Consider the following 65000-nt stretch of genomic DNA (forward strand, 5'->3'; position numbering starts at 1 on the left):
ACAGCTTTAAACTTGTTGCCTTTTATTTTGACATGAACACTGACATGTGAAGGTGGTTCTCATATTATCTGAACTGCTGACACGTCATTTGCCAGCTCGCAGTTTTCTTCTTCTCTGGTTTTTTGGGGTCACTGCTGATCCTCAGTGAAGCAGCATCGTGTCTTTGCTCCACAGCGCCCCCGTTGGACAGAATGTCCACAGGACTTAAGGGAGTTGTTTGAGATTTGGGTTTGGAACTCAAACTGTCCTCAGCAGAAACCCAAGCTGCTCTTGAGAGTCAGTTGTCATGGCAACCTGTTACCAAGGCCACTGGAATGTCCTGCCGCTGCTTTCATGGTTTGACAGGAACAAATTTGGGGTGAAGATGTTTTTGAATGATGTGTAACCTCGTCTCTGGCGGCCATGTTGGAGGCCCTGAGGTCTGGGAACAGCCGATCATCTCAATCAGCCTCAATGCATAAAATGAGGAATGAGGAGCATCTTATGAAGTTATACTTTAGTAAAATAATGAAATACTTTATATTTTGGCTCATCAGCTCCACGTTGTCATAAGAATCTGAGTTGGTTTTGAAGATGAGAAGTTTGTTGTCGTCTCATGAGGCAAAATAAAATACAGATTATATGGCCTGTTGAAACAAAAACTGGTTCTAAACCTTTTGTGTTGGAATAAACTTTAACAAGTAGCTATTGCTAAAGTTTGTGTTGATAATTACACGTCTATATTCGACAAAACATAATTTTAGCTTCTAAGAGCAATTTTGATGTTTTAATCACTTAAATAGAAAGGTAAATAGTTATGGCGCTAGTTATAACAATAATAACAAAAGTGAACTCCTTTGTGATCTTTTAATGTCGGCTCCAGTCGCAGGTTCTTCGTTGTCTTTAAGCGCTTCAGCGAGATGCATTGACTTATGGGTAATTTTTCTTGTCAACTTCCGGTGAACTGATAGTTCCTAGTTCCCTTTGAACTGAGCGTGATGGTTCCGTATGGTTTGGGTTCTCATGCACTTCCCAGTTCACTACTGGGCGATCGGAACGCACCCAATCAATGCAAAGGTCCTTCTTCTTCTGGTGTTTGTTTCTTAAGTTACCAAACTGCTTCTGAAGCGATATCACCCCCTTGTGGACTGGATGAGGCTTGACTCTGCTCTCAAGGTTAAGAAGTGTTAATGCCGCCAGCGTTCAACCCTCAACTCTTTTATTTTGCTCCCATGTGTTGTTGTAGTTTTGTTTTTCTTTATAGCAAATATTCTAAAGGTACAGATACTTAAATTACATATAACATGATATTTTAGATTTTAGCAGCAACAGAGGGGTTTAACATTTAAATTTTGATTCCAACATTCGTATTGGTGTACAGTGAGTCTGCTGTAGGTGTTGAATGTGCAGGTGTAAAAGTGTGACTGACATGAGACTGACCACAACCTTTACATCGAGTCTGTTTGATAAAGAACTGACAGGTTTGCTCTCCTTGTCCGTGCAGGTTGTGTCTCTGGGCATCACCTCCTTCACCTTATGCGCTCTGGGAATCGATCGTTTCCACGCCGCCACCTCCTCCTCCCAGCCCAAGGCCCGGCGGGTGGAGCGCTGCCGCTCCGTGCTGCTGAAGCTGGTGCTGGTGTGGCTGGCCGCTCTGCTCCTGTCCAGCCCTGAGATCTTCTTGTGGCAGCTCAGCCAGACGGTGTCTCCATCCAGCGGCCGGCTGGTGGACTCCTGCATCATCACCCCCACCTCGCCTCTGTCCCTCCACCTGCCGGACTCCCTCCACTCGCTGCTGCTCAGGTATCACCAGGTGAGCGTCTCTTCTGTCCCTGATAACTACCGGACTTCATGGTCCTTCTTCTCTTTACTAGAAGGAGCTGAGTCGGTCCTGCTACATATCACAGTCCTGCCGTTAAATGCAAAAACCTCTCAAGGAATCTTTTCACACCTGAAAGTCTGAAGCTTCATGTTTGTGCCATAGTTTCATTTGATCTGTTAGTTCTGGTTTCACGTTGTAATTTAGGGACTAAAGAATATTGTCTGACATACATACGTCCTGTCTTCATCACCTACGTGGGCGGAGTCCACCTATACTTGACTCTGATTGGTTTGTAGACAGCGTCTGACGTGGGCTTGTTGTTAGTTGGGGGGGTTGTTATCTTTCTGTCTGAAAGGAGAAAATTAACAAAGAAGTTACCAAAGTAATACCATGACCCGTATTCTGTTCCTCTCCTTCAGGGTCGTATGTGGTGGAGCTTCGGCAGCTACTTCTGCCTCCCGGTCCTCTTCACCATCCTCTGCCAGATGGCGACCCGCAACGTCAACAGCGACTACAGCTCCGCCAAAAAGAAGCACGACCACGACGACCGCTGCTCCAATCAGAAGCGTCAGCAGCACCAGGCGGTGGAGCGGCAGCTGAACTGCACGCTGCTGGCGCTAGCCGTGGTGTACGGCATCTGCGCTCTGCCCGAACACATCTGCAACATCACTCTGGCCTACACGCACATCGCCGTCTCTGAAGACACGGCCGCCATGTTGGCTCTGCTACATCACTTCCTGTTGTTCTTCAAGTCATCGGTGACACCTGTGCTGCTGCTGTGTCTCTGTAAGGTGAGTCATAGACAACACACACAACCATAGACTTTCACAGGAAGGAGACGTGAAGCCAAAGGGCCTAAAGCCTGTTCTCTGTGGGATGACCAGAAGGAACCACTGGGTTAAAAGAAGTCAGTTTCTATAGAAGTCTAGAAAATTACTCAACTTCTTTTTCCTCAGGAGTTTATGTCTTGATGTCTAGATTCAAGTCTTCTTCAGTACAGCTGATGTTCATTTAGTAAACTATGATCCGTTGAGAGTCAAAGGTTAAAGCACCTGATACTTTGGGGCCTGGACCCATGAGTCCATTTGGGTTTTATAGGTGGGCGTGTCTTCAAGTTCTCAGACTCCATCGCCGTTTCTCAGAACATGGTTACTTCTGGTTTGAATAAAAACAAGATGGCACTGAACAAAACGTCAAACTGAGGCCTCACAGACACGTTGTGTTGTTCTCTGATGAACTCATGATGACTCGGCCTCTTGTTGTGTTGCAGGCTCTCGGCCAGGCCTTCATGGACTGCTGCTGCTGCTGCTGTCAGGAGTGTCAGCCCCACACGGCCCAGGGGTCACCCGGCTCCGCCCAGGTCAAACTGAAGGTGGCCAGTGAGACGTCCATCTTATTTGACAAGGCTAAAGACACGTCCACCATCTTGTCCATCTCCAGCTAGAGCCCCTTTAACCATCAGTCCATCATTTCCTCCTGCATAAGTCAATCATGTCCATTCTGCTCGTCCTTCCTTGATGTTTAACTGGTCCTTTCTCTTCTTCCATGTTTGCCATCAACCCTGTTCTCTTTCTCCCACCTGTTCTTTCCATGGATTCTTCTTTTTCTTTCTCTCGGTCCTCTCCTCCTCTGTATGATATTCCCTCTATGGACACAGTGCTCCCCCCTCCAGCTTCCTCCCTGTGCAGGAAATGAGGTTTAATCTGTAGTGAGTTTAGAAAAGTTGCTGTACTTGCACAACGAGCTGTCGTGAAGCAGGAGCTTGTTTCCGGACTCTCCCAGTGGGACTCTTCTCTCCAGCTCCCTGCTGAGATGTGTGTGAAGTGAATGGAAAAACAACGGATGCAGAAAAGATGGAAGATCCTCGATGTTCGTTGCACCTGAGACGGACGATGCAACGCTGAAATGTTCACGTGGTTTATGGAGAAGCAGCAGAAGTTCACATGTGTGGTTGGTTTGTTCAGAGGCTGCGGCCGAGCCCGACGGTAGTTTGAATCAAATCAAACTAATGACACAAGATTTGTCAAGTTCTTTGATACAATTTGTTTTAAGTCATTAAATTGAACAACAAGAAAATGTGTTCATAGCAAAATTTAAATCGTATAAGTTTCATTGGGGTGAATGTTCAAAGTGACAGAAAGCTCACACGGTCACGTCTGAAGCTCACTCACGTCGAAAAAGGAGATGTTCTGTTGCATTGTGGGTCCGTTGTTTCGATTTGTTGGTGTTTCGTGTGGAAGTTGAAAAAACTCTTCAAGCTTCCACGCATACGCCAGCCAATCAAATCATGTTTATGTAGAGTCAGGGTCCTGACTTACCGGGACACAAACTGGAGAAAGCTAGCCTTGCTACGAAGTCGGCCATGACAGGTAGCTTTTTGAAAGTCAGCCATCTTGTGTGTCCTAAGCGGGAAACTGTGATTGGTCGATGTCATGTGATGAGCAACATGTACGTGTGAGGGCTGTTAATAATAATAATCAATCATCGGCAGAAATTCAGCAGAATCGAATCAACAAAATTACCGTTTTTGCACAAATTTCTTAGAGACGGAGTTGTTGTCAAGGCAGAAAAAAGAACTTGGATTGACTTAAGTTGTCAAAGTTTGCAGATCTAATTCACCTTTTTGCTGCGTAATGACTCCGTGAACGCAACTTTACTCAGAACATATGAGTCATCATTTTGTGGTTCGTTCTGTTGACCATGTTCGTATTGTGGCTGCACTGTTCAGAACAGCCACAAGGGGAGCTAGGTAATTTATGCTGACTTTACACACGAAAAAAGATATGATCCTTTTAAACGATGCAAGTATATGTAGGTAATCAATACGTCCACTAGGGGCAGTGCAGACTCGAGAGTTTCTGACGACATCGAACACGTTGTAAATGAAGTAAGTCTCTCTTCATAAAGTTCTGCCATTGTTGAAATTTCCTCCTTATGATCGTTTGGATATCGTTATGATACGCTGCCCCCTAAGATTTCTGGTGGTACTGCTCCAGTTCGTAGTTTAAACCATTTCTGCCTCCGCAGCAGCTTTGTCTTTAAGAAAAGTTCGAGGAACAACCAGGAGCGTCAGGATTCATCTCTCTGTGATCTCAGACCAGAACGTGATGATAAATCAGCAGCTGGTCTTTCATTCTCTTCCTGTGACGAATGTGCTGCTTGTTTGTAAAGATGAAGATGGAGTGAAGAGGCAGGGAGGAGATATAAAGAGTTGGACTCGAACCCTCAGTGCTGAGGTGGTCTCTTTGTACAGGGAATTAAACTGTGTAGGAAGTTGTGTATTAATATGTGTTTAGCATCAGACTCAAACCACTAGAACAAATGAAACAGAATATGAATGTAGCTCGTTTTAAAGCTAGTTATTTGACTAATTACATCGATGTATGAAGGGAAGTGAGACAGTACATTTCCGATGTCACATGAATGTCTACGTGTTTGTGATGATCAGAGTCAGAGTGTGTTCATGTTGTTGTGATGTGTGTCTGAACGTCTGCAGGAGGAAACTGTCCAGACTCACGTTGCCTTCACACGATGAGCAGCTCGTTTCAAACAACAAACTTAAGTTACAGGCGCTCACATTAAGTTTATATATAAGCAGGGAATCTACATGATTGAAGGTTGGCGCTAAATATCGACAAACTGACACAGTTGTTTTGTTAATTATGACGGAAACGCGAGTTAAAACTGAAAATTATCATCAAGAATAAAGATAAAATAGAGATCGTATCTAAAGCAACTAAAATTTTGACTCAGTCAATCATCAACCATTTGGAAAATCTCAGAACTAAACAGTCTGAGGAGTAACATCACTTTCGTTTCGACACCGCGACTGAAAGACTGAGGTTTGGATGAAGTGTGGAGGCAACGTGAATAAACAATATAACATCAGTTCCTACATTGACTTTAAATGAGTCAGGTGGAGAAAGTATAGTTCTGTTAAACAGAAGTTAACAACAGAGCAAATGAGTGGGGGTGAGAAACACAGAATCATTATTCAAGATTTTATTCATCATGTGGAAAAATAAAGATTTTATTATTCACATTTTCAGTTCGTCTTTATTTGCCATTTCATGAACTAGTTTTATGCAAAGTGGTAATCAAACTAATTTACCTTCTATATATGGTTAATTTGAAGTTGTTCAGAAACTTTATTAAATACAATAAGACAGTAGAAAGATAGTGAAAAGGTGAACAGTTGGTAAATCACAGGACTCAAACTTCTGTCAAGTTTACCACAGACTGTTCTATTTTCATTCCAGTTTTCAGTTTGTTTGGGATTTTTAATTTCATGAGCCATCCACCTGAAAACAATGTGTGGACCAGTGGAGACGATGCAGACCAGTTGAGATGTGCAACCTTTGATTCTCTAATCTGACGAATAAGTGACGATTGTTCTGAGCAGAAGTGAAGCCAAGTGGAAGGGGTTGAGTTTCTCTTCCTGTTTCATGCTATAGCGCAGGGATCCAAAAATAAGGTCAGGACCCCCAGGGGGATCTGAGAGGTTTTCTAGAAATCAATTGTGTATTAAAATATTCATACTTGTGTTACATTCGTCGCTTTGAGTGTCAGGACAAATATTTTTAGAAACTCCTGCTATAATATTGAAGACTGCAGCTGGTGATGTGTTCAGACTTTTACTGATACTCAAATGACTGATCCACGACCACTACTAAAAAACATCCAGAGGGAAACACTGCGATGCTTTTAAAAACTATTTTAACAAGATTCAACAAACTTATAAATCATTTTTCATCAAATGTTAAATCTAGAAGAACAAGAACTTTGTCTGGAGGTTACAGGAAGAATTGTGTCATGAAAGAAGTATAGAGCAAAAATGTAGTGAACATCAGCTGCAGCATCAGGTCAAGATCACAACATCAAAGTTTAATGAAGTCAAAGTAAAACAGGAATAATCAAGTTTCAGGTTCAGATTCTGAGAAGCTCGTTGAACACGTCATCTTTCTGGAGGTTTTAAGGTTCCGTGATGTGAGGGCAGATCCTCGGAGAGACTCCAGAGCGAAGACGAGTTTCCCTCCGTGCAGCTGCTGCTCTGCATATCAATGACCTCACCACTGTCCGGTCGCCATGGGAACCCAGCCCAGATTCACGTGTGAGAACATACACGCATGCACACACCCCCCAGTTCTGTTAATTTACAAACTCAAACTCTTTTCTAATCAATGAGAGACTCTTTCCTCCCCCGTCTCTGCCTGGTTACCCCCGGCAACCGATGAAGGGGATTTACAAATTTAAAGGGCTAATGAGGAACTATTTCTCTGTCCTGCGGAGGGCCAGACGGACAAAAGAGCGACAGGATGTAAGAAGAACATGTAAAGACTATTTCAAGATTTAAAATAGAATAAAGACACTGCTGAGGTGGGAAAATTATCTGACCTCTGACCTCTTCTGGAGCTTTCACACGTGAGTCTCACACGTGAATGGAAATCGCTCACGTGACACAAGCTGTGTCCAAACCGCCTCTGTCAACGATTCACTTTGGACAAATACTCATCTTGTTGCGTCTCTGGAAATTTCGAGGAATAACGTGAATAAATTTACAAACTATTGGACTTTTGGACCACTCACAGGAAGTAGAGACAGAATTAAACAAGAGAAGAAGAAGCATAGGAATCAGATGCAGTCTTCACCTCCGCTCACCTCGGTGATGACGACAGGACGTACACATGTCAGACAAAATTCTTTAGTCCATAAATTACAATGTGAAACCACAACTAACAGATCAGATGAAACATGAAGCTTCAAACTCAGAGAGGAAACGACTCGACTCAGTTTCCACTAAAGATTAATCTATTGTTTCCTGAGGGCTGAGGTGCGACTGATATAAATACACTTTGGTTAAACCCTGAAAAGACAGATATCAGCCCTGAAATCTGTGGCTGAAAAGAGAGTGAGAGAGACAGAGAGAGAGAGAGAGAGAGAGAGAGAGAGAGAGAGAGAGAGAGAGAGAGAGAGAGAGAGAGAGAGAGAGAGAGAGAGAGAGAGAGAGAGATTGATGTGGAGCTGGAGGAACAGAGAGTTTCAGGAGGACGATGATGTTGTTCTCATTAGCAGTGATGAGAGTTCGCCTCTGATACAAACTAGTGAACAGACCGCCTCTGTTCACTAATGAAGCCACACACACACACACACACACACACACACACACACACACACACACACACACACACACACACACACACACACACACAAGGTTGTACCTCTATCTTAGTGAGGACACTCATTGGCCTAATACATTCCCTGGACTCTAATTTAAACCTAAATCTTAGTTTTAACCCTTAAACCAGGACTTCACCCTCTAACAGGCCTTGTGGTGAAGTGAGGACCGGTCACTCTGTGGGTCTGTGCTTAGTATGGTCCTCACTAAGACATAGGTACATGAACACACACTCACACACACGACTAGACCTCCATTGGTCACGGGACAATGTCTCAGCGACAGACTGGATGGGAACCAACAGCAGTTATGTAACAGCAGGTCACAGGTTCGAGTCCCAGATCGAGAGCTGGTGTTCGTCCACTTCTCACTTAGTTCAGGACTCGAGTCGTGTGAGGGACAGATTCTATTTTTAAAATGTCTCTAAAAGATCCTTGGGAATATATATTTGTTTAGGGTGGGGCGATCAGAGACAGTAAATAAAGATAGACGACATGGCACCTCTCTAAAGTGAAGCAAAAGTGTCTGGATCGCCCCCTGGTGGCTGGCTGCAGAATAACTCATAAACCCGCCAAGGGGACAAATATAAATTTGTGCTTTGATAAGTTTTGTATTAAATTGTTATTTGATGATATTTAATGGGCTAGGGTTAGGGTAAGAGACGTGCTATGATAAAGTATCAGTGTGGGCGGAGCCACAGTTCACACCAAAACAGTTTTTGTGAGTCACTTCCTGTCGTCTAATTTATTCAACAAAAACTCGTCTGTGTGAAAGTTTCACTGAAGTGTTGAAGCTTTTCTCTGATCGTGTGAATTCAGCTGATATGAAGCACTACTTGTCTTCAAGTGTGTGTCTGTGTGGGTGTGTGTGTGTGTGTCTGTGTCTGTGTGTGTGTGTGAAACTTAGCCCTCTCATCAGCAGCTGAGTGAATGTAGAGTGACAAGTGTGTATTTGTGAGTTTGCAAGTGAGTGTGTGTGTGTGTGTGTGTGTGTGTGTGTATGTATGTGTGTGTGTCTCTAAGCACAAGCTCAATGAACACAAACTAATCTGACCTGAATGTCTCACACACACACACAAACACACACACACACACACACACACACTGGAAACCAGGAACACAATGTTGGTTTTGTTCTGTGGGAAAACTGATGAGGGAAGGAGTGAAGTGGAGGAGGGGGGGGGGGGGGGGGTACCTGTTGTCATGCCAACGAGCACGGACTCCTGATGGAGAGCTAGGTTGACTCTCGTTGGCAACACACACACACGCACACACACACGCACACACACACACACACACAAACACACACGCATTGCAGACAGGAAACATTGAGGCCTGCTTCTTTGTTGATTGCTATATAAGTAGTTCTACACACACACACACACACACATACACACACACACACACACACACACACACACACACACACACACATACACACACACACACACACACTTCTCACCATGAAAGAAAAGTTTTCGCCCCTTGTTGACGAGCAGGGCGACAGGAGGGGGCGGGGCTAAAGTTGCAGGTTTTATCAGTGCGATCACGTCACACATGACCAGCGTCTTCTCCTCCTTTCGGTTTCTTTACTTCCTCTTCTCTTGTGCGTCGTTCTTTGAGAAGCTGAGAACTCTCCGACTCTTTCTCTTCTCTAAACTGTCACTTAACCTCCGACAAAACGCTGAGCGACAGCAGAGTGACGCGACGCAACACTGCCCCCTGTGGCCACGTTGGAAACCTGCAGCTCCGCCCAGCAGCTAAACGCAGTCTTTGAAAGTGAAAGTGTTAATTATTACATTATATCAGTTTATTGTTGTCATCAGATTCTCACAGTGAGAAGTGACAGGAAGTGGACCTTCAGACTGAGTGTCTTCATCAGCTGTTCAGGTTCCAGTTGGCTACACACTCTCAGCCAATCACATGATCTGATCGCAGTTGAGCCAAACATAAATAAAGATGGACGACGGCTCATAAAAGTGTCTGAATTGCCCCCTGGTGGCTGGCTGATGAACCTGCATGTTGCAGAGTGTGATCACAGAGCAGAACTCTGCAGACGGAGGCACATGGTGAGTTTTTTTACCTTTAATTTGTACAAAGATAAATAATCAAAACACAACATTTCAGAAAACCAACAACATTAACAACGCATGTGCTGTTTGTTATGTGAAATTTGATTTGACGCTTCAGCCTCTTTGAACATGTTTTACTTTGGTTCATCTTCCTGCAGCCGTCAGATCTGCTGACTCATCCAACTGTGATGATCACTGTCATGAACACACACACACACAACCACACACAGACACACACACTCTAGAGATGTGTTGTGTTGCCCCCTGCTGTCCCATCACTAACATTACAGCTCTGAGACTCATATTTGACTTGATTGAAAAGTGCAGAAAACAAATGAAATTTACCCAAAATGAACAAACATTATATTTTGTCCCAAGTCAAAATGATTAATTTAAATGTTTATATTTATGTGGACATTTGTTCTTACTTAATATGTGAGATTACACAGAAAAATACTGATCTCTGATTGGTTGGCAGGTGGGACAGCGAACCCATCCGTTATACCTGCATATACCAATGCAGGTTGCCATAGTAACAACACAGACACTTCATGATCAGTTTGCTTTTCTCAGCCTCTAATTTAATCTCCTTCATTTTATTTATTATGAAGGTTTATTTTTCATTATTATTCTCTGACTTTCTCACAGACTCACAAACAGCTGAACCGGCCTCGTGTTGTTTCTCCATAGTGTTTTTATTAGTATCATACACAAGCATGTTTCTATTAAAACACATTATATCAACTGAATCAAATCATAATGTACAAACGAGTTGAAAGCCACGTCCGTCTCCACCGTGTTGATCCCACATGTACAAACACCCGACAGGATCAGAAACCAAACCAGAGAAATCCAAACACAGCTGTGGTTAAACATGTGACCTGTTAGAAGTGTCATTGAGCAAGGCACTGCTCAGCCAGCAGCTCACGTACTGGGTCTCCGGGTAAAAACCTTTTAATTTACTCTTTGTTAGGCAGAAGTTTGTGTTTGTTAAATATGTAAAGACTCAAATTCCAATATAAAGACAGAGGATCAGGTGTGTGAGGTTCCTCGGTCCGGATCTAACAGAACCACGGTTCCGTTGGTTCAAAGTGTGAAAACACTTTTTGGACTTTTACACCAATTTCAGGAAGTTGTGACAGAATTAAACGATAAAAGAGGAAAAAGAGGAAGAAGAGAAGCAGAAATGAGCCGTGGTACCGCAGGGAGGAAGAAGGAGAATAAATATTTAGCTGCAATTCAGTCCAAGACATAAAATCTCACTTCCTGTTGGACTTCCACAGATCCTCTGAAAATGTTGAGACCTGCTTTCAAACAGAAAGAGAACCAAGGACGAGGCCCATGTGATGATGACGGGTTGTTTTAAGATTAAATTCAGGTCCCATTAAATATTTTTAAATTAAATAAAAAAATACAACTGAGTGATTTGTCCCTGTTGGACTGAATCTGAGGTTTTATTTTCTTAGTTTCTTTTGTATCCTGAAAATAAAATCTTAAACTCAACATCCGCTCCAACCAAGGGATTTTATAACAATTTATAACACATTTAAATTTTTTTGGGGGTCATCTAAAATTCTATAGCCACTGAGCAGGTGTATCTGCTGAGATCCTGTCAAATTGTCGGAAGCTACTGAGCAAAGTGGACGATTTGTTTGTTGTTGCTTCTAGTGTTTTGATTTCGTTGCTGATTTGGTTTTTAAATTCTCTGTCGTCGACTTTCAGGTGAAGTTTGAACCAAACAGGATGATTGTGACACACTTGTGACATCACATCCTGCCACGGTTCTGTTCGTACATGCAGGGTCAAAGGTCGTTACTGGATTTGTTTTTCTCCTTTAAAAAAAAGAAAACAGGTCAAACTTTACATCACAATGACCGTATTCCAGTGTTTCCATCTGTAAAGCACACGGATCCTTCTCTGACATCATGTACTTAGAAACGTGTAGAAACTGTTTAAAGCACAATATCAATACTTCTGTTTTATTGCACTGTTTTAAGGACATTTCGTGTTGTGTTCTTTGCGTCTTTATAGGTTAACACTCACTGGATTAAGGCCATTTCACCATAAAGTCGCACCAAAATAACTTTGAACTTCGTCAGGTCCCTACAGATATACAATCTCTGCCCTCCGCATGCAAACATAAGAGCTCAGAGCCAATCAGAAGCCAGGGATTTCAAGGTTCACAGGCTTGGGATGATGAACCAGGACCATCTGACTCAGGAGACAACTCGTCAGAGTACGAATCCCAAAAAACAAGAGACCTTTTTAAACTGGTTTAATCAGTCTGTCTAGTTCCAGTGGGATTCTAGTTATCGTTGTTTTTGTACTTAACGAAGTTGAAGTTTGATTATTAACTGCTTCTGGCAAACATCAGAAGTAAACATGAACTTGTACGATTCATTGCATCCTGCCTCTAATATTCTGCCTCAAACATGTTTGAACGAGACCTTGCTGGTCCAACTGGAGTCGGTCCCAGTTCACATTGGCTGAGAGACTGGTTTCACCTCCCGACCATTAAAATTGCTTTATTCCCGTTTCAAACCGCTGGATTTCTATCAAACTACGGCAAACTGTACCTTTGAAATCCTCTTAGCGATCTGATCCGCCTGACGGCATCAACAACTACAGATCACTGTTCTGATCAACAGATCAATAAACCTCCCGTGGCCTGAGTGGAGTCAGAAACTCGTGGCTGCTGCAGGAAACACAACCTGACATCTGGAGCAGCTGGAGAACAGACAGCTGTGAAGAGGCTGAACAGGATCCAGAGTTAAATCCTCAGAGTAAAATGACTCAATGGGAATTGTTCTAGATGTTCTCTAGTCTCATAAAGAGCGACACCCGCTGGGGCCTGGTTCACACAGCTCCTCCAGGTCAGCGCTGGGTAGTTATCAAGAAACAAGCAGCTTTCCACTGTCGGGCCAAAGAGGGCGCTGTCGTGAAAATCACATTTCAATGAAAAACAAAAGGACTTTCCCGATAAAAGGTGTGAAGAAAGTTGCAGTAAGTTGGACCTCATGCATCTGAGAGTGGGACTTCCCATTGTTGGTTTGATCTCACACTGCTGGGAGTTGTTTCAATTTTCTTGCCTCAATATAATCTCAAAAAACAAACCAAGCCAGTTTATCTCTCTGTCCAGTCACAAGTCAAGTTTAACTGATGATTAAATATTTTTGTCACAGCCTTTGCTTCCTGGATACAATCTGCAATGAAAATCTGTTTCTGTGAATCTGTTCTTAGTCTGAATCTGAAGTTTCACAAAAGAACAGGAAGTCAAATCAGCCACGTTCGGCCCGACAGTGGAAAGAGAGTTCGAGCAGAATGAATCTCCCACGTGCATCGACCACTCTTCACCAACATGACCACGGCACAGAGAACCACACAGACAGGTCGCGTTCCTGCCTGTTCTGACGTCTGATTGGCTGCGGACCAGGATGTGTCGGGACGTGATGCAACCAATAATGTTCCAGCTGAGACAAACCATGAGGGCGTGGCCATACTGCTGATGAGGATCTTTGGACAAAGCTACGTGCTCATGTTTCGAGTCCCAACTTCTGAATCAGGAACCAGAGAATAAAATCTTGAATTGTTTATCTCTTTACAAATATCTGTTTTGTTTAAGTCAGTGTTGTGTGTTCAAACACTAACTTGTAACTTAATGGTTTTACTAAAGGTTTGAATGCCTGAATATTTGTTTACTCCCAAATGATTCAATAGACGACATAAATAAATATGTTTTACGAAGTTTTCCTTGTGTTGCATCGATGCAGAACAAACTTTGGAATCATAAACCTATCATATCTGGTTTATCACAAATACTAAGGTCTATGGCTAACAATATAAATATGGAATCATTCCCACAGAATTCTAATGTTATATTCTTATGTCTGACTCTATTTGTCATGTTTTAAACTAATAGTCACAGAAAAATCCATGGATGAAAACATTGAAGTAAATCGATTTTAAAGTAAAAAATGTAATATGTGGCTTTTAATGAGTCTTATTACAATTCTCCATTTAAAGCCAGGGTGTGAACATTGCAGCCTGATCACGTGACACCCCTGGTCCAATCAGCAGACGTCTCAGAGCAGAACACTGAACTCCGGCTGAGCGTCCAGAGAAAACTCAACAAACAATAAAAAACAACCATATAAAACATATAAGAAATAAAAAGCTTATTACAGAGATATGAACAGAAACAATAACAATCTCCTTCTCCAGTTTAAGTACCACTTCATTAGATCTGGACAGACCAGCTTATATCACAATAAGAAGATTATTAACATTATTCTCATTATTAATATCTTACAAAACCAAAATCAACAGTGCAATAAAAAGGTTTTTAATCCCTCGCTCAGCAGGAGAGAGAGAGAGAAAGAGAGAGAGAAAGACAGCGAGGGGCTGGGCGACGAGGAAAGAGAGGAAGAGGGTAACATCCAAAAATAAGAAAAGGAAGGAGGGAAAGATAGAGGGAGTACAGAGGGAGGACAAGCAGTTTACAACAGACGAGGGAGGAAGAGGAGCTTCTAAGGATTATATAAAGGTGAAATAATGGATGGAGAGATGCTGTGGAGGTAGAGAGGGAAAAGAGAGGGAGGGATGAAAATCAATAGAAGGCGGAGGAGAGGAAATGATGATGGCAGGTAATAGGATTAGGAAATGATCAGATCCACAGAACAGGCTCCAGACAACAAAGTGTTATTTTATGGCGTTTTGGAAAGAAAAAGCTAAAAGGAGATTTATCAGTTTGTAGTTTTTGGCAGTAACGGTGAAGATCAACAGTCAAAATGGCCGACGGTTTGATTAAATAAACAAAAAGTAAACATGATGGAAGTTGTTGTGTGGATCTGTGAAGATGCACTGATACCACGTGACTGTTAAAACCCAGATGACCTCACTCCATCGAGCTCCAGCTGTGAACTCTTCCTCTTCCTCAGACATTAAAACCACGCCCACCTCCCCCCCCTGTCCACGGCACATTCAGACTCACTTTGACCTAAGTATTGTTAATACTGTAATTACCATGATAATAATAATGGAGCCTCAACGTTTCTTTCACGTGGAGCGAATCATTTTCTCGCTGCCGTAGATTTGAGTGTTTGAATCCACTCGCGTGAAGGAGGATTTCTTCAGCTGCGACAATCATAGAAATTGGCAAAAAAAAAAATATATATATATTAAGATGTGAAAAGTGAGGTTTATATTTAAAATCATCACACAGTCAGACAGAATAAGACGATTCCGTGAGGTTGTGGAGAATTGAAGAAATGTTTTTTCTTCAACTACCACATAAACAAAAACTGGAGATTAACTGGGAACTGTGGGAGACTTTGATCCAGCTGCGGAGAAACCAGAACCCAGAGGTATCAATGCATCCAGAGGTGGAGGGCGGGGGGGTGGGTGGGTGGGTGGAGGGTGGAGGGAAGGTGATAGTGTGGTGAGATGGGTTGGGGAGGGATCAGAGAGAGGGTGTGTCAGGGTGTATGGGCGTGGCCTGTTTGGTAGGGGGCGTGTCTCTGTTCTCAGGAACTCCTCTTAGTCCGGGAGTGTTGGATCAACCACTGGAGGGTGATGTCTGCAGAGAGAGAGAGAGAGAGGTGACGTCAGCAGAGTGAGAGAGTGTGTGTGTGTGTGTGTGTGTGTCTCATTAATAATTAATACGACTTAATTCTCCAAATCAGTCATAAAAAACAGCCTAAATTTCCATTTGTTTTTCTGATCCTCTCTTGAAGTTTTGTACTGTTGTGTTTAATTAAATCTGCATCATCGTCTATGTTAAATGAACAACAACAAAAATATGACCACATGTTTTGTTGTTTTTATTAAACAATGAATCTGCTGCAGCTCCTTCACAATAAAAGCCTCCTGCTTAGCGTGAAGCAGGAGGAAATTGTGCAGTTTCACCAGTGATAATTTACCAGCAGGAAGTGAACAACAGAGTGACACTAACAACTGGACACACGAGACGGGAACACAGGACATCGTAAAGTGTGGCTGTCTGTCGTAACCATAGCAACAGAGATGTTTTAAAACTAAAACGTATCAGTGTGGACAAAGAAAATGGAATTCATCATGTCACTGAGGGTATAAAGTGGAAACGTCATTGTGTGTGTGTGTGCATGTAGGTGTGTAAGTGTGTAGTTGTGTAGTTGTGTGAGTGTAGGCGTAAGTGTGTCATACCGATGTTGTCCTTTTCCTTGCAGGAGATGGAGTAGCAGCAGATCTCTCGGTCCTGGATGGCCGACAGGTTCCTGATTAGATAAACAACAGGACGCAGGATGTCAGACACAATTCTTTAGTTCCTAAATTATAATGTGAAACCAAAACTAACCAGATCAAATAAAACTATGGAATAAACGCATGAATATAATACAATATCATGAGTGGACATACATCCTCTCTATGAGCTCCTTCTCATCCAGAGCTCCTGGTAGGTCTCTCTTGTTCCCCAGAACCAGAACCTGCAGAACCACACACAGAGAGAGAGAGAGAACACATCAGGTAAACACGCTGGAACACGCTGGTCAGTCGGGTTCTGTCAGTTTGGGTCGGTTCAGTCTGTCTCGTAGGTTCTGGACAGGTAGTTCCAGTCAGGGTCTGTGTTGGACTTGGTTTGGGTCGTTCAGGTCCGAGTCTGTTCTGGTCCAAGTCTGTTCTGGTCCGAGTCGGTTCTGGTTCTTACAGGAATTCCCTGCAGCTGCGGTTTGTCCAGCAGGTTGTGGAGTTCGTTCTTTGAAGCTTCGATTTTCTCTGGATCTGCTGCGTCGACCATGTAACTAAAAACCAGAGGAAAAAATAAATAAATCACTTAACATCTGTTATTTCACTCAAAGTGTCTCAATCGCCTTTTACAACTTTTACAACCAAAACTTCATCCTCACTGTTTCCCGGATTACAAAACAGATTTGTTTTCAGTTCACTTCTCTGAATTTTGTATGTTTACAAATCTCCTGGATCCTGGTTTGTCCTAAACTGAACTTCAAGTGAAATGTGGCACAAACCCTCAGCATCACTTTCACTTCATCAGCTCGGCTGCGTGAGTCTGACCCGTTCGCCCTGAAGCTTTCCAGCCCACGTCTCAGCAACACAACTGGGTCAACACAACACGAGACCGGAGGACACTTTCAAATTCAAAGTTTACTTTGATTTGACTAAACTCTCCTCAGCAATCGTTTTTAAATATGAGATTTACATCTGATAAAGACACAGAACAGAAGGATGAGTCAGACGTGACTTTCCTCCATCTCTCTCTCCCTCTCTCATTCTGCTAACATCTCTCTGGGGTCGCTCTTTTGTTTGGACCGGGCGGTGACGTCCTAGCGGCCCGATAAAGTGACAGCAACCACAGGTTAAGAAACCGGGACTTACACGATGGCGCTGACTCCTCGGCAGTAACGCTCCCACATGCTCCTGAAGCGAGGCTGACCGCCGATATCCCACAACTACAGACACAGAGAGAGCAGCTCCGTTAGAAAGGGTCATGAGTAAATTCATTACTACACATAATAAACAAAAACAGAAAAAAGAACTGACACACGAGGAAAACGTTCAAGGGTTAAACTCCATATTAATTTAAGCTAAGAAAACAAATATCTCCTGGTGAAAAAGTGCTCAAATACACGTAGAAGACAAAGATGTCCAGAGTGTCTGTGGTGATAAGAACTTGTTGTTAATAAAATCAGGTGATCTCCACAGCGAGTTAACAGTCACTTCCTGTCTCTGTCAGCTGCTCCACCTCTCGCAGGAATAATGAGGAGGATTTGTTCCTGTTGTTAACGCGTCTGTGCAGAAAACCTCCTGCTGTGCACGTGTGAAAGGAAAACTCGTGTCTGGAAACAGGTCTATTGATAGCTACGATTTTCATGTTGAAATGTCAAAAGCTGTTTTCAGACATGAAAATCATTTCATGGGGGGAACATTCAGGCGAGGGGCGGAGCCTGTAGAGCAGCAGGAGGCGGGATATGAGGAGATCTGTGACAAAAGGTCATTATACTGTAATGGTACGTTATCACTCAAAATAAATAACTACAGTAAGATCACACACACAGCATGTGATCTACAACCAGACAGCTACTTCAGTATGAATGTGCACAGACGGGTAGAAGAGAAGAAACAGGGAATTAAACTACCAACCTTGATGGTGACGTTGCCTTTAGTGATCTTCCTCATGTTGAAGCCAACTGTCGGAATCATGTCTTCACTAAACTGCCCCGACTGAAAACACACAAACACAAAAAACACACACGTTACTAATGACTGACACAACTGATTATGATGCTGTAGGACACCGTTACATTAGACGGTATCAGAAAAAATATAAAAACAACTGTAGTAAACTTATATGAAGGTGAAATGTAAATTAAAAATACCCACACAGGTTTTATATTAGACCTAATTCACACTTCTTTGAATTTTACAGCATCAGTTTGACCCGTTATAATTTTTAATGGTTCTTTAACGACTGTAAGAAGCAGCCAGACTTCTCACTAAATCTACTCACACAGCAAATTACGCTGGTTTTAGCTTCTCCTCATTGGCTTCCAGCAAATTTGTGTATTGATTTTTTTATTTATTGCTGACTTTAAAGGCCCATTCTGGACCCTCACCCAAGTACACTTCAGACCTTTTGACACCATATGAGGTTGGTTATAACCTGAGGTCCTCTGTGCTGGTCCTGCTCCACAGTCCTGAGGACCAGGGGACCAGAGGATCTGAGGACATCGGGACAAGAGCACCTGAGGACCGGAGGACCAGAGGACAAGAGGACCTGAGGACCTGAGGACCGGAGGACCGGAGGACCGGAGGACCGGAGGACCGGAGGACCGGAGGACCAGGGGACCGGAGGACCAGGGGACCTGAGGACCGGAGGACCAGGGGACCTGAGGACCGGAGGACCAGAGGACCAGAGGAAACTGGGTCTGTCAGAGCTCTTACTGCTCGGAACAATCTCCCTGAGGAGATCCGTCTGGAAAACTCCTTCTATTTTAAATCTGTCCTCAAAAGTGCTGCCTCATCTTCTACTCCTAATTAACTTTTCACTGATCATTCACTCATGTTTTACTTTATCTTGTTTCTCATCAGTCATATTCTTTATTTTTGTATTTGTGCTAAATAACTGTGTGATTTAAAAATTAATAATTTATTTTCTATTTTTTTGCCTTCGTCAGTCTTTTTTACTGTTAACTGGTAAAGCCCCCTGTCACTGTGCCTGGAAATCAAGTTTATTATTATATTATTATTATTAACAACCTGACCACTCATATTACATCATTAAACACCTTCATACAGAAATTGGTAAATAAATCTCAGTAGATGAAGCTGTCATCGACTAATTAGAGCAGATGAGGAGGCTGATGTGGGGGGGGGGGGGGGGGGTGACAGGGAGGAAAGGTCACTGTGACAGCCGCAGCAGAGGGGGGGGGGGGGGGTCGACCCTCTGACTCGGGACCACTCCTCCTGACAGGCACGCGGATCAGATGACAGATCCAGACTCAAATCAGATTTATCTTTTCTGTATAAACCCTGAACCTCCGGGTGGGGGGGGGGTTCGAGTCCCGGTGCAGATGTGTGAACAGCTGGCGGAGGGACGGACTCACTGACAGCTGATGAGACAGGAGCTCAGCCACGCTTTAATAACCTGAGACCCCCGTCCCACGTGTATGAACCCCCCCCAGTGCCCGGCGGGTCGCCCCCAGGAGCCGGCAGCTGACCTCACCTCCGCCCGGTAACAATAGATGGAGCCGGATGCTAACTGGACCAGTGTCCGGCGCTAGCACGTCTGTTAGCCGGGGCGCCAGCATCGAACTCACCGCTATCACGTTGACGAAGGTGGTCTTCCCGGAGTACTGCAGGCCCACCAGGGTCAGCTCCATCTCCTCCTTCCAGAACAAAGCCTTGAACCAGTCCAGCAGTTTGTTGATGAGCGCGATCATCCTGACGCTAATGCTAAAGCTAGCTAGCTGCTAGCTGCTGCTGCTACGGCTAGGTGGAGGTGCTAGCGGGCTAGCTGGCTAACGCCCCGGCAGTCCTTCGAGCGGCTGACCGTCACTGACACACCCGCGGACGGGGCCGGGAAGCCGGGCAGCAGCGTGTGTGTGGTGCGAGCCGCGGAGGAGGTTCGATTCCTCGGTGTTTGCAGGTTTAATGTCCGCTGTGAGTTTTCGGAGCTGTTTACTAGCGACGCCTTTTACCACAGAGCCGTCAACAGCGGAAACCACTCGCAACACTTCCGGTGCAGCCCTTCAAAATACATCTCCATTTTACACCCGTTGTTTTTAAATATATCGTCAAATAAAGGTTCCACTTGGACAAAATGTGAATTTAAATTAACAAGAAACATAATGTGTAATTTAAAGAGTTTAATTATTCTATAGTTCCTTTGTTATCGGTCGTGTTTTGGGGTTTGGTGGAAAGTGACAGCTCCACTTCCTGTTTGGGTGGGGCTGATATATGAAGAAGAAGAGAGGAGAAACAAGAGGAGATAAAAACTCCCGTATGTCTGAAACACTGCCCCCTGCTGGAGACACACGGTACGCATCACTGATCGTGTTTATATACAGTCACAGCTTCACATCTTCACTTCCTAAATCAAATGTATTTTTTCTTAAAACACTTTCACTGAGTCAAAGATCATAAATGTATATTTTATTTGATTTCATATAAACACTGTAAAGGACATTTTGTGTGTTTTTTCGACTTGGTTCCTTTAGTTCGAGCTTCCTGGTTCAGTTCTGACGTTCTCGGTTCTGGAGGAGTTCCTCGGGTTCTCCTGATGTTCAGTCTCACTTCCTGTTGGTTTCCTGTGGTTCTGCTGGTTCTTTAACTCTGGATCCTTGACGGCCTCCGGTCTTTGGATTCTGCTGCTGGTGCTTGTGTCTTGTTTCCATGAGTTGGGTTCCGAGGTCACCTGGGTTCCATCAGGAGCGTGGAGGTTCTGTGTGGCATCAGTCCCTCTGCTGTGTGTTGTCCAGATGGAGGTTGTGTAGCTGAATGCTGACGCCCTCCTCTGGGTTCTGCTGGTTCTGATTCTGCTCCTGAAGAGATAAATATGTTTTTAAAAAGGTGTTGAAGTCACAAAATCCCCGACATCATCAGTGCAAGATGGCAGCGTTTGTATCTGAGATATTTTGGTTTCATTTCAGAGTAGTGGTAGGAAGTGGAGACGAGTCGTCCATCTTTACTTACTGACTATGTTAGAGAAGCTGAGAGTCACAGTCAGATGAGGAAATTCAGAAAGTTAGAGATCTTTATTTAGTAAGGATTATTATTATTATTATCATTATTATTCAGGCAAATGAATTGGCTTTTTGAGGGCTTTAACATGCTCAAATTCTTACCAAAATTTGCAGAAAGTGCCGAAAATATACGTATCCTGGAAGAATTTTTATTTAGTTTGAGATCTGTTCACATTAATTCAGATATGAAATTATTTTCTGAGGACAGTAACTGTTTGACGAGTTGTCAGGTCACTACACGGATCTGAGTGTGTGTTGGTCTGGTACCTGGTCGGGCTGCAGCTTGGAGCTGTACTGGGCCAGAGTGTAGTACAGGAACTGGTACTGCTCTGTGGTTTGGATCATCCCCCCCCTGCAGGTCAGACATGTTTACTAACGGGTCGAAACCATGACGACAGAGAACCAGAGATTATCTTCTTTAACCAACCTGTCGAGTCGAAGCTGACAAACCGTCTCCAGGACGTCAACCTGACCCGTGTCTCTGAGCTGCTGACAACTGATGCTGCTCGCTATGAAGCAACCCGTCCTGCCGATACCTGCACTGAGAGGAGGAGAGGAAGAGGAGGAAGAGGAGAGGAAGAGGAGAGGAAGAGGAAGAGAGGTTTCTTTTTTTGACCCATTTTAGGAAAAATACAGATCATCTCTCCAGGACAAAAAACAAATCGAGTTAATGGACGACTGTAAACCCTCGTCCAACAGCCCATGGTCGACTGCAGGCCTGAATATTCTCCATCATCTGATAACATCTATGTTCTACCCTCAAACAGATCTTCAGCAATCTGAGCCTGGTTCTGCTGCAGAGATCATGTGTGCAATACTCCTGCATCTGTTTAAAAGGTTCTTCCCTGACTTTCCTTCCAGGTTTCATGGAAATTGTACAAGTTCTCAAACTTAACATTGGCAGAGGTAAAAATTACAATTTGCGTTATATTGAAGCAAGGTAAAGTGCTCCGTTTAGCCGGTTTGCCCTTTTTAATTTCTGTTTTCTCAATTTTGCTTAATAAATTGGTTTAATCTGCCTATAGCATGATGTGTATAATCCTGCATTAAACGATAAACAAATCAGTTCATAAACCTGCAGTCAGTGGTTAATAACGAAGACCAGAAAGCTATTTTCTTTAAGTATGAACTAGGTCCACAAAACAAGTTTATTTATCAATTACATTTAACATGTAAACAGAAACTCTAAATACAACACGGGAACCAACCTGCAGTGGACGATGATTGGTCCAGGCCCGGGGACGGAGTCTGTGATTGGCTGGGAGCTGGACGCTAGGAGGGACCTGCTGTATGACTCCACCTCCTCCACCAGCCCCAGGACAGGAGTGGTGCATTGTGGGATGTGGTGGTCGGGCCAAGAGGTGAACCAGTAGTGTCTGACAGGACGACACTCCGAACATAACTGTGCACACAACACACACACAAACAGACACACACACAAACACACACACACACACACACACACGTCAGAATACTTTTTATCAGTATGATGTCACATTTTTACACTTCTTAGATCTTGGTGGTTTTTAGCTTTTTACTTGAAGCAGATGAAGGATTTTAGTCGTCGTACATCTGGATCTGAAGTTTTCAGAGTTTTCTCAGCCAATCAGAGACGAGTCAGACAAACACTGAACTCAGCTCCTGATAAAAACCTCCTGAACCATCTACACTGAAGGAATCCTGACCAGGAGAAGACTACAACTCCCATCATCCCACGCTGCTTCACCACATAAACAGACTGTCTGCAGTTGTAGTTTTCATTGAGACGCCCCCTTGTGGTGGTAAATTACATTTTGTGGATGTGGACTTGAAGCTCTGGGGCTTGAGATTCTTCCTTGTTCTCGTTTCTGTGACTGAAAGTGAAACAGATGATTTCAGGTGTTGGTCGTGTACCTGGATCTCCATGTCGGTGATGGTGAACCCATCCTTCTCTTGGCTGTCTCTCACTCTGAGGACGAATCTGCCGAATCGACTCGTCTTTCCATCCTCTTCGTCCTCTTCCCTCTGCTCCTCCTCCTCATCTTCATCCTCCCCCTTCGCCCTTGTCTTCGTCGTGTCCCTCGGCTGAGGCCAGTACAGCTCACACTTCTGTCTCAAATGCACAGACGCATGTTAAGGGACAAAACCACTGATGGACCAAGGTTTTCATTTGTATGTTATAATTAGGGCTGGGCAAGTTAACTCGTTTTAATCGAGTTAACTCATCACTTATTTAACTCAGACAATAATTTGTATCTCGCATTAACTCAGGTTTGATTATTTATTGTTTTATTGTGAAAGTCAGGCTTTTATTTTGTGAAAGTCTGTTGCTGACTGCTGCGGAACCGGAAAAAAGAAAATAATTGGCGGATAAACAACCATGGATAAGGGTACGGAGCTTTTACATGGCCATTTTCATTTTAAAGTTCTTCCAGACGGCGGAGTCGACAGAACCAAAGTTATTTGTAACCACTGCCAAGGTGAATTTTCTTATCACCGGAGAACTTCCAGTCTAAAATATCACCTGAATGCAAAACACACAGTTGATATTAGCAAATCATTCAACGAAACAGTGAGTGGAGCGAGGCTTCGGCAGACTACGTTAGACGCAGGGAGGAGTATACATTTTTCATAACGAAGAGGATAACATTAATGCCCTGGCAGTGGCATTGAGCTTTAATTTTGTATTTGCTTTGATAACATTGTTAAGTTGAGATTTACACTGAATATTTTATTTAACTGCTACTGTATTAAATGCTGATGTTAAAAGTGTTTGCACAACAAATGCTATGGCACTTTCGTTCATATGGCAGAACATTGAAAATAAAATTGCGCTATACACTACTTTTTAATTCATTATTGGATTTTACGTATGCAATTAATCGTGATTAATCAGGGAAATCATGCGATTAATCGCGATTAAAACTTTTAATCGTTGCCCAGCCCTAGTTATAATCTGTCTAAAATAACTTCAATGTCCACTACTTGAGTAAATGTACTGAGTTACTTTCAACCACCTTTCCACCACAGGAGGAGTTCCTTCTCCTCACCTCGTTGTTCTCCTTGAGTCTGGTGATCATGACGATGATGCTGCTCCTCTCCTGCCACACCATGTCCCAGAAGTCTCCCACCGTGTGCACCATCGGCCCCTGGGTGGCGATGTAGGTCCTCGCCGCTCCGTTGTAACCCTGCAGCACAGAGACAGAGGTGAGTTACCACGGCGACATCGATGACCGCAACATATGGAAACTGTTTGGTCAAGGAGGTTTTAATTTTAAAATTGTGAAATGGATCGAGAAACAGTTTGATTGAATTAATGAAACAATTATTGACTAAAACACAGAACTCATCATGTTTCGTCTGCATTTGAAACCGAACGACTTCTCTGAGCCCATGTGACAGGACGTCCACAAATCAGACTCAATGACAACAACAACTAATCTATATGAATGATTTTATACGCGTTAACAAATGTGTTTGTAACTTTTTAATGTGTGAAACAATCTGTGTGTGTCATTACGCTGCAACAACAACACACACAGCTGAGGCTGAAGAGTGTGAGGGGTGCGTGGGCGGGTGGAGCGGGGGTGGGTTCAGGATGTGTCACTTCCTCCCTTACTTCCTGTGGTTTTCCTGGTCGTCAGACTCCTACGCTGACAAAACCGATGGCTCATGACTCAGTTTCTGTCTGTTTCGCTGTCCAACCGAACAAACACACACAAACACACACAAACGCACACAAACACACACAGACACCAAAACAGGAAGACGGACGCCCACGCTGGGTGACACGTTCAAACTGCTTGTTTTCTTTTTCACTGTCACTTCCACAAATATTGTGAGAACCTTCAAAATCTGTGAACGTCTGAGTCTCCAGATCCAAACTGTCGGAATGTGGCAGCAGATCTGCAGGATTCTTCTTCTCCTCCTCTCGGGATCCCTCAGGGTTCTGTACTCGATCCCCTAATCTTCTCTATCACCTCCAGTGGTCTGGTGGTTTCTCTTATCGCTGCTACACAGACGACACAGAGCTCAGGTCCTTCCTGTCTGAAAGCTTCAGTATCTGAGGGCTCGGTCTGATCTCAGTTGGTGGTCGAAAGCAGTTGCTAAAAATTGATAATATATATTTCCTCCTGCATGTCCGCAGCATGGAGGCGTTTGTTTTATCACCTACACCAGCTCTCGGTGTTTCTGCAGGTCAACGACTCAATATGAAATATCATAAGACTCTGACCCTGATGTAGTTGGCGTTGATGTAGCGGTCCGGTCCCGCCTCCTCCTCGGAGCTCTTCAGAACCACCCGACTCTCAGGATCTGAAGAGTCAACAACAAACCACAGTGATCAACCAGTGAAAACCTATTTGACTGAGTCTCTACTGAGGGGGGGGGGGGGCACTGACTGGGGAGGATGGTCTTGTATCTGTCTTTCATCGTATGTCCTGGAACGTCCAGCTCTGCAGTGCTCACGAAGTTGGGGGGGATCTTCTGTGGAGGAGACAGGGACGAGCCGGACGTTAAAACAAACGCACCTCAGCTCGGACGCAGAAGTTAACGTGAACTTTTGAAACTGTAGAAACTCGTCGGGTTCGACTCGATCGTTACCTGGTACTCGGCGTTCAGTGCGTTGGTGTCGGCGGCCGCTTGCTGCAGGAGGGCGTGTGTGAGTGGGCGGGAGGAGGTGTGGAGCAGCTGAAGCCACACCTCCTTTGGGGTGGAGACAGAGCACACAGGCTCCTCCCCTAGCGTGCTTACATTTAGTAGCAATGACAGATTGGAGCCCCGCCTACAAAACACAAAGACAAATTCCGATTTTAAAAGGTTTTAAAAAGAGGAAATTTATAGAAATTATGACATTTAGTAAATTCGATACATAACGATTTTGTAATTAGTACATTTGAAGATGGCTACATGTTTGAAAAGTATCGGGACAAACGTTTTGGGAAGATGAAAAGATTTTAAATGTTACGATATCTTAAATATCTGATATGTGTGTGTGTGTGTGGTTGACACCCACCTCTCCTGCAGGCGGACCGAGGCTTTGCGTGGGGGTGTGGTCATCGGCGGGGGGGTGGTCGGGTCCCCGGGGGGAGGGGAGGCTCCGCGAACTGCCGACATACTCACACGTGTTGGTGTGTTTTGGTCTCAGGCGTCGGTCACATCACCGAGCTGTCGAAGTCAGACACAGAAACATTTTTAAACTTTTCCGTCAACAACAGGAAACGAACATTTTAAAAACTGCTGCCGCCACAAAAACAGAAACTTAACAGAGAAACTAAAAGAGATGAAGGAAACTGTGAAGAGCAACGACTCAGTGACGCTGCTAAGATTCAAAATGTGTTGCTATAAAAACTCTGAAAAGCAAAAGAGAAAAACTCTCACATCCATCACGTCAGAACATCAAAGGAATCAACAGTGACTGTGATCCGACAGGAAGTCGGCTCATCAACAAACTTCTGTACAAAATAAAACGTTACGTTCAGGTTCCTCGTGTTTCTTCAGAGAGCTCCTCAATCCACATGTGTGAAGGAATGATGAGATGATGAGTGTGTGTGTGTGTGTGTGTGTGTGTGGTTGTGTGTGTGTGTGTGTGTGTGTGGTTGTGAGTGTGTCACTCATTGCGTTTCCGCATCAGTTTGGATCTGAAACGTTTCAGTGTCTCTATCGTAAGAGAATTTCCTCATATCAGTAAGTCCCACACACACACACACACACACACACTCACACACACACACACACACACACACACACACACACCACACACACACGATTGTGTCTCCATGTCTTCAGAGGACATTATATAAATTCCCTGTAGATTTGAACGTTAATCAAAGTCATGACTGACCTAACCTTAACCTAAACCGTACTTTAAACTAAACCTACACACACACACACAGAGACACACACACACACACACACGCACACACACACACATGTGGTGAGATGAAGCCTCGGTCTGTTCTGTCTTCTTGTGAAACATCAACGGCTCTGATGACACAACGATCCTTCGTTTACATTCACACAGCTCTTCACATACTACCCCCCCCCCCCCCATCCTCAGGACAAGCTTTACATCTCTAGCTCCACTTCGACAGAACCAGATCAAATAGATAAATAGCTCAATTGTGATCAGTTTAGTTTTGACCAATTTAAGACTCATATCAGGTTTTCACAACAATCATCACGAAGTAAACCATAACAAATACATGTGTTTATTTGCACGATATCATATATATGTTTTTTACATGATATTAAAAACAACATTGTGACACCCCTAGTGCAATGTTATGAACACTCATTTAATTACAGCCTCTAGGGGAGCTGCAGAGGTTTATTTCCATTTAGTAACAGCTACTAAATAAATGTAAAATAATTATTTTAATAATGGTAAATATGTTAATATTTGTGTCAACAGCCAGTGGCAGGGTCCAGTGTTTTCCCCATACGCCCGACCTGGCCTTGTGAAAACAACATCTCCAGAATGCATTGAGGGGATTTCTTCAGATATAGGGCTAATGCAAATACTCACTTGGACTCAAAAAAGAACCGATCAGAACTCTGAGTGGTCTTAGGTCAAAGGTCAAAAGGTCACTGTCATCTCATTTGAGTCTGGGGAAAAAGCAAATCACCACAGGGCGGTGGTTTAGTTAACAACAGGTTTTAGGTCAGATTAGACAAATAAGATCAGTTACAGAAGTTGTTTTTTCAGGAATAAAGTTACAACTACATGTTTGTCACAAAGTGTTGATGAATGTTCTGATGGTTCTTCTTACCAGGTGTTGTTGTTCTGCTGCTTCTCCATGTCAGAGCCACGGCTCAGGCATCTAACTAACTCATTAACCAACCAGCCAGCCGACTACCTGAGCAGGAAACTAACTAACTAACTAACTAACTAACTATCCGACCAAATGTGAAAAACTCAAAGAGCGAGTTCTCTGTTCTCACCCTCTTCAAATGAAATAAATGGCAAACCAGGGGCAAGAAGAAACAAGTGATCAGAGAGAGAGTGAGGGAGAGAAAGAGAGAAAGTAAAAGTGAAGGGGAGAACGACAGCACTGGGGGGGATGAGAGAGAGAAGCAGCAGGAATAAACATGTTCTGTTTCGGTGAGAGGGAAAGAAAACAGAGAAAATGAGTCAGATAGCGAAGGAAAAGATAGAGGGATGATAAAAGAAGGGAAGAGATGCTCCAGGCGTTGATATTAACACACCGACAGCAGCTGCTCATGAATCATTCATATCAGATTTTACAGCCACGGAACAGAAACATAGAAAACACGACTTCGTCCAACGTAAACACCGACGTGATCACGATCATCTCACAGAAAGATCTACGTTCAAAAACTGAAAAATTCTGCGCTTTCGAACTTTGACCAGAACTTTTGACTTTGAAAACTTTTGATATTTGATAGTGTTAGCTTAGCATCAGTCGCTAAGAACAAGGTCTGTAAGTGTTTTGATATAGACACCTGTGACAGTGACTTTAATAAGTAATCACTGACTTTATATAAAGAATCAGTGACTGTATATGATGTTATTTATTTCATATATTTCTCAGGTATTTCTCCTATAGCTTGTGTGTAGGTGTAGGTGACAAGTAGTAAATTGACACCTGTTAGTAAAGTACTTTAATCAATACTGTAAGAATAATTCAGATCTGTAATTTATCACAGCTCCGATTTTATATATGTTTTACTTTTCTTTTTGTTTCCTACCTTTCTCCTTTTACTAACAGAACTTTTCTACTTAATATGTTTGTTAGGCCCTAAATCAAAAGTCAGAAACCTACTTGGTAATAAATATATTTTGGATTAGACAGCAACAGCAAAGTATGAAAGTTTTATTTTATTATATAATCTATTACAAGTTAACATCTAGTATCAAAAATATTGAAACAAGTATAAACGGGAAAAAAAAAAAAAAATTACAGAAAATTCCAAACTGGCCTCATCAGTCAAGTTTGTTATTTTCACTTTAAAATATGTGGAAGTATTTTTGATATTTGTGAAATCTTACATTATTTTAAATTATCACATGTTTGAATTGCGTAACTGTTGGCATCAAAGTGAAATACTTAAGAACAAGTACAAGTAGTTTCAAACTGTATAAAATCTGATACTATAAAATATTTCAAAAACAATATAAAACACACATTAAGAGATTGTAAACATTAAATTCTTAATATTTAAATTACGGTCACTCTCACGGTGTGTGTGTGTGTGTGTGTGTGTGTGTTCACCTGTTCATTCACAGTTATCCTTCAGGTCACCAAGTTCTCATCACCTCCTCTTCCTCACTCACTCGTCCTCTCCTCTGTCCTCGTCTTCGTCTCCCTCTCTCTCATCTGTTGCTGTTGTTCTGTCGTTCAGTCTTTACTTTCTACCTTCGCTGCCACTTCCTTTTCTGCACCGCCCACTCTCTCATTATCACTCACACACACACACACACACACACACACACACACACACACACACACACACACACACACACACACACACACACACACACACACACATACACACACACACGCAGACACACACACACACTTTCTATTCCCCTCATCCAAGGTTATGGGTCCCCTCTAGACTGCACGCCACAGGCTTGACTATCGTTTATTTGTGTGTGTGTGTGTGTGTCTGTGTTTGCGTGTGTGTGTATGTATGTATGTGGATGTGTGTGTGTGTGTGTGTGTGTGTGTGATGCCATCAGCACTGTTTCTCAGTGGGGTCGTATAAACTGGTTCTACATGTCTTCTCCTCTCCGGCTGTCAGATGAGCAGCAGCAGGATACGAGCCCATCGAGACGCAGCCGGCGAACCTGCGAGCGCTATCACCAGTCACCATAGAAATAGATTAACAGGAGAGACACGGCGGTTCACCACAGATCTGCTGCTCTGAGTCGGACTGGAATCACACCGCAGGGGGTCACGATGATTGTTCAGAGCCGTCACGTAGCTTCGTTTGTGTGCTGCCAAAAAAACTGATTAAACCTGCTGCTGCTGCTCGGGCCTGTTGTTCTGCATGTTGCTGTTGTCTTATTGTGTTCGTCTGATGCTGAACACGTTGGTCATGTTCACACGAGGTTAAACTCAAGTAATTCACTGATTAACAGCCTACAAAGACTGTTCGTAAAAAAAAGACGTAGACTCTTGAGTCTGGAAAGTGACTCAAAGCAGAAGTGGCTAAAACATGTCTTCTGTGTGCTGACCAGCAGGGGGCGACTCCCCTGGTAGTTTCTATAGAAGTCTATAGAAAGTGACTCTACGTCTCACTTTATAACGTCAGTAAACATTAAGGAGTTTATGTCTCAGTCTCTAGTTTCAAGTCTTCTTCAACAGCCAATGTTCATTTAGTAGATTATGATCAATTAGAGTCAGACAGACCACAAAACACCGGATGTGTTGGGGGGGGTGAATACCACAGTGTGATTGACAGATAGTATCGTCCAATGGTGTGTCCTCAAGCTCTCAGTCAGGCTCCACCCCCTGCTCCTCCAAATATGGTTACGTCTGTTTGCAGAAAATAAGATGGTGCTGAACAACATGTCAAACTCGAGGCTTTCAAACGTCACAAATTCAGAAGAGCGTCTCAGTTCAGCCGAGGACCAGGACCACAACGTGGACCAGGTCAGGTTGAACCAAACTGAGAGGGTCCGGTCTTCCTATTGCATCATCAGGTTGTCCCCCTGTTGCAGCCGTCGCCTAGCAACAAAGCCACAGACGAAAAAGTGTTGTGTGAAATGTTTACTGTTTGGTTGAGGACTTACATTTGTTCATGTCAGGGCGGGAATGAGTTTTTCTTCATTTTAATAACGCAGCCTCTCGTGTTTCTGTAACTTATTTATATTTTGTACCTTTTATTGCTCTTTGTCGTTTGCCTGTTGTGATTCTTTGAGCGTTGTGCGATTTCAGCTTCTGAACGTCTGAACATGGTTTTAACTTAAATGTCTACAAAGCAAATTTCCCTCCTGACCAATGAAGGCAGAACGACAGAGTGAACGAGACCCGAGAGTCGGAGCCGACTCCAGCTGTTGACTTCAGTTTCCCCCTGTGAAGCCTTCTCATTAGTTTCTATGGTAATTCAGCAGCAGGACGGAAAACGAGTCGCTGCTGAAACACAAACTGAACGTTCACAACCCGACCGTGTGATGAAAGGAACACGAGGTTAGAATAGAAAGACGAACGCTGGACCGCAGAGAAGAGGAAGAAGGGTTTGAGGGTCAGGAACAGAATGAGATGAGAGTCCATTCATCTTCTAAACAATTTAACAACAAAATGATCAGTGAAGGATTATTTTACTGTTGTATTTAACAGAAAAAAGATTACTATCATATATCACTTATTCATGTTCCTCACTGTATATTAAAATCTTGTATTTTTAGAGTCTTTTAAATACATTCTAATCTAATTTTCTAATGTCAGTTTAAATTTTAGATTTCATTTTCTTTGTGCCCTTGACTTTATTGAAAATGTTGTTCTGGAAAATTCAGTGACGCATAAAGCAAAGATAACAAAGAAAGACCAGGGGGCGCTCCCACTCTGATGTTCACTCAACTTCTATTTCGTTGTTTGTGACTGTTACCATGGAAACACACTGTATGAATAGTCGAGAGAAATTCTAACAAAAAAAACAGAAAACAACATGTCTTATTTTAATGTAGTTCACAGTTTGGGCCACTTGGAGTTGATCCTCTTTATATGAAATCACTGATCGTGTTTATATATTTATTTATTCATCTTTTACGTCCATAGCTTTACACAAATCAGAAAAAGCTAAAACATACAGTATATATTGTATTTCTTTAGTAATTCAATGTTAAGAATATATTACTCGTATTGGTCATATATATTTATAAAAATAATATGCTATCAATGTTTGAATACTTTACATTTATTCAAACACATTTTTGTTCTTTGTTTTATTATATATGTGACATTTATACACAAAATGGTAATTTTGTAATCATAAATATACATGTGTCATTGTTCATTGTCACTGGGTGCTAGATGGAATAAGAAGTGATGCAGCAGCGCCCTCTAGTGACTTCATAGCAGACTACATGTGACGTGTGGAGCGTGTGAAGGTCCCAGTCTGTGGTCACGTGTTTAACGTGTCAACAGCTCATGTTTCTCTGTTGGTGTTTGTGTTGTTTCACCTTCTCGTCTCCTTGATGCATCAAGGCTACTTTCAAACCTTCTGCATGAGACACCAGCTGCTGTGGGTTCTCCTTTCACCAGCTTCCACAAAACGTCCAGGACAGGAAACTAAAATCCCAGATCAGCGATTCAAGATGGCGTGTCAAGATAAAACGTGAGAATGTTGTTCATGTTTGATGGACAGTCGGCTGAAAGCTGCCAAGTCTAATATTAAACGAGTCAACAAGACTTTCCGGTTTAGCAGCTACTCTCTCTCTCACATCAGTTTTGTATTTTTACTTTTGTCCACAAATTAAGTCTGATTGATGAATGGAAAATATTAACTGAGGGACATGTCGTTGTCGGGATGTTTTTAGCTCACGTATCTTCACATGAAGTCGGATGTTTATCTCTTCTGTCCTAGATACAGCCGACATGTGCAGCTGCTCAATGTTGATATCAGCTGTCTTCTGGTGGAAGTTTGGTTGTAGTTCTGTTGTAGTTCTGGTGTAGTTCAGGTGTAGTTCTGGTGTAGTTCGGGTGAAGTTCAGGTGTAGTTCGGGTGTTGTTCTGGTGTAGTTCTGTTGTAGTTCAGGTGTTGTTCTGGTGTAGTTCTGTTGTAGTTCAGGTGTAGTTTGGGTGTAGTTCTGGTGTAGTTCAGGTGTAGTTCGGTTGTAGTTCTGGTGTAGTTCAGGTGTAGTTCGGTTGTAGTTCTGGTGTAGTTTGTGTATTGTTCTGTTGTAGTTCGGGTGTAGTTCAGGTGTAGTTCGGGTGTAGTTTGTTTAACGTTGACTTGCTGTGTATCAGTTCATTTTCCAGTTACTCAAAGACACGAGATCAGAACAAATTCATTTAGTTTGTAAATTGTTTTATTGTTTGAGTTTTGTCAGTTAATCCCAAAAAATGTGAAACGTTAAATTCCATAAAAAAATAACATGAACTTTGTATAAATTAACCTTCATACAAGTATTTGTGACTCAAGATTCATTGGATTTACTTCACCTACGTCTATCTGTTAAATCTTGAATTTGAATTAATGATTTCTAATTCCAACAAAATTAAACTACAACTTAATCAGGCCCAAAGAATAAAGAGTCACACGAGAGCTCCCTCTGCTGGTGAGTACATGCCACTGCAGAGAAATGAACACCCTGAGAAAACAAATCCAATTCTTTAATCCTGTTTTTAAACTGCTCATAATTCCGCAGCCCACACGTCGTGTTTCACGCCATAAAAGCAAAGACAGATGTGAAACCAGCTGTTTTACAACAATGTACAAATAAATACAATCAGCAGAAATATGTCACTGCAAAAACACACGGACATAAACAACAACTGTAATGAAAACAAGCTGCTTCAAGGCTTTTCAGCTCAAAGGTTAAAAAAATAGAAAAGTTTTTGGATAACAACAATAAAAACACTTAAGGGAATCACGTTGGATTCACATTCCTATCTAGTAAATATCGATTAATACAAATTCTATCTAATAGATTTAAAAAATATATTTTTTAACTTTTTTTTTGCTGTGAAGAATCAGCATCTTTATCATAGAAAACAATAAAGAGAGTTTTTAAGAGAACATTAAAGTAGTAATTTAAATATGTTTTAACTTTTTTGCTCCTGATTATCGATATTATGTAAAAACTTTGGATGAAATCTGGTATTTAATCTCCGTTGTGTGAATCATCAGAGACCCAGGACGATCCCCCCCCCTTCACTGAGGTTTCATTAAACAATTTCATTACATTAATTGATTATTTAGCATGATTTAAAAGTTTAAGAATAATTTGGAATGTGATGAATCATCCAAATCCATTGGTGGGATTCTCACAATTTATAAGAATTCTGACACTAAAGTGTAAAAGGAAGTAATTATGCTAAAATCATTATTTACAAACAGTGAGTTTCAAAAGGAACAGACAAATGTTCCATCAATCAAAAAAAAAAAAACACGAAACATAAATTCATAACAAAACATTCACCTGAAACCTCCCTGGTTTACAACATGGTCGCACATGTTAGTCGTTTCACTGAATGATGTTTTTTTCTTCTGTTGTGAATATGAATCATTTAACAGTTCATATATTTGAAACCAGAAGAATAAAAACCATCAGAGTGAACATTCACCTGCAGCCGGAGAGCACCTGAGCCCGTCTGCAGCTCGGCGGCTACACGCCGCTCTTCTCCTTTATCCAGCCACGGTATTTGGTGATTCGGGTGTAGACGCCAGGTTTGTTCCTGCGAGCGCAGCCGTCGCCCCAGCTCACCACTCCGGCCAGGAAGACCCGCCCACTGGGGCCCGTGACGGACAGCGGACCCCCGGAGTCGCCCTGAGAGGTCAGAGAGGAAGGTTTCAGGAAGTGATGTCAGGAGGAGACGCAACTCTAGCCCCGCCTCTCAGGCTTATTTTCAAACGTCCAGTTTTGATGGTGTGTAATGGAATCACGTGATTGGTTCCTACCTGGCAGGCGTCCACGCCCCCTTTGAGGACTCCGGCACACAGCATCCCGTCCGAGATCTCGTCGATCATCAGGTTCTTACACACGGTGCCGTTGATGATCCGAACCTCGGCCTTCTGCAGGATCATCGCAACCGAACCTGGAGGACGAGACACAGATTCTGAGCAAAGACACGTTTTCAGCTCCAGGTTTTAATATCTGCTGCTCCTGCATTAAATAAAAGAATCAGGATCACGTTTGTGTGACAGACACCAAACACCAGAATCTGTTTAAAATCTAAACCTCAAGGATCATCACTCACCTGCTGCCATGAGGTTTCATGTAATACACAACTTTACCACTAGATGTCAGAGCTCAAACACGTTGGACTTCAGATTGAAGAAGACACACAAACTACTGATTTTAATATTTATGAAAAGATTCAACTACTAGAAATATTTAATTACCTTTATCTGTGTACATACACTGTTAACTGTGAGCAGAACAGATGTAGAATAGTTAATTACATATCACCATGTTTTTAGCTAAATATATATATAAAAATAATCATTATTTATTTGAGTAAATTAAACAGATCCCAGAAGAGCTGGAATATTAAGTAGATTAAATTAAGATTATTATTCCTGCAGGAATCAGACCAGAGATTTAAATCTGAGCAGTGAGTGAAATACTTAATAAATTGTCTCACAACAGTTTTAATTAAAGATTTATAATTGTTTCTTATAGTTTTATTAATATGTCTCTTTCTGTGGCTTCTGTCACTTTGCCACCATCACCTGTCAATCAGCCAAGAGTGGGTGGTGTTTAGAATTCTTCATGTTTTAACTGTTTTAACGCTCAGGGAGAGAAGGAGGAAACTTTCTCCTTGTTCACACTCACACATCAGACTCACTCTCACCAAGCTGCTGGTTCTAAGTCTGATTGTGTTGAGGCTGTTGGCTGTTACGCTGCTTACCTCCCTCTCTGGTGGCGCCCCAGCCGGTGATCCACGCCACTTGGCCTCCTGGGAAGTCGTGGGTGATGGAGGGGAGGCAGATGGGCCAGATGTTCTGGTTGAGGGTGACGTCCTCGCTCAGCTCCATCAGGGCGATGTCGTTGTTGTAGGTCATGTAGTTATAGTCGGCGTGGGCGATGATCCTCTTTATGTTCCTCCTCACGGTCCACTCATTGGTCTGACTCTGCACGTGCAGACCCAGCATGGCCTCCCATTGGTCAGGCTGAGAGTACCTGCAGCAACACACACACACACACACCTGAGGTCAGAGCTGAACACGATGTTTGAAGATGAAGGTCAGTGTGAAGTGGTCAGAAACCAGCTGTGACACTTCATGGCCGAGGCTCCTACAGGTTTGATCCGGCGTCCTGGACGCAGTGAGCGGCGGTCAGCAGCCAGCGCTGATTCAACACGGAGGCGCCGCACACGTGACCTTTGCCCTTGATGTGGAGGCTGACCTGCCACGGCCACTCCCCCTCCCGCGACATCTGACCTCCTACGATGCGCGAGCTCCTGTACGGCCTGGTCCCGCACTCTGAAAGACACGGAGACAAACCCGGGGACGTTAGCGGTGACATCACATCGCTGAGATCAGCTGTTTTCTTTCTGAGTTCGAGACGTACGACAGTTGTCCTCGTCCGATCCGTCCTCACAGTCCTGCTCCTCGTCACACTCCGGGTTCAGTTTGCTGATGCAGCGTCCGTTCTTGCAGCGGAAGGTGAACGCTGAACACTGCTGCAGTACCAGGGCTGAACAACAGGGGGTGCACATCGTCAGTACAGACACTGAAATGGGCGTTGAGCTGAACATGTTGCCCAACTCTTGTTTGTCATTGTGTGTGAGTGAGTGGAGCTGTTTGAGGAATCTGGCGTCTTCTTACATTTTTCACATTTGGACTCGTCCGATCCGTCGGAACAATCGTCTTCTCCGTTGCACTTTAACTTCTCTGGGACGCAGTTTCCGTTTCTGCAGGAAAACTCTCCTGCTTTACACTTTTCTACAAAGACACAGAAACATCACAGCAGTGAGATCGTCAGAGAGGAATCTGATTACAACCTGGAATACAATGAACTTCACTTTACTACGGTTCACTATTTAAATTCAATGTTTAATAAATTCAGTTTCTGGAAGTTGGATTTTTTCAGCCGTCACTTGAACGCACCACAGTTTTCTTCATCCGTCCGGTCGCCACAGTCGTCCGTGCCGTCACATTCCCAGAACCGGGGTTTACAGCGTCCGTTGTTACACTTCATCTGAGCCGCATCGCACACTGAGCACAGACACACACAGACACACACAGACGACAACAGTGTGTTAGCATCTCTTCATACTTTCTGGACTTTTTCCAGAGGTGATTAATCTACATTTGGTGCTAAACAGAGTTCTTACAGCAGCAGGTGAAACAACCAGATCTTATATAATAAACTCTTTTCATATAGAACAACACATTCCAGCACAGGTCTGAAGGTTCAGGGCTCGGACTCACCACAGTTGTCCTCGTCGCTGGCGTCTCCGCAGTCGTTCCAGCCGTCGCACTGCAGCGTCTTGTTGATGCACAGGTTGTTGGTGCACTGGAATCTCCCCGGACAAGCTGATCAACAATCAGACAGCGAAAGAAGAAGTGATTGATTCTGAAACTGGAGGTACAGTTGAGACACGTAAACTAAAACTAAAAGAAGAGATTCTTACGATTGTTCGGGACGAAGGCTTCGTACTCGGCAGTGAAACCCTGATCCACGTAGGACGAGTCCGAGTTGAACTTGATGGTCATCGTGTTGCTCTGGCTGGTGATGACTGTGTTTTTTAACTTCCTGCCGCACAACCTACAACACACAGAGACAAAGGATGCGTTCAGGTACGTGGACATGACAACATGTGGGTGAAACAGGGATGTACAGAAGTCAGCAGGTCTCCAGTCTCAGGTCGGGTCAGACTCAAGGTCATGAGAGGTCATCGCAATTCAGAAAAAAGCTGAGTCCCAAGTTTAATGTCTTCAGTCTTCGGCTGGAGGTTGACTTCTTGGTCTTCACCTTGTTGATCTTAAACTTCTCCTGGCGAATCTTATTCATCATCTGTCCCTTGATCTGCCCGTCACATCAAAGTCTCTAAATCTCAGTTTTCAAGTCGTTTCTCAAGTCACAGAACAAGCATCTAAATCACATGCAAGCCAGCAGGTCCTGAGCTGAACATGAGAGGTTGTGGGACGAAGACGAGAAAGGAGAGAGAAGCAGGAGCAGGAAGTCGTAGAACAAACCCAGAGGGAGCGAAGCTGCTGACCTTTTATCGTCGACTTTAACATAATCGTCAGGACACTGGTCGCTTTGATTTCCCAGGAGGAACTTGCTGAACTGAACCTTCACAAACTTCTCCACCGGGACCTGAAGAAGAGACAGTGACAGACGAGGTCAACAAAACCATGTGTCAGCACAACAGAGCTGCAGCAACTAATCCAGTTAACGATTCTAATCGATTTTAACAGTTTGCAACTAATTCAGCTGTTTGCTTGTTCAAGGGAAACTGAGACAAGACGGAAAATAAGAGCGAAAATACGCAAAACAAACATCTTCACGTGACTCGTTTTCACTTCATCTGAGGAAATAGTGATTAAATATAACAATGTAGGAGAGAGAGAGAGAGAGAGAGAGAGAGAGAGAGAGAGAGAGAGAGAGAGAGAGAGAGAGAGAGAGAGAGAGAGAGAGAGAGAGAGAGAGAGAGAGAGAGAGAGAGAGAGAGAGAGAAGGCCTCAGCTCCTGCTCTGTTCTTTATCACCAACATCAGCCCTCAAATACCCACCGGTGCTTTAGAAACATAAAAAAGTATAAAACGTAATCTCCTTATCGGATCCCTGCTCTCCAGTGGATTAAAAAACATTTACATGCATCTAAGACATTTCTTACTCCCCCCCCAGAGGACACAAGCACAACTTACCTCAATGTTCCAGACACAGGAGGTTTTGGGAGGATAGTTTGAGGGGAAGAAAGGTGAAGAGATGGAGCCTTTGTCTCCGCTCAGGGTTCCTCCACATTCTGCACAAACACACAAACAGTTCACACATTTCGGATATTTCTAACTGATTATTAATAACACAGAGGTCAGGGGTCAGAGATGACACTGCAATAATGTCATGAGCAACAAAAGATGGCCTCAAGAGGTTTAGTACTCTGAAATAAAAATCTGGATTTTGAGGCGTTGGTGTTGTATAAAAATCTCAAGTTTAAATTTAAGTAAAAAATGTTCTCACACATAGGAAAACACATTAATATTCAACTTATTTCTAATTTCCAAGAGCCTTAAATCTAAGATTATTCAGTTTGACAAGATGTGAGGCAGATCATGGTTTTTATTCCCTGATTAAGTTTCAATCAATTATAATCAAGAGATCATGTGATGGTTTCATTTTTAAGGGGAATCACATCAACTCAACCAACTAAATGTTTTATTTCACAGGAATTTGTAAATGTGTATAAATTATCTACGGAGCAATTATCAGTAGAATAAAATAAGTATTTTATATGATATCAATAATTTGACAATTTGAGAAGAGTTGCACATTTTCATCCTCATTCTTCCTCCATGTTTAAGACTCGTTATTCTCCTCAACACCTCTGATCTGTGTATTAACTGTCGTGTGTCTCCTGTCGTACTTTGTGCCGTCAGAGGAATCTGGGAGAAGTTTGCTCTGAAGCCGGGGAAGTTCTTCTCCTCGTTGGTGACCAGCGTCAGCAGCATGACGTTTCCAGAGGACAGGAAGGAGAGAGAGCCGTGAGGGTAACCACACTGTCTGGAGAGAGGACACACACAGACACACACAGCGTCAGTCCCTGTGTGTCCACTGAGAGACGTCCTCAGACACGAGAGAGACACAGGTATGTTTCTTCCTAACTGGCGGTAGTGGACACTGAATGTGGACTATAGTGGATCTGGTCTTGATGCTGGATCATGATCTTGCTGCTGACCAGAGACTATGATGCAGCAGGACTCCTTGACATATAGTATTGAACTTCAAAATGTTTACCCTCATCGATGCTGCTAAAAACTGAACTTTAATTTCCTATACTTGACATCTGTTGCACTTGTGTCCGTCCTTGGAGACGGATCTTCACATGTGTCTCTCTGAGGTTTCTACCTATTTTTACCTGTTAAAAGTGTTTTTAGTAGTTTGTCCTGACTCTTGCTGAGGGTTTAGGACAGAGGATGTCTCACCATGTTAAAGCCCTATGAGACGAATTGTGATTTGTGAATATGGGCTTTACCAATAAAATTTGATTGATTGAATGATTGATGTTTCCTCAAACTATCAATCACAAGGCATGAGCTGAGATTAGCTTGTTCCAGATTCATTTGATGATAACATGATGCACTGGATAAGTCACAAGACAACATTTGGTACAAGTGCGAGTTTAAGTTAAGTTTGAACGTTGTGTCCATAGATATATATAAAGACTAGATATCTCGCTCGACGGAGCCGGACGTCACCACATGGCGGCCATCTTGTTGCGGGAGGCTCTCTCACCCATAACATTGTGTTGGTAGTAGTAAATAACCATAACTTGCTCAATTTTCAACAGATTTTGAAACGGTCTCATAAATTATTTTTTTTTTTTAGAAAATAACATAATTATTCATAAGTACACAGTGTCATATCTACATCTCTGACGTTTATAACAAACCAGACCGTTTCACAATCGGTTGAAAATTGAGCAAGTTATGGTTATTTACCACTACCAACACAATGTTATGGGTGAGAGAGCCTCCCGCAACAAGATGGCCGCCATGTGGTGACGTTCGTCTCCGTTGGCCGGCAACGCGGCCGAGATATCTAGTGTTCATATCTGTGGTTGTGTCTCCCTCTGTGAACCAGCTGCTCTCAGGTGGTTTCAGTTTGGTCGAGGTTCAGCAGCTTCTCACTCTGTCAGCGAGCGATGTTCGATCGGCGCCAGCGAGTCGTAGATCTTGATGAAGTCCTGCTGACAGTCGTCCTCCAGGATCAGCGTGTGGAAGTCCAGCTGGACCCGGTGGCCGGGGTCGGCCCGGAGACGCCACTGCAGGTACACGTTGGGGGGGTAGGAGGAGTCCGGGAACCCTGGAGACCGGAGGACCCCCCCCTTGCTCACATGGATGTTGTAGGACTTCCTCTCTGAGAATAAAAGAACAAAGTCCAGATATTAAACACTGTGAATCAAATACTACATAGGCGGAGAACATTGAGAAGCAGATTTCTGAAAAGCTTTTGATTTGTAATTCTAAACTATTGATGAATATGAAACCCTTCAATAAAACTTAAAAGTTAAAGCTTGAAAAGAGGAAAAATACATAACTCCCATGAACAAGGATTTTAATTTCTTACCAAGTAACGACGACCTGGACATACGTGGATCGATGGCTGTGAGAAGATGAACAGGAAACAATCGATTATTAAATTTAACATTTTGTGAAGAACATTTTTTCAGTTTGATTGTTTAAAGAACAAATCAAACTGAGAATAAATACCTGGAGAAAGAATCTTTGGTCAAACAGACGATAACAATTCTTAAAAACTCGTGTTGCGTTTCACATGAAACTGTTTTTGTCTTTGTTGAAGTTTGTCGTCACATTGTTAGAACTGATTAATAAATAAACAACAATCCTCTACAGACATGGTGTTGTGTGTTGGATGTGAACTTTGACCTCGTGAGGAGACGCTGTTGACGCTCAGAGCGTCGACGGGTTTCAGGAGAATCCGTCCGTGCCGACTTCCTGCCGTCGGCTCCAGGGACTTGATGGCCTCGTCCAGCGACGCCTCCTGGGGGACGGGGATATCGAACTCAGACTCGTAGTACGCCACCAGGCTGTCGCTGCCGCTGTCGCCCTCACTGAGGAGCAGAGGTCAGGGTTAGTCTTTAGTGCGTAGGGCTCAAACGTTCTATGAGATGAAACCTGGGACTCGTACCTGAAGGCCTGGACCGAGGAACCTTGGAAGTATTTGGTCAGAACCGAGTTTTTAGAATAAATCAGCTTCAGCTGAAACAGACAAAAGGTCACAGGTCATCAGTCCAGAAGCAGAGGAAGCAGAAGGGAGAACTCCCATGATGCACTGGGGCTGTGGGAGATCTCACCTGTTGGCTGACTAGAGTGGCCAGGCTAGAGAACTGTGGACTGTCGGGATCTTCGTACTCCGGCAGGAAGTTCTGGTCCCGGATCCCCATGGAGCCGATGTAGACTCGCTTCATTCGGACGTCGCTTCGTACTGAGGGACACAGACCACGCAGGTGAGAGTCCGAACATCTGGACCACATTCATCAGCCATATACTTCACCATTCAAGGTGTTCTACTTCAATCACACTAATAAATTAACAACGCAAATATTCTAAATAACGCAAACCTTTCAAAATAAAGTTTCACAAAGAAGGAGAAGTAAAGAACAATCTATATAAGCTTAAAAACTGTGTCTCTGTGTGAACTGTTGATTTCTCTCTGCTAAATTATGAATAGTGCAGCTTGTTCTACCGTCTCCACTCGAGGTCAAACCTGTCCACCTGTCTAACCCCTGACAGCACAGACAGCACAGACAGTACAGACAGTAGAGACAGTACAGACAGTAGAGACAGCACAGACAGTACAGACAGCACAGACAGTACAGACAGTAGAGACAGCACAGACAGTACAGACAGTAGAGACAGTACAGACAGTACAGACAGCACAGACAGTACAGACAGCACAGACAGTACAGACAGCACAGACAGTACAGACAGTAGAGACAGCACAGACAGTACAGACAGTAGAGACAGCACAGACAGTACAGACAGCACAGACAGTACAGACAGTAGAGACAGTACAGACAGTACAGACAGCACAGACAGTACAGACAGTACAGACAGCACAGACAGTACAGACAGCACAGACAGTACAGACAGCACAGACAGTACAGACAGTACAGACAGTACAGACAGTAGAGACAGCACAGACAGTACAGACAGTACAGACAGTAGAGACAGCACAGACAGTAGAGACAGTACAGACAGTACAGACAGCACAGACAGTAGAGACAGCACAGACAGTAGAGACAGCACAGACAGAACAGACAGTAGAGACAGCACAGACAGTAGAGACAGTACAGACAGTACAGACAGCACAGACAGCACAGACAGCACAGACAGTACAGACAGTACAGACAGTACAGACAGTACAGACAGCACAGACAGTACAGACAGCACAGACAGTACAGACAGCACAGACAGTACAGACAGTACAGACAGTACAGACAGTACAGACAGCACAGACAGTACAGACAGTACAGACAGTACAGACAGTACAGACAGCACAGACAGCAAAGACAGTACAGACAGTACAGACACTACAGACAGTACAGACAGAGAGAGTTGAGCTCACAGTGGAAGTGCCACACCAGCAGGCCGGTCACCAGGGACATGGCGGCGGCTGCGATCACGAGGCCGAGTCCGACCCACAGCGTCCTCCTGCGTCCGGGTTTCTTCTCCAGATGCTTGTTGTCGGCGGCCGGAAGGAACTGGTGAGTCGTGTCCCAGTCGATGTCCTGCTCACACATAAGAGGGGGGGGGACGGGACAGACAGATAAGCTCTCTGGTTTCTACTGTGAAAACATCGCTGCTGTTGTTGGACGCTACAAAAAACTGAAAGAGAAGACGCTCTCGTCAGAGTCAAGACGTTTCCTGGTGGATTAAACTGAGAAACTTAATAAAACCATGGTTCTCTCTTTATCTTATAGGATTTTATTTATATACTTCTACTACTAAGTACTAACTCAGTTAATTACTGTGTGTTTAGTGTGTTTTGTGTGTTATCTGTTCTGTTTGTGTACCATTGGAGTGAACTGACCCTTCACGCTGCTCGACAGACGACAACATGCTGCTCTAAGGAACTCACGATGCTGAAAAAATCTGAGAACCTGTTTGACTCGGTGTGGCAGGGTGTGTGTCTGTGTGTGTGTGTGTGTGTGTGTGTTTCTGTGTGTGTGTGTGTGTGTGTGTGTGTGTGTGTGTGTGTGTGTGTGTGTGTGTGTGTGGTGTGTGTGTGTGATAGGAATGTTTTCACGGCTGATCCCTGTCATGTCCTGCCTCCTCCTAGAGAATCAGATTTATAAAGAACATCCACGCCCTGTGACACGTTTCTGATCTGAAACTGAAGCAGAGGAGTGAACCAAGCAGCAGATTTTACATTAATCAATAAATCGATTGTGAGACAAATTTATGGTGAATTGATCAAATTCAATCAAAAATGGAAAGAACATTTGTCGATTCTTCTTGAATGTTAGAATCTGTTGCTTTTGACTGTGACATGAAATAATAAAAGCTTCTCAGCTCTGATGCTAAACTCTCACATTTCTATATTAGATTATTTTCACTTTGACACAGATTCCTCTTCTTCCCGTCTTTGTTCTAAATCAACCAAATAAGTCTTTAACAGGTTGTAACCACGGACACAAGTAAAAATAAGATGGCCGACACGTTTCCACGCGTTGTGCACATGAAGCTGAAACATCTCAGGGTGAACGCTGCCCTCAGAACTGACCAATCAGGAGCCGGTCTCAGCTGTCCATCATGAAGCCTCAGTCCCATGATGTGGTTTCACTTACTGGAAGTCACATCATGTGTATTTACACTCTGTGGTTTGAAACCTCGATCCCAACACTTATTATTTACTGTGGTGAGAATAGAACCGAAGTTTCCCGCCCTCAGCGTGATAGCAGAGGAAAATGGCCGCCATGTCAACATTGACTTTCTTATCAAATCTCCAGCGCCTGTTCGAACCTCCTGCAGTGAGACGTGAACTCATGGTGAATTCAACCTGCAGATCTGTGATGTCACTGGAGTCTCACACATCAAACTACAACACGAGTTCTCTCAATCTGCAGTGTGTTGAGCTCTCTCTCTTCTGAGGAGCAGGTGGTGGTGCACAGATAGACTGGAAATAATATATATAACATATATATTATTACATATATATAAATGTATAATATATGTTTCAATGGAACACTACAGTGGAAACCAGTTTGATAAGAAGTCCTGTTGTTGTTATTCTCCACATGTTGATCTTTGATTGACAGATAAAGTCTCTGTTTAGTTTCTGTGATACTGAGAGAGAGAGCGGTGACGTCACCGGGAGACACTCACCCGGGTCGGACTGAACTTCTGTCCCGAGTCCAGGAAATCCATGACGTCACAGTCCGCTGGTTCCGCTCGTTCTAGGTTCGTGCTTTTTTAAAAGTTTGTTACGGCTGATCCGCCATAGATGAGACAGGTGAGACAGGTGAGAAGACAGGAGAGACAGGTGAACTGAAGAGACAGGTGAGACAGATGAGAGAGGAGAGACAGGTGAGACAGGTGAGAAGACAGGAGAGAAGACAGGAGAGATTACAGGTGAGAGAAGACAAGTGAGACAGGTGAATCGGGTGAGACAGGTGAGAGAGGAGAGACAGGTGAGCAGAGACAGGTGAGAATAGAGGTGAGACAGGTGTCCCCCTCAAAGTGAAATAATCCTCCGGTGTGAAGTCTGATCCTTGATCCGAGCTTCCGGTTCTGTCCCCGGGTCTCGGTACCGGCACCGGGTGGGTGGACCAGCGGGTCAGTGGAACAGCGGGTTCGAGCAGCGGGTGGAACAGCGGAGGATCCGGAGGGAGCGACGCACCTGAACACAAGAACCCGGAAACAGGCTCCGAGACTCTGACGCGAGGAGACTGGTCCCCGCGGGTAGACACCTGAGCCGGGACTTCCCATGATTCATTGCGCGACCGAAACCCTCGCGACTACTTTCATGAATAAGTGAGAAACAGAAAACCGAAAGAAAATGACGTAACACGAATCATAATGGGAAAATAATGTAAAGAATATTTATGAGTTTTGCTAAATTGATTTCTTTATTTTTTAGATTCCGATTTATGAGACTTAAATTATTTAATGGAGACAAATACAATGAAATGAATAAAAATCTGACTTGACTCAGGATTTAATGGGATTACAATATTTTAATCCTGATTATTATTCTCAAATTTTTTTAAATATTTATTTCCCTTTTATACCAATTTAAAACATTCAACTGAAACATTTCAAATAAAGGGAGAGAAAAGTACTATATATTTGAAAACTGAATTAAAAGTCCGAATTATGAGATGAAAGAGACCAAGTTTATTTTAGAATTTATATATATATATAGAAACTAAAATATATATATGTATCCAAAAACGTTGTCATGTAGTCTGTATTGTGGCTCAGTAATAATAACTATTCTGAGCTAAACTTTAATGAATAATTTACCAATGGTGTGTTTGCATGAATTAAGAGTTTGAACATGCAATGGAATCACACAGTTCATTTAAAAAATGTTAAATTAAGTTTTAAGATGAATTCTTAGCTCATCATATTAAAACTGAATAATAAAATGTTGTTTTTTCAGGGGAAAGTTAATGATCTTCGACTTCTTCTTCTTCTCGATGATTGATTATATTTTAACACAAAACATTATAATAATTTCACTGATACAACCCAGAAAAATCCATAGATTTTCTTTCTTGCCTACTTTAATTCAGGCAATGTTTTGCTTGTGACGATCATTAAAGCTGCATCAATTTAAAGTCAAACATTTGTTTCAAAGAAGAAAACTCGCCACACGTCTTCTGGTTTCTGTTTCTTTATTAGTGGAATGGAATATACACCTCTGTGCTTTAATGCTGTTTTCTCCTTCACTCATTCACCTCCTCTCTCTCTCTCTGAGACAGAACATCACCGTCCGTCTCCACCGGCCGAACGCGTCTCTGAAGTGCTGCTTCTCGCCTGTCGCTCTGTTTACAAGAACAACACCAGTTTGCTTTGTCCTCATCCGAAAGGCGGGAATCGAACCTGTGACCTTGACGCTGCAGGTCACCTCCTCTGCTGACGTGGAACCAGCACTTCAGACCAACAGACGCACGCCCAGTGGAAAGTTTGTAAAAATAAAAGCAGCTGATAGACCGTTAAAGAGCAAAAACAAACAAAACAACTTCTTCACTTTCATATTATCTGTGAAAAGACCTGAAATGATTCGTCACATGAAACAAAAATAATCGATTAGAATTCTGATCATGAATCAATCGTATCAATCAGTCGGTCAAAATACAAACTTTGAGCTTTCAGCAACCTGTCGATAAAAAGTGACAAAGTTCCTCAGATGTTTCCTGGAAGTAAAGATTATAAAACTCATTGTAATCAACGAAGGAAACAAACTCAGTAGATTTCAGTTACAGTAGAGTTGTGATCTCCATGGCAACCGTCCAACAGATTCTCCTCTGACATAATTTGTCACTTAACGAAGGACAATGGATTTTAAGTCCTTATCATCAGGCTCTAACCAATCAGAGGGAGGGTAGGGGGCGGAGCCATAAACTGAAGCAACAAAGTCAGCTTAAACTGTTTAAAATGGACATAAATTCATCATGAGGGTAATTTGAAAGTAATATGATCATATTCAAATTCTAATTGTGATGAAAGCATTTTACTGGATTTTATAATTTTGGTCATAAACTGATAATTTGAAATCATGTAGATTATGGCAGAGAATTTAATTAATTAAATAACTTATTATTGTGCAGTTATCTTAAACTCGAAGTCACATTTTCCCACTTTTTCTGGAGCTTTCAACTGAAGACAAGCTTCTTCATTAGCGCTAATGGAGAGTGAGACATGAGCTGTTTTCAGACTTGACCTCTGAAGGTCAACGACCTCTAAAGTGACACAAAGCTCTGGAAAAACCCGTAAATCGACCTTGAGTTGAGATCATTTGATCAAACAGACAAATGTGTTAAATGTGGTGATGAAAGTAAATTACACGTTACACATAAATCATGTGAAGGGGCTGAAAGTATCAGGAACATCGAAACAGCTGATGAATGAGATCTAATTCAGTGATGAACTTCCTGTTGAGCCGTTGTGTGTCATTTGCATAATTGTTGACTTGCTGTTTACGATGCGTGTTACTGGAGTGTTCCACTAGAGGGCACACCACAGAACTCAGATCGTATAGAACGTCAGGATTTTAATTCTGTAAATAAAAAGCACGTGGACACTGGAGGTCACATGATGCCTCTCCACTGCCTCCTACTGGTCATGTGCGCCCTGCGTCCTGTTGGATGCTTAGCGTTAATTTTCCGTGATGCAAAACTCAAATGTAAAAATGAATTTATCTCCAGCTCAGGATTTAAACTCAGAGGAACCGGCGGCGTGTTCAGTCTCCTCTCTGTCGTCTCGCTTCAAAAAGAAAACAGATAAAATACCTATAACGGTATCCATGCATATTTGTGACTGCTCATCTTACAAACACACACACGCTCGTACAGACACACACACAAACACCCGCTGGCTCGCACACAAACACACAAACACTCACACACACTTTGCATTCTGGCGAGGAACATGCCTGAATGATTTTTTTTATTTTTACTCTTGAAATCAATAATTTATTAATAATTATTTCTTCTAACGTACACGTCTCTGTGGTGCAAACACTCGTCTTGAAAAGTTTGGGGGTCGATGAGGAAACAAACCAACGACTGATAGAACAACAAAACGAGTCGTCATGCAAAAGAACAGACGATGAGATTTCCCCCCCCCCCCCGTTGTGTCGTGTTGTTTTTTTAATCTTTTTCTCTGATATGGTTGATAAATTGATCAGAAGTGCTACTTCTACTGTACGAGGCTCATGCACGGAGGAACGCCATCACACACCCGACGACTTCCTTCTCTATCTTTTTTGTTTTTTTGTTTTTTTGGGGTTCGGGGATTTGATTGGAAGATGCAGGTGAACGTTTATGATACAAAATATGTTACAGTATGTACGTCTCGTCTCCTTTGGGTCTCACTCGCTCACGCCTGCTCCGGAGGAAATGCTTCACCTGAACGCTCGCCGCTGCAGCGACGCGTCTCCGAGGCGTTCACGCTCGTCTGATCGTCTTCAGCTCGTCGTCGACATCGTGCCCGACACACAAAACGCACAATGATACACAATGTTATCGAGGGGAGTTCATTCAAAAGAGAAACGTTTCACCCTGTTTTTAGAAAACTTCTGTTCCACTGATTTTATCAAAAATCGCTTCTTTCATCAGTTTGTTTTCTGCAATTAAACTTGTTTTTATCTCTTAAATAAATAAACACAAATAGTTTTGTCAGTGACGTTAAGAATAAGTTACAGAAACAACTTTGTGAAACAGAGTCGCAGGTTTTCTGAAATGAAAATCTGAAGTTTTTTGTGTTTGTTCCATATTTTCATTTGATCTGTGAGTTTTGGTTCCACATTTTAATTTAGGGACCAAAGAATTTTGCCTGACATACGTATGTCCTGTCGTCATCACCTACGTGGGCGGAGTCTACCTATACTTGACTCTGATTGGTTTGGCGTCTGTCTACACTAGTTCAAATGCTTCAAATGAACGTCTTTGTGGTTTTATTGTCGGAGGTGTAGACTGCAGCTGCTTCCTCTTCTTCTTTTTCTTTTTCTTCTATTGTTTAATTCTGTCTCTACTTCCTGTGATTGGTCCAGAAGTCAGAGCTGCAAACCAACAGAACAAGGTTCAGTTTGATCCAGAACCAGAACTCCTCTTCTGCTCTGAGGAACCGTTCACACCTGATGTTCAGACTGAACTGAAGAGTCTGAAGCTCTGAACACTACAAGGTGGGAAACTGACCTGAGATCTGCTGAACTACACTGTAGCTTCTGAAAACCTCCTCATCTTAACAAAGATGTAAAACAGATGATTCATTAATTTTTATGATATAAAGATCACCCTCCAATTAAAATCCAGAACTAAACACTAAATATATTTCTATTGAATTGATCTGAATCTTATTGTGTAGAAATTAAACAACAACGTAAACATCGACTGAGAGATTGAACTAAATCCAGTGGAACAGAAATAAACAGGACTTGAGATTTCAACAGATTTTACTACATTTTCCAATAAGCATAAATCTGTAGTTTTCATAGAGGTGACGTTGCGTTTCCTTTGGTCGCCTGTTGGTGGCGTCATATCCCCTTTGTGCTTGTATCAGTGTTTGTCTGCCACAAGAGTCAGAAGTGACTTTTCAGATCTTTGTGGTCTTTAACTCTGCATTCGAAGCAGATGAAGGATTTTAGTCGTCTGACGTCAGGAGTCGCTCACGACACTGACACTGTGTTACTGGACTCTGGACTTATTGTTGTGATAGAGCGACCCCTAGTGGTAAGAAACAGCACATTACATCTGGACCAACGTGCTGAAAACGACCAGAGTTCTGTCATCGGGACGAACGTGAGTTTCAGGTGTTTCATTTCTCTTCTCCACTGAATCTATTGCAGAATACTCGTCATGTCGTCTCTCACTGAGACGTTCACATAACAAATACTTTTTTTAGTTTACATTTTGTTTCCCTGCATTAACGACTTTAGGTTTTCAACACACACATTATTATTATTAATGTTATTATTATTTTCCTGTTCAGTAGGTGATGCTATTTTCCTGCGTCTTGTAATGTTGCATATTTTGAAAAGTAAAAGGCTTTCGTTCCCGGTCGGGGACTCGACCAGTTCACAGAAGATTCATCCACAATTCAAACCTTCTCCCGTTTAGAAAACCAGTAAATCCAGTTCTTCTCAGACCAGTTGAGCTCAGTGTCGATGTGTGAACAGCATAGATCAGTTAAACCCAGTTCTGTTTGGTTCTGTTTGGATTTACAAAGGTTTTCAGGGTCTTTCACCTCATGAAACCAGTCTGTGATGGAAGTAGAAGAGTTCTCGCTCACAAGCTCCTGAAAACGTGACCTGAAGTGACCTCCATCATTTACACACACTCCAACTCCATTTGTCTCCAGAGTCGTCCCTCGTCCTCGTCGAGGACATCGTGACCCGTCGTTGGGGTTAAAACCTACAACGTTTACATTTTAAGGAAAACAGTCCAATGCAAAAACTTGACGTAGAGACATTTCCTCTGAAACCAGTTTGGTTTGATTGACGATGACGAGTCCGTCACTCGTTTCCCACAACAACCAACATCTCAAGTATCCAAAACACCAACGTCGGGTTTGTCCTCCTGCAGTTTGTATCCGATCACAGATGAGTTCAAACCAGCGTCCGACTCAATTATCGTCTGTCGACAGTTTCACAGATTCAGCAACAAAACCAACGTCAGGGACAAATGTCCTCAGCAGCTGTTTGCCCGTCCTGTGTGATCGAGTGGGAATGGACCTGATGACCCCGTCCATGTTCTCAGGGTCTGTTGGTGTCATGAGGTCAAGCAGAGTTGTGCGGGGGTCAAGTGCTTGTTGGGGTCACGAGAGGGGGGGGGGGGCGACTCCTCAGACCCATGGAGACGTCCTGTCTTGATCTTACCTTGTTTTCCCACCAGATGTCTTTTTCGTGTCATTGTACGTTTTGCCTCTCGACAGGAAGTCACTTTGTTCACATTCATTCCACGAGGAAGTGAAAGTGACCAGCGGCACTCGAGACCTCAGCTAGCAGCGCCCCCCCCCCCCCCCCCCCAGTTCAGGGTCAGAGGGTCAAGGGGATTTCTATTGTTCACGGTGCGGGGGGGGGGGGGGGGGGGGACTGGTGGGGAAGCGAGGGAGGGAGGGAGGGAGGGAGCGAGGGGCGGGTGGAGGTTGCAGGTGAGGTCGGAGGTTATAAGGAGGAGACCTTGACGGTGTCGTGGGTGTAGGCCGTGGCGCGGGTGTTGCGCAGGATGCCGGGGATGGGGACCGGCGACTGGGGGGGGCTCTCATCGGGCGTGTTGGAGGGCGGCGTGGGGATGCTGATGATGGCGGCGGTGTAATCTGGATTCCCACAGTTCAGCTTCAGGTTGACGCACTGGGCGTTGAGACTGGATCGACTGGGACCAAGAGAACAGAGATATAATCAGATTCTGATGTGTAGTTTATACATTTATATACAGTCACTGATCGTCTTTATATACAGTCATCGAACGTCTTAACACCTTGTAGAAGAAATGTCGCAAATTCAACTACACATACCAATAAGGTATTGGAAGAACTCTGCCGCCATCTAGTGGTCGGAGTGAAAAATACATACTAGCCCCTTGGGACTGTGCAGCAAAGTTATTTTGAGGTATTAAGCTGTATTTAAAATACTATGATGATGGAACAGCAATGATTGTACAGAAACATATGTTGTTATTCAATTTCAAGCAAAAGCAGCATCAATATAATAATCTACATAACAGAGAGTGGAAAATTTGTTAAATTAAGGTTATGACCCGTTATGCCTAATGTCGCTAATTTGCTAAATTTATATCTATTGTATATGCTATATCGAAATTAACAATCTCTACTTAATAAAGCATCTGTATGACAGCCAAAAACACAAATAATATTTTTTTTATATAATTGGAAATTAATTCAGGCAATGAGGGGTTAATACGAAGGGAAGCTCGTACGTTTGTGGTGCTATGGAGGTGTTTTTAAAGTGCAGCGTGTCCAGCTCCTGGACGCTCCCCCGGCTGACGGACACCGTGGAGTTGGCCAGGCGCATGGCGGCTCTCCTCCTGGCCCGCCGCGGGCAGCAGCCGCTGGAGTTGTTCTGCGCCCCCTGGTGGCTGGACAGGGAGGTGCTGCGACTGGTCCTAAAGCCGACGGACTCGGTCATACACAACTCGCTGTAGTTGATCTCGTCCGTGAACTCGTGGTTCTGTCGGGAGACGGAGGAGGTCAGAGGTCAAATCACGTAAACAGTGACGTCTTTAATGAAAGGAAGAAATGTGTGTTTATGTGTGTTGTGTGTATTGTATGTGTGTGTTCTGTGTAGGAATGTGTACATGTATACATGTGTAGGATGTGACTCACCGTTGTTTTCTCCAGACAGTGCAGCAGATGGTGATGTTGGTGCTCGAACGCCGATTTGTTCTTCACACACAGAGCTTGGCTGTCACCGTCCTACACACACACACAAACAAACACACACACACAAACACAAACACACAAACACAAACACAAACACAAACACACACATTTATTAACACTTATTAACAGTGGACATTGGCTGTTTCACTTTACACCAACCAAACAGCGACTGAACAAACAAGAATAGAATAATTTAGAGTCAAACATGAAGCACCAGATGTGTTGGGGGGGGGGATACCACAGTGTGATTGACAGCTAGTACCGTCCAATGGGTGCAGGCTGTCAGGTGTAGGAGGGCGGTCCTCTAGTTCATTTTGTTAATGATGAGTTATCATTTAACTCGTCATTTTCAACAAGTGCAGTTTTCCAGTCTTTTGCTAAATTTGTCAGCAACTACGAATCAGATTGTCCTGATTCCTGCTCTCCGTGAGATGAACCATCGACTGTAAAACTAAGAACTACAATTTTTAATAACAGAAAACATCTTTGACAAACATTTGACTTTTTATTTGGTCCATGTCCCATCTGTTAACATGGAGGAGGCGGGGTTTATGACCCATCATGTCGTCCATCTTTATTTACAGTCATCGATGATCCCTCATGTTTCCTCTGGTGCCTCCTGTAGGACAGACTCTGTACGTGTTTCCCTCCTGGAGTTTCTTTTTGCATCATGACCACAGAGTCGAGAGAATCCAGATTTATTTATATCAGCAGGAAACAGGAGAAAATATAAACTGGTCCTTTCAGATAAAACTAGTCAATTAAACATTAAAAACTTCACTTTGCACGATTTTCTTCAAGAGGCTTAGCAGGAAACAAGATGACACATATTATTATATTATATAATATTCAGGTCTCTCTTCTCTGGTTTGAGTCTGATCCCCTCCATCCCTCACACAGCTAATCTCGTCTATTTCTTCCTCCCGGTTTCCTCTCATCTTCATCATCTTTCTCTCTGGTGTGATGTTTCACAGCTGAGAGGCTCCCAGAATAAATAATCTCAGATTACACAAACACACTCTTCTTCTTCTTCCCCTTCTGCTCGTTCTGTTCCTCCGCTCTCCTCCTTGTCTTCATCCTATTATTTTACACTTCCTCTCCTCATCCTCCTCCTTTTCCTCTTTGTCCTCTTTATGCTCTCTGCAAATCCAACAGTCATCCCTTTCTTGTTCAGAGCAGAGGAGGGATTAGTACACATATATATAGGTTTGTGTGCATGTGTGTGTGTGTGTGTGTGTCTGTGTGTGTCTTCTACCTGAAGCCTAAACCCATTTCACTGATAAAACATTTAAACCTGGTGAATGTTTCATCTTCTGCCTGAAGAAGAAGAAAAACTCGATTGAGTCGTGATGAAGCTAAAAGGTAAAAAAAACAAAACATTCAGGTGTAAATTCACCTGCACATTAACATCCTGTTTATTTCAGGATGTCCCACTTCTGTGTTTTCACAATAAGAGCATCTATGGCGTTTACAGTGATATGATGTTCTAGATAGGAACTTCCTGAAGGACTGCAGGAACCTCGACCACCTCAATAACCACAGAATTCTTCTTAAAGGTCCACTAGAAACTAGGATCTCATAAAGGATCAATAAAAAGTCCCAGAGAACCTGTGGAACCTCCTCGATGAGCATTACATCCTCCCAACATCCTCTGAACCTGCTGAAGAACTGTAAGAACTTAGTTGTTGATTAATAAAACAACTTGTAGAAACTTCTCAATGATCTCCAGAGTCCTACAGAAACTCAGGGAGGATCTTTAACATCCTCAACAGGAAGAGGTGAAGTCCTGCAACCTTTAAACCTTGTGGGACAGATTTTTTGTTACATCACAAACACATTTCATCTCTTCTCCTTCTTTCTCTCTTTCTCTTTTATCTCTACATCTCCTCTTTTACTCCTCGTCCGTCTCTGTCTCTTTCGTTTCTCTATCTCCGTCTCCATCACTGACTGAATTAACTGGACTGCAACTCTGCTGCTGAAGTGAAGAACTATCGACTGTGTGTGTGTGTGTGGGTGTGTGTGTGTGTGTGTGTGTGTGTGTGTGTGTGTGTGTGTGTGTGTGTGTCTGTGTGTGTGTGTGTGTGTCTCACCCCGATCCCTCTGTCTTCTTTGTACTGGAGGAAGGCGTTTGTTGTTCCTTTCTTTGCCATGCGGATCCGAGCCATGCGCACTTTCTGTCAAACAGAAACACAAAGGAAAACAGCACCGTCAGCACATCACACACGCGCACACCAGACACACACACACACACACACACACACACACACACACACACACACACACACACACACACACACACACAGGCAGTGCTTGTTGACTATAAACTAGGTAACCTGCAGAGATCAGGTTTAGATGTTGAGAGGTTAATTCTGTCATATTTCACTGATGACCTCACACTCACATGTGGATTATTGACACGTCAGCATTATTGTTAATGGAACAGGAACTGTGTTCGTGTAAAGTTAATTAATCTCCGATATTCAAATCAATATTAAGAATCTCTTCACCTCAAACCTCTGATGGTTCAGTGACTGTGAACCTGGAGAATGTTTCCTCTTTTACTTTCACTTGAAATGTCTACAGCTGTTTTTAAGACCTGCTCTGAAGTCCAGACATTTTACTGAGGTTCTGTACAAGAGAACAAATATCTGAGTGTGTTGCTCTCGACATTTTCTGGAACTTTTTCCTGTCGTTGCACCCCTAGGGGGCGCTGTTGCTCGGTAACAGGTACATAGTGCTGCTTTAAGTCAGTGTTTGGAGACAAAGTGTCCGACCTGCTGAGCCCTCATCTTGTCCGCTCTCTGGTTCTGGTGGTAGATTCGACTGAAGTTGGAGACGATGACGGGGACAGGAAGTGCGATCACCAGGACGCCGCTCAGAGAGCAGATGGACCCGAAGATCTTCCCTGCGATGGTGTTAGGAACCATGTCACCGTATCTACAGGAGAAACACACGGGCACAATATCGGTCAAGTTCGCTGCTTGAAAATCCTCAAACACTTCTTCTCATGTAGAGCGATAGATAGATAGATAGATAGATAGATAGATAGATAGATAGATAGATAGATAGATAGATAGATAGATAGATAGATAGATAGATAGATAGATAGATAGATAGATAGATAGATAGATAGATAGATAGATAGATAGATAGATAGATAGATAGATAGATAGATAGATAGATAGATAGATAGATAGATAGATAGATAGATAGATAGATAGATAGATAGATAGATAGATAGATAGATAGATAGATGGGTAGGTAGGTAGGTAGGTAGGTAGGATGATAGATAGATAGATAGATAGATAGATAGATAGATAGATAGATAGATAGATAGATAGATAGATAGATAGATAGATAGATAGATAGATAGATAGATAGATAGATAGATAGATAGATAGATAGATAGATAGATAGATAGATAGATAGATAGATAGATAGATAGATAGATAGATAGATAGATAGATAGATAGATAGATAGATAGATAGAGGGGTAGGTAGGTAGGTAGGTAGGTAGATAGATAGATAGATAGATAGATAGATAGATAGATAGATAGATAGATAGATAGATAGATAGATAGATAGATAGATAGATAGATAGATAGATAGATAGATAGATAGATAGATAGATAGATAGATAGATAGATAGATAGATAGATAGATAGATAGATAGATAGATAGATAGATAGATAGATAGATAGATAGATAGATAGATAGATAGATAGAGAGATAGATAGATAGATAGATAGATAGATAGATAGATATAATGCTGACTTCTCCTCATATGATCTAACAGTCTTCCATCTAAAGGAATGCACACACACACACACACACACACACACACACACACACACACACACACACACACACACAGGTTGCAGCCTTCACCTTTCATTGTACCGAGCCATAAATCACAGGAGCAGAGAGGAGGAAGAGGAGGAAGAGGAGATTAGAGGTTGGGCAGGAAGCCAGGATGGCCTGAGACACAGAGAGGAAGAACAAACTCTTCCTCTCTGCACAGAGTCACAGTTTCTCTGTGAAGCCGCTGAACTCTTTGATTTCTAGAGCTTTACATGTGTTTCATGTGTTTCGTGTGACGGCTGCAGGACGTTTGGGTTCCGAGCTCCAGTCTGCGGCAGGAGAACCTGAACCGGATCCGACCAGATTAATACATTTCTCTGCTGCATCACCGAGCTCTGGCACAAACTCAACACTTCCTGTGTCTGATAACAGGAACTACATTTTACTCACTGAGCCAAAGACAATTTTATTATCACCCCCAGGAACATAAATCAAACACAAATCAAGGTGCAGGGCGAGACACACACCGAGAAACCTTTATACTAACACACCACAACACCGTGACTTCCCTCTAAACTTACTTTTACTTGATTCCTTAATGTTATTTTATTCTATTCTTTCTTAAATCTTAGTTTGTTCTTTCTGTGAATCACTCTGTAACCTCTGTTTTAAAAGGAACCATATATATCACCATATACTTCCATTTTAGATTCTTATTCACTGATAGTGGTTCAAGTTTCATGTTTCTGATCAGTTTGGTTTTAATTAGTTATTTGAAGATTTGAAAACAGGCTGAGACGTCATGATTGATAGCTGAGACTTGTGACTGCTCGATGTTTATTAGTTTTACGATCCGAACACGTTAAACCAGCTCTTATCACCCTGATCTATAAAAATATTCAGGCTCAAGTTGCAGGAAGATGTTTATTTCAAAGTAGAAATGTAAATATAAAGAGGAAGTGAGTTCATGGAGGGTTTGTACCACACATACAAATATAACCCTACACGGCAGAATTATCCCCAACAATACAATGAGTGTATTTAAATGTAAAGCAAAATGTTTATAAATGCGCTCAACATTTCAAAGTGAATTTTCATTTTGAAGAGAAAAGGTAGAAGCTTCAAATGAGGAGATTCATAATAAAACGTGTGACGCTGCCCAGCTTTGAAATTACCTTACGGGTCTTATTGTAAATTACCTCACAGATATGAGCATTAACGCAGGCGACCAGGTTGTGGTTTTACTTCCTGAAGGACTGAGACATAATCCACGATCACCGAGCTGCAGCTCATTACCTGGAGATCTGATCAGCTGAGCAGGCCGAGGTGATTAACATGTCTGAATATAGAGAGTTTCATTTCCTCGTTTGGAAAAATGAATTTATCAGAAGGAAAACAAATCACACAGACGTCATCGTTAGTCAGTAAATCAGTGAAGTGAAGGACCGACTCAGAGCGACTGGAGAGTCTCAACTGTGTTTGTACAAAGAGCTGAATTCAACGGTTAGTTAGTTTGAAATCACAGAATAATTGAAGTCAAAGAAAAATAAAAAATGTTATTATGCATATAAATCAAAACAGTGTTTGGATGTTCATATTTTGTCTATCTTCCGCAGTAATAGCGCCCCCTGGGTGGCTGTGAACATGTACAGGATACAGATTGTAAATAAAGATGGGCGACACGTCACCACTTCCAGAAATGAAGCCAAACTATCTGAGATACAAACCACAAACATAAACTCTAATATTGATAATTGTAAATAAATAAAAAACTCAAAATATAAAAGTTGAATTAATTAATTAATTATCAGAAAATCTATTCTTGTATTTATTGGTTTTGTATCTATATCTGTATCTAAGCTTTCTCTTTGTTTATTCTTTAAAATGATAAATCACTCAGGCTCTGGTTTAGATGTGTAGATTCATACTGGAGAATCCAACGACCTGATCCCAGCTGACGTACTGGTGTAATTATGAGGAAATGTAAAAACGATCCCTGAACTCAACTTCATTACCAGTCCATCCATTACCTGCACACTTAACCTCTGAGGGAGCTGGAGCCAATCCCAGCTGACTACTGGGCGGGAGGCGGAGTTCACTCAGGGCGGAAGGGTTTGTGAAAAAGTCAAATTCCCGTCGGCCCCACTTGAGTTAATGGTCTCAGACGTTAGATGCAGTTTATCCGGCTGACAGGTTGTTTCTGTGGAGGAACTCAGTGTTGGTGTGATGACTGAGCTCAGGTCAGTTTTACTGGACCTCAGCTGGGAGCCGTACTGGCAGCTGGGAGCCGATCGATGCAGATAGCAGAGCGAGAGGAACAGAGGCCATCTGTAATTGTTGGCAAGAAGCGCTCGGAGGAATCGACAGAGACGTCAGGCTGAGGCCAAACAGCCGGGAGGAATCTGTGCTGGATCACTAACTGAGTTCTCTCTGAATGTCACCCAGACCTGAGTGTGACCCCGGCACCGACTCCCACACGCTTCACTTCATTAATTTAAACTCTGCAGTGAAGGCGTGAAGCTTCTCAGGCTCCAAAACTCTGTGGACAGAGTAAAAATTGATTCAAGTTTCAAGTATGTACAGCAGATTTTCACTGGAGATCTTAAAGGGATTGTTCACAGGACGGACTCAATTCTCCTCCGTGAGCTTCTTCCTCTTTTCCAGCTGATTCTGATCTTAGTGCAAAGGGAAGCGTTCACTGTCCCGGTTGCAGCTGGAGGATAATGATCGAGACTCTGAGTGCACGTCATCGTCTTAGAAAACAGGCTTAAGACACTAAATAACTATCAAAAATGCTAACAACGTAATATATATACAAAAAACGAACGGAGCTATTTACTAGATATACAAAGCGAACTGTGAGAGGTAATGCAGAGAGAGGAAGTACGTCACACTACAAGTAGAGCAGAGACTCTGTGTGTGGACACAAAGACAGAAATGCTGCTAAACACCAGTGACCTCAACAACCCTGAGTCCATTTATAACTCCATTAACCCTGGTCTCACACACACAGACACACAAACACACACACGCACACAAAGGCTTGTCATCGTAAAGCGTCCTGCTGCTGTTTGCGTGTTTTTATGATCAGAGAACAGCAGTAAATCTGTAGCGGCCTTCAGTCTACAGCCAAGCATTACACGCAGTGCACCTTTAATGGGCCGTTAATGCTGCTGTTGTGTGTGTGTGTGTGTGTGTGTGTGTTTGTGTCAGGGTGAGTGTGTGTGTGTGTGTGTGTGTGTGTGTGTGTGTGTGTGTGTGTGTCTGTGTGTGTGTGTGTGTTGATCCCTGAGATGAACTTGAAACAAACTACAGTGTAACGACAGCAGCAAACTCAATCACATAAAGACCTGAACAGTGCGTTAGATTTCCGCAACTGAAAATCGTCCGTATGAAATCCAGACTTCCTCCAGATTGTTTGAGCCTGAATCTTCATGTGTGAGTTTTAAAGATTTACATCGTCGGGATCAACCAATGAGCTGCGAGCTCAGAACCACAGACAGGAAGTGCTGACGCCAACGTGTTGGTTTGAAATAAAATAATTCTGTATTTATACTTTAAATAAGTTTGATTAAAACGCATTCTCCCTGTTTCAATCTGCGTCAAAACAAATCTAGAAGAAGAAAAGAAGGTCAAGAGTTCGGCCAGTCACTCTACCCAGAATCCCCTGCAGACACACACACACACACACACACACACACACACACACACACACACACACACACACACACACACACACACACACACAAAGCATAGTTCATGTTCCCGCTACTGACATAACCTCCACCATACACACACAAATTTTCATTGTATGTACACACAAACATAACATACATCATAATAGAAGTAGCCCCCCAACACACACACACACACACACACACCAACACACACACACACATAGACACACACACCAACACACGCACACACTTACATGTACAACGACGCAGAGTATTCAAGGTTTATATTTAACTCATTCAGACAAAAAATAAGACTTTATCGATTTATCTTGTTCGCTGACCTGATAAGAATCAGTGGAACACACACAAACACACACACAGACACACCCACACACGCACACACACACACAAACATACACACACTTTCACTTGCACACAAAGCAGATTCAATACTAATCTAATGCTTATTCAGCTCAATCTCAAAGAGGAATCCTCGGTGGTAACCTCAGCTCCTTGTTCCTGTTCACTAAACCTGACGCACAACACAAACATGAACAACACAAACATGAACAACACCTGTCATCAGTCGTGTTTACGGAGCAGAGTCGACACATCTGCTGAAACACGAAGAAGAATCTATCGCATAGTGTTATAGTCTCAGTAAAGCTCAACATTATATATGGACACGTCTTCTGAAAGCATTTAGATACGATGGAGCAGCAGCAGAACTCGCCAGTTCAGACGAGACGACCACGAGACACGAGGAAGAAGTTTCAACAATGGAACAAAGACTTTGTGACCCTGTAATAAACTGCAGGCGTCTTTAAGATGTTATCACAACCTCCTGTCATGTTATCAGACACTCGTGCCTCGGCACTGCCCCCTAGTGGACGTAGAAGTATGTGAGCAATGATGCTAACTAACATCGTTAATCTTTTCGTACGTTAAATCAGCATAGACACGCCCTTTAATCCGTCCCCGTGGCTGCGATGACTCGTTGACCACGATGACATCACAGTGAGAGTTTCCTGTTCCGCCTGCAGAGGTCGAGCGTCTCTTTAAAACGCAGAGAGGTGATTAAAGTCTGTGTCTACAGCTGTTAATGCTGAATTATGGATGTCAGCATCAGAGGGCGTGGAGCTGGTTAGCATCGGGAGACGCAGGGAGGACAAAGTTTATACACCTTCACCCCCCCCCCCCTCTCTGCTCCTCTCTCCATACATTTCCATTATTTCCTCCCTCTTGTGCCCTCTCTGTTCTCTCCACCATCTCTTGTTTCTCTACACAACCTTTTCTCTGGGGTCATTATCTGCAGCTGCTGGAGCCAAGTCTCCGTCCGGCAGCAGGAGGAGGAGAGGTGGAGGGAGGAGGAGGAGGAGGAGGAGGAGGAGAGGTGGAGAGGAGGAGGAGAGGTGGAGGGAGGAGGACAACACATTGAGTGGAAGCTTGACAACAAGCCAGAGGGATGGAGGAAGAGGAAGAGGAGGTGGAGGAGAGAGGAGGTTTAGTGAGGACAGATGAGAGGAAAGAGGAGAAGGAGAGAAGAACAGAGGGAGAAGGTCAGGAGGTACAGGCGACAGAGGTGGAGGTGAAGTAATTCTAAATTCCTCATGCAAGAAATACGTCTGCAGGGACGAAGCAAAGAGTCGTCTGAGAAATTTGAAATCAGGAACAGAGCCGGCAACTTCATCAGTAGTTTACAAAATATTACAGTGACATATACATCTTTGAACCCATAGGAGAGAATCCATCTTGTCCATGTTTCTGTCTTGTGTCCCTTAAAGAATCTCACAGCCCTGAGGCCCCAAGACGAGTCCCTTCACTTAGGATGTCCCTCCACTGCCGGGACACGTGGGTGTGGCCTCAATGCTTCTTTATCCCCAAAGAGTCCAAAAGAAAATGCTTTTCCCCATTCCCATCAGCACAGACTGATCCTGAACCTGCTGACAGAGCCTCTGAGCAAGGCACCTGACCCTCCAGACCAACACCCCCCACCTCACCCCTCAGAGCTGGAGTCAACCGTCGTGATAAATAAAGGTTTTACAAAAGGGGGCAACTCTCCGGAGGCCCGGGTCAGCCAGTTTATTCTGAGACGCTCTCTCAGTCCCTTAAATATTTCATGGTCAGGATTATGTCATCCTGCGCCGAGCTGCGATACGGAGAAGACGACAGGACGGAGGAAAACAGAGGTGAAGAGAAACAAAGATCCAGAGCCACGGAGACAACGGAGACGACTGGGCAGAGACACAAGTCTGAATTTAAAACAACACAAAAGTGTCTGAAAGCTGAAAAACCACAAAGGGCAAACAGAAAGAGAGACGGTCGTCTGCTGCGCCCCGATTGGTGCAGATAGGAATCCATTAGTGCCAGGTCAGCCAATCGAACGCAAGCATGCACTGATCCTTATCACCCACCTGTACTAGGCCAGCGAGCCAATCAGAATCTGATAGAGGGGACAGAGAGCCAATGGTAATTAATTTAGAGGAAAACAGGAAGGACAATTAAACAGCCGGGCGATTCCTCCGATCGCAGAGAAGAAGAAACAGAGTCGCTGAGTCGAGACTTCTTCTTCTTCACTTTTATTTATTTGCAAACTCCAGCGAGGTCAAGATCTCCTGCACAAAAACAACACAACAACACGTCTACACGACAACAAGACAACACGACAACACAACGCACACACCAGCCGTCACACAGAGACACACCCTCAGTTAAACAGTCTCAGGTGAAGCAGAACCTCAAACTAACCATGAACTGATCAGAAACTTTACTTGAGTAAAAGTACCAATCCAAGCATGTAAAAGTACTTCATTACAATTTTAAAAAATGTAGGAAAATGTACTGCATAATTTTGTATGTAAGTAAAAATACAGCAGCACAATGCAGTTAAAGTATTTAAGTGAAAGTACTGGTTGGATCTGACAGATATTTGTTTATATATAAGCATCAAACATCAGAGTGTTAACAGCTTGTTACTGTTGTAGCTGCTTCAAGTGAAGCTGCGTTCAACTATAGATTATATACAGGTTCATATAAATATAGTCATATACAGGTAAATATAGTTTTTGTATATATTTAATATGTATAGCTAAGTACAGTCTGATTCATACCTTAATATTCTGTCTTGTCTATAGTTTATTTACAGTTTATGAAGCTATCAACAATGTTAAACCATATAAGCTGTGTAAAGTTTTATATATAAATAGTCTTATATGTTTTATACGGTGTCATGTGTTAATATTGTAAAGTCTCTACCTCATTATGTAAAGTACCTTGAGATAATGTACGTTGTGATTTGACACTAAACAAATAAAACTGAATAAACTTGAGTGTGAACACAGACGTGAGACGAATCTAAAGACGACATGAAGATACAAAGAACTGTTTTATTATTTCTCTGTGTGTCTTTATCAAATCAAACTAAATTTAAAAATATTGTTGTCATGATCAGTTTGTGTGGACGGAGGAAGAGGAGAAATGTGATCTTCCTCCTCGTGCGGCTCCTCCTCCTCCTCCTCAGTTTGAATCGTTCTTCTCAAGGACGACGTATCGACCGCTCGACTCCGATCAGCTCACTTGCTTTTTCCTCTTTGAAAACTTCTATTCTGGGTCACAGCCGGCTGCTAAAAGCCCCCCCCCCCCTTCCTCCTCCTCCTCCTCTCCCTCCTCCTCCCTCCTCCTCCTCCTCCTCCTCCTCCTGAACCCTCTCTCCCCTTCACATCTTTTCCTCCCCTCTTTTCTTTCTGTCTCCTCCTCCAGCGTAATCCACGGCCATGTTTAATTGATGGAGGGATGATGAAAGTTGCAGGAGGAGGGATGGTTGTTCCATGTTTTCTCCTCCGCTGGTGAAGGAGATCTGACTGAAATCCCGCCTCTGTCTCGTTTCTCCTCCACGTTCTTCATCCCTTGTTTTTTTTAATTTTCTTTCGTCCTCCTCCCTCTCACATCGTTCTCTCCGTCTTTTTTTTGAAAGGACAGATCAGGTCAAACATCCCGACGGTCACACGGCCGAGGAGTGAAACCATCACTCGCTCGCTGATACGTTAAAAACAGCGAGTTGTCACATGCACTGAGTGACTTCTTGTTCTTATGAATAAATTAAAATCTGTTTTAATCCCAAAATGTATCTAAAGTAAAAAAATCTCTTCAAAATCCTCAACAGATAAAAAGAAGATCAGAACTGATTCAATAGAATCATAAGAATAATCTTGTTTTTATTCAACATTTTGTTTTTCACATAAACTGTAAATAAAGATGGACGACCTGACTGCTCCCAAAGTGTCTCTATCGCCCCCTAGTGGCTGGCTGCAGTGTAGGTCATAAGCCCCGCCTTCTCCATGTTAACAGATGGAACCAAACTACAAATAATAGATAGACGTTAAATAAATGTTCGTCACAGATGGTTCGTGTCGTTTCAGGTCGTTCTTATCTCACTGACTGTGCGAATGAGTTTAAGAACAATAAAGGCAAAATAAAAAATAAAATGAAAGTCAGAGTCACACTGAGTCTATTTCCAGCTTCAGAGTCGATCAGTTGTTATTTAAAGCTGCAGACAAACAGAGTCTTTCAGGCTCAAACTCTCAGGACTGAAAGATGAAGGCTGTGACGTCACATTAAAAAAAACTCCTCAGCTCATAAACGGATCATTGAAATCGTAGTTTGATCTAATTACAGGAAATTTACTGGAAGTAAAGTTCATCACCAGTGCGACTGTAGTTTCTCTGAGTGTTTCACAGGAAAACAGAAGCTTGACCGGGAATCGCTGACACGGCTGACTGAGGTCAGAGGAGTCGGGTCCATTAAAGGACGTC

General features: G+C 43.0%; 5 protein-coding genes across 6 annotated transcripts in view; 1 reads left to right on the top strand and 4 right to left on the bottom strand.

Annotated features, from left to right (window-relative positions):
* Window positions 1-3245, top strand: part of gpr37l1b (G protein-coupled receptor 37 like 1b) — a 3969-nt gene extending 724 nt beyond the window's left edge. The window contains exons 2-4 of the mRNA XM_061074091.1: window positions 1484-1792; window positions 2221-2592; window positions 3072-3245. Coding sequence (XP_060930074.1) covers window positions 1484-1792; window positions 2221-2592; window positions 3072-3245 — 855 coding nt within the window. The remainder of the gene's footprint in view (window positions 1-1483; window positions 1793-2220; window positions 2593-3071) is intronic.
* A 12222-nt stretch (window positions 3246-15467) lies between these two features.
* LOC133004963 (ADP-ribosylation factor-like protein 8A) lies at window positions 15468-20258 on the bottom strand. The gene is made up of 7 exons (XM_061074539.1): window positions 19857-20258; window positions 18181-18261; window positions 17416-17489; window positions 16730-16823; window positions 16441-16508; window positions 16228-16298; window positions 15468-15622 (listed from the first exon to the last, which is right to left on the bottom strand). The coding sequence occupies exons 1-7, from the start codon at window positions 19977-19979 to the stop codon at window positions 15570-15572; spliced, it is 564 nt and encodes a 187-aa protein (XP_060930522.1). The 5' UTR covers window positions 19980-20258; the 3' UTR covers window positions 15468-15569.
* Window positions 20259-20704: 446 nt separating this feature from the next.
* Window positions 20705-29599, bottom strand: LOC133005435 (tyrosine-protein phosphatase non-receptor type 7-like). Its single transcript, XM_061075107.1, has 12 exons — window positions 29495-29599; window positions 27787-27866; window positions 26275-26426; window positions 25863-26043; window positions 25661-25745; window positions 25495-25574; window positions 24311-24448; window positions 23175-23369; window positions 22490-22683; window positions 21709-21822; window positions 21549-21633; window positions 20705-21080 (listed from the first exon to the last, which is right to left on the bottom strand). The coding sequence occupies exons 3-12, from the start codon at window positions 26373-26375 to the stop codon at window positions 20991-20993; spliced, it is 1263 nt and encodes a 420-aa protein (XP_060931090.1). The 5' UTR covers window positions 26376-26426; window positions 27787-27866; window positions 29495-29599; the 3' UTR covers window positions 20705-20990.
* A 3670-nt stretch (window positions 29600-33269) lies between these two features.
* On the bottom strand, window positions 33270-45493 carry LOC133004928 (suppressor of tumorigenicity 14 protein homolog). Of its 2 annotated transcripts, none has more exons than XM_061074487.1 (19): window positions 44972-45493; window positions 43212-43374; window positions 41938-42068; window positions 41772-41842; window positions 41510-41694; window positions 41190-41225; window positions 40751-40979; window positions 39487-39623; window positions 38771-38868; window positions 38120-38220; window positions 37532-37665; window positions 37329-37433; window positions 37005-37112; window positions 36723-36839; window positions 36466-36591; window positions 36194-36377; window positions 35804-36075; window positions 34851-34987; window positions 33270-34719 (listed from the first exon to the last, which is right to left on the bottom strand). In XM_061074487.1, the coding sequence occupies exons 1-19, from the start codon at window positions 45011-45013 to the stop codon at window positions 34558-34560; spliced, it is 2538 nt and encodes an 845-aa protein (XP_060930470.1). In that variant the 5' UTR covers window positions 45014-45493; the 3' UTR covers window positions 33270-34557. The 2 variants fall into 2 exon arrangements, with proteins under 2 accessions (XP_060930470.1, XP_060930469.1); XM_061074486.1 differs by having other exon boundaries at window positions 43212-43377.
* A 5983-nt stretch (window positions 45494-51476) lies between these two features.
* The window catches only part of kcnd1 (potassium voltage-gated channel, Shal-related subfamily, member 1), a 31007-nt gene continuing 17483 nt past the window's right edge, over window positions 51477-65000 (bottom strand). The window contains exons 4-8 of the mRNA XM_061075375.1: window positions 55486-55648; window positions 54802-54885; window positions 52655-52744; window positions 52249-52499; window positions 51477-51684 (exon numbers count right to left, since the gene is read on the bottom strand). Of these exons, the coding sequence (XP_060931358.1) occupies window positions 51477-51684; window positions 52249-52499; window positions 52655-52744; window positions 54802-54885; window positions 55486-55648 (796 nt within the window). The remainder of the gene's footprint in view (window positions 51685-52248; window positions 52500-52654; window positions 52745-54801; window positions 54886-55485; window positions 55649-65000) is intronic.

Source organism: Limanda limanda, chromosome 7, assembly GCF_963576545.1.
Source record: "Limanda limanda chromosome 7, fLimLim1.1, whole genome shotgun sequence".
NCBI classification, from domain to species: Eukaryota; Metazoa; Chordata; class Actinopteri; order Pleuronectiformes; family Pleuronectidae; genus Limanda; species Limanda limanda.

Coding starts and splice junctions, on each gene's coding strand:
- LOC133004963 (XM_061074539.1), bottom strand. CDS start 19,979: ATGATCGCGCTCATCAACAAACTGCTGGACTGGTTCAAGGCTTTGTTC. Junction 18,262..19,856: donor CCTTCGTCAACGTGATAGCG/GTGAGTTCGATG, acceptor GTGTGTTTTCAG/TCGGGGCAGTTTAGTGAAGA. Junction 16,299..16,440: donor AAGGAGCTCATAGAGAGGAT/GTATGTCCACTC, acceptor TTATCTAATCAG/GAACCTGTCGGCCATCCAGG.
- LOC133005435 (XM_061075107.1), bottom strand. CDS start 26,375: ATGTCGGCAGTTCGCGGAGCCTCCCCTCCCCCCGGGGACCCGACCACC. Junction 25,575..25,660: donor ATACAAGACCATCCTCCCCA/GTCAGTGCCCCC, acceptor TTGACTCTTCAG/ATCCTGAGAGTCGGGTGGTT. Junction 23,370..24,310: donor GACTCAAGGAGAACAACGAG/GTGAGGAGAAGG, acceptor CATTTGAGACAG/AAGTGTGAGCTGTACTGGCC.
- LOC133004928 (XM_061074486.1), bottom strand. CDS start 45,013: ATGGATTTCCTGGACTCGGGACAGAAGTTCAGTCCGACCCGG. Junction 36,592..36,722: donor CGAGTCCAAATGTGAAAAAT/GTAAGAAGACGC, acceptor CCTGTTGTTCAG/CCCTGGTACTGCAGCAGTGT. Junction 36,076..36,193: donor CAGGACGCCGGATCAAACCT/GTAGGAGCCTCG, acceptor GTGTTGCTGCAG/GTACTCTCAGCCTGACCAAT.